This window comes from Melanotaenia boesemani, chromosome 13 (genome assembly GCF_017639745.1).
Source record: "Melanotaenia boesemani isolate fMelBoe1 chromosome 13, fMelBoe1.pri, whole genome shotgun sequence".
Lineage (NCBI taxonomy): Eukaryota > Metazoa > Chordata > Actinopteri > Atheriniformes > Melanotaeniidae > Melanotaenia > Melanotaenia boesemani.
The window spans coordinates 34,272,910-34,344,998 of NC_055694.1; the positions used below are offsets into that span (position 1 = coordinate 34,272,910).

General features: G+C 43.2%; 1 protein-coding gene and 2 long non-coding RNA genes across 3 annotated transcripts in view; 1 reads left to right on the forward strand and 2 right to left on the reverse strand.

The window, feature by feature from the left end:
* LOC121652123 overlaps positions 1 to 130 on the forward strand; it is a 7,732-nt gene extending 7,602 nt beyond the window's left edge. Inside the window, exon 3 of the long non-coding RNA XR_006012561.1 lies at positions 120 to 130. This is a non-coding gene — a long non-coding RNA (uncharacterized LOC121652123). The remainder of the gene's footprint in view (positions 1 to 119) is intronic.
* Positions 131 to 25,364: 25,234 nt separating this feature from the next.
* LOC121651007 (interferon-induced protein 44-like) lies at positions 25,365 to 54,511 on the reverse strand (the record flags this gene model as incomplete). Its single annotated transcript, XM_042002847.1, has 8 exons — positions 25,365 to 25,988; positions 26,381 to 26,481; positions 26,616 to 26,787; positions 26,919 to 27,068; positions 27,282 to 27,486; positions 27,709 to 27,742; positions 27,873 to 27,905; positions 54,454 to 54,511. Coding segments are annotated over 8 exons (942 nt in total), but the record flags the coding sequence as incomplete, so codon positions are not given.
* Positions 54,512 to 60,814: 6,303 nt separating this feature from the next.
* LOC121651192 lies at positions 60,815 to 63,429 on the reverse strand. The gene is made up of 4 exons (XR_006012406.1): positions 63,380 to 63,429; positions 62,283 to 62,360; positions 61,024 to 61,418; positions 60,815 to 60,923 (listed from the first exon to the last, which is right to left on the reverse strand). It is a non-coding gene; the product is annotated as an uncharacterized LOC121651192 (long non-coding RNA).
* Positions 63,430 to 72,089: the final 8,660 nt, after the last annotated feature.

Here is a 72,089-nt window from a genome sequence, read left to right on the forward strand (position 1 = left end):
GGCATGCCGGGGCATGTCTGGGGAAAACAGTCGAAATAAGAAGAGAAGCTGTTTCTTTATAGTAGCAAAGTAAGGAGAGAGAAAAAAATGGAGAAAAGACGAGAAACCGAGACTGTAAGCGGAGGCGAAGCGGTTCCTGACCCGAGCAGCGATGAATTACCGAGGTGCATCAGGGTTGAGAGTACTCCTCCGGTGATCAGTGAGACTGCTGTAACCATCTATGAATCGACGCGCTCGATACCCGGAGCTCCGGTGAAGAGAGTTGTGCATTACCAGAGGTAATGCAGAGGTCCAGATGCCGGCGTCCGTGTCTCTGCGCCACGAATGGTCTCTAGCTCCCTACGGAGTGAGCGGCCGGTAGGGGTACGTGTTCAAGTATGAGACGGGAGAACTCTGTATGTACCAGGTGGATGGGAACGAAACTTTCAGAACTTTACCGAATGTAGCATCTCTGACCTCCAGCGACTGGGGAGTGCTAAAGATAGTGGTCCCGCAGTGGCGTGGAGAGGTTGAGCTAGGCTCCTCGGGTGAATACGAGCATACAGCGGCCTCTCCTCGTAAGCGGCCTAGACCAGGGTTTTCCCCGCGCAATTCAGAGAGGGACGGCGGGGGAAAGCCTCGTTATAGCGCTGTGTGGCAGTCAAAAACCACCACCTCAGGCCGCTGGTTTTTCCGAGCCAGCCTCCGGAGTCTCAGTGATCCGTGGGATCAAGAGCACTTTATTTTGGAGTCCTTTAATTCAGAATGCGGTGTCTTCCAGACGGTGTTGACACTGCCTCACGCTGCCTGGGCTGAAAAAATGGAAGAAAATAGCGACAAGATTTGCACCCTCTTCCGCGACTGTCGCAACTGGAAAGACGCCATATCCGTGAAAAAAAACTTATTTTTGTAAACCACGCCTTTTCGTCCTTCCTCCATTGGCTGTTTTTCCAACTCCGCCCGAGATTTTTGAGGACTACGCCTCCACCTTCATCCATTGGCTGTTCCTCCGATCCCACCTACCACACGACACGTTTTTATTGGCTCGGGTTCTAGCGGGGGAGGGGGAAAGTCACCTAGCATGATAAAAGAAGCTGCAGCAGGACATTTTCTTTTAACCTAGATTCTGGAAGGACCCACGATGCAAGAGAGAAAGATGCGTGATACAACCCCACCTCGCAGCCAGAGATGTCTGACTGAGTTCTTCGATCGGATCCCCGCTCCGACCGAGAATCCCTCTTCAGTCTTCAACTCCTCCGACTCGAGCAAGTCTGGTGAGTTTTCACCCCGGCGCGGGGCTCACAGCCCGGGGTCGCCAGCCCCGTCTCAGGACTCCGACCGCACACCCTCGCTGCTATCTGGAGCCGGGGGTCTGGGGTACTCTCAGGACGCCGACTGCTCACCCTCGCTGCTATCTGGAGCCGGGGGTCTGGGGTACTCTCAGGACGCCGACTGCTCACCCTCGCTGCTATCTGGAGCCGCGGACCTGGGCCACTCTCAGGACACAGAGTGCTCACCCTCGCTGTTGTCAGGAATCAGGGTCGAGGGACATGCTCAGGATCCTGAGCCAGTGCCACCCGCAACGTTGGAGCTGGCCGTGGATGAGGGGTATGAGGGTTCCCTGCACGCATCCTCTACAGAGCCTCAGGATCCTATGTGGTGCAGTTCTGCTGTATCGCATCCCGCTTCTCCTTCCTCATCCGCGGGAGACGTAGAGAGTCTGGAGGACGAGCCGGACGGCTGGGTGTCATCCACGTTCATCAACACTGAAAAGACGGTGGTTCTCCATCTACTCACCAGAGTCCTCCGTAAGTTCCGGGAGGACAACTGTTACGGATGTGAGATTAACCACCCCAGCCAGAAAGAGCACCAGTGTCTGGACGTGCTTGATGATGACTACTACCGCGACAACTTTCACGGTCTCATGAGAGGTCTCTGCACCCCTCAGTTCATTCCGGCCATTCAGCGTCTGTTAATTCTGCGCAACATCCAGTCTGATGACGATAAAGTCAAAACCGAACCGGAGACTCTTTTACATGGGCTCAAATCAGTGAGGAGACTTGGGGATATGTATGAGATATTAGATGGACTGGTCGAGCAGGGTGTAGCTAAAATAAATCAACTTTTAATAGTGAGTGAGTATTGGAGAGGTAATTAATCTTTAAGGGTTTAGGATAAAAGGAAAAAAAAATGGGGAATTACTGGAGAAAACTATCGAAGTATGCTGAGAACTGCATAATCAGCTATCGGTTAATAGAGGTTCTGGAGCAGGTGATTAAAAACAGAGTTTTAGCTCAAAGAGGTGCGGAGGTTGTTACGGCTGAGATAGAAACTCAGAAACTGGAAAACATTTTACATCAAGTTCGTACTCACGCTATTCACAAATCCTGGGAGTCGTTTGTACATCTCACTGTGTGTATAAGCGTTACAAGTTTGTCTGAGACTTTTGAAAACATTGTAAAAGAATGGGTTAAAAGTTCCTGTGATGTAAAACCTATTCATCTCTTCACCCTTTATGCCTTGTTTGTTGACGCAGTGAGTTTCCATTTACAACACAATCTGCCTGTAAATACCGCGGTTGAACTGCAAAGATTACACGCTGTAATTCACACTCATTTAGAAGATGTGATTTTAGACCGTGCTTTAGCGATCATCCAAGCTTAGTTTTTCTTTACCTTGAATAAACATGTGTTTTTTCTTTTTTTCTTTGCGATGTTGACTAGAAATAAAAAAGAATAGATAAAAAAAAGGGTGTTGTTTGTACACCGCCATGTGTGTATAAGCGCTACAAGTTTGTCTGAGAGGGTTGATATTTCCTTTAAAGTAACACCTATTCATATTTTACTTGAATAAACATGTATGCTTATTTTTTTTACATGCTGTCGAGTGAAAAAATAAAAAGAAAACAATAAAGAAGCGCTCTCGTTTCTCTTTTTCCCAGTAAAACCTTAGAGCTCGCGGAAGGTGGGATGGCTGAGAATAAGGTCATGAAAAGAGTCTATTACAACCCGGCCCATCCGGGTAGTCTGGGCGGTGTGGGTAGACTCCAGAGGGGGGTGCAAGATGAAACGGGGGAGAAAGTTAAAGTTGATAAAGTCAGAGATTTCCTAGCAGAGCAGGATGCTTACACCCTCCATAAACCGGCCAGAATCCATTTTTCTAGAAACAGAGTTTTTGTCTCTCACCCTTTAAGTCAATTTCAGGCCGATCTATGTGATATGCGAGCCTTAGTTGAGCAAAACGACGGTTTTAATTATATATTAACGGTCATAGATGTATTTTCAAAAAGGGCTTACGTGCGCGCCTTGAAGAAAAAAACTGCTGGCGAGGTGGTGAAGGCTTTCGAATCGGTCTTCAGAGACAGTCAGATACCTAAAAAGTTACAAACAGATTCTGGTAAAGAATTTTTCAATAAAAGTTTTGAAGGTCTGATGAAGAAACACGGGATCGTGCATTTTGCCACAGCAAGCGACCTCAAAGCGTCAGTGGTGGAGAGATTTAACTGAACGTTAAAAACTAGAATGTGGAAATATTTTACAGCCAAAAACACGCGCCGATACTTCGACGTCCTACAGGATTTGGTGAAGAGCTATAACAGCAGCTATCACCAGAGTATCAAAATGACCCCCATGCAGGTCACCTCGGAGAACACCTCTCAAGTGTTTCAGAATCTCCACGGCTCGTCTTCAGCCAGGGGTCCAAAAGCGCTGAAGTTTAAGAAGGGGGATCTTGTTAGAATATCCAAGCTTAGAGGGGTATTTGATAAAAAGTATGAGCAGAGTTTTACCGATGAGGTGTTTACAGTCTCCGAGTGTATTCCGCGCATTCCGCCCATATACAGACTTAATGATTTCGATGGCGAGCCCATAGCAGGTTCATTTTACGAAGCCGAGCTGCAAAAAGTAAAAATGTCTAAAGACAGACCTTATCACGTGGAGGAAATTCTGAAGCAGCGCACCATCGGGGGTGAAAAGCAGGTTTTAGTACGGTGGAAGGGCTGGCTGCTGAAATTCTGCAGCTGGGTCAAGAGGTCGGATCTCTTAAACGCCTGAAAAGCGAGGGGTACGGAGGGCTGATCCCCCTTCTTAAACTTCAGCGCTTTTGGACGCCTGGCTGAAGACGCGCAGTAAAGATTCTGAAACACTTGAGAGGTGTTCTCCGAGGTGACCTGCATGTGGGTCATTTTGATACTCTGGTGATAGCTGCTGTTATAGCTCTTCACCAAATCCTGTAGGACGTCGAAGTATCGGCGCGTGTTTTTGGCTGTAAAATATTTCCACATTCTAGTTTTTAACGTTCAGTTAAATCTCTCCACCACTGACGCTTTGAGGTCGCTTGCTGTGGCAAAATGCACGATCCCGTGTTTCTTCATCAGACCTTCAAAACTTTTATTGAAAAATTCTTTACCAGAATCTGTTTGTAACTTTTTAGGTATCTGACTGTCTCTGAAGACCGATTCGAAAGCCTTCACCACCTCGCCAGCAGTTTTTTTCTTCAAGGCGCGCACGTAAGCCCTTTTTGAAAATACATCTATGACCGTTAATATATAATTAAAACCGTCGTTTTGCTCAACTAAGGCTCGCATATCACATAGATCGGCCTGAAATTGACTTAAAGGGTGAGAGACAAAAACTCTGTTTCTAGAAAAATGGATTCTGGCCGGTTTATGGAGGGTGTAAGCATCCTGCTCTGCTAGGAAATCTCTGACTTTATCAACTTTAACTTTCTCCCCCGTTTCATCTTGCACCCCCCTCTGGAGTCTACCCACACCGCCCAGACTACCCGGATGGGCCGGGTTGTAATAGACTCTTTTCATGACCTTATTCTCAGCCATCCCACCTTCCGCGAGCTCTAAGGTTTTACTGGGAAAAAGAGAAACGAGAGCGCTTCTTTATTGTTTTCTTTTTATTTTTTCACTCGACAGCATGTAAAAAAAATAAGCATACATGTTTATTCAAGTAAAATATGAATAGGTGTTACTTTAAAGGAAATATCAACCCACTCAGACAAACTTGTAGATCTTATACTGTAAAGAAATTTACAGAGATACTCATCAAGTGTGCTACGTATTTTCATTTATATTCTTACTCTGTTAATCATATTGACCATCTCTTATCTTTAAGCTCATATACCTACTGATAGTGTGCTTAAGCAACAATGAGAGTCTTCATTTGGGGGTATGTGAGAAGTACATGTGGGGGGCTGACTAACACTGTGTTGCCAATAAAACAGCATGGGGAATGTTACCCTTAAGGGAAATTTCTGGGTCAACCAGAGTTCAGAGGAGATACTTTGTGTGTCTGTGTGTGTTTTCTTTGTCCCTGTTTTCCAGAACAAAAGAAGCCACCAAATGGATGGATGTCACACGGAGGGGGGTCGACATCTGCATGTGGTCGACCTGTGACTCCACCCAACCAGACTTCTGCAACTCCAGCATTGGTCAGCAAAACTGTGTATATTCAGACCCCTATATAAGGATTCCAGGATCAGTTAGAGGGAGTTCTGACTGTAACAAAAGGAAAGTGGGAAATTAGTACCTGTCTATTTTAATACTGTGGGAAGAAGTACCTGTTCTTTATTAATTGTGCATTTTTAAGGTTTTCTCCAAAAATACACACATGGGGTGTACAAACAACACCCTTTTTTTAATCTATTCTTTTTTATTTCCAGTCAACATCGTAAAGAAAAAAAAGAAAAAACACACATGTTTATTCAAGGTAAAGAAAAACTAAGCTTGGATGATCGCTAAAGCACGGTCTAAAATCACATCTTCTAAATGAGTGTGAATGACAGCGTGTAATCTTTGCAGTTCAACCGCGGTATTTACAGGCAGATTGTGTTGTAAACGGAAACTCACTGCGTCAACAAACAAGGCATAAAGGATGAAGAGATGAATAGGTTTTACATCACAGGAACTTTTAACCCATTCTTTTACAATGTTTTCAAAAGTCTCCGACAAACTTGTAACGCTTATACACGCAGTGCGATGTACAAACGACTCCCAGGATTTGTGAATAGCGTGAGTACGAACTTGGTGTAAAATGTTTTCTAGTTTCTGAGTTTCTATCTCAGCCGTAACAACCTCCACACCTCTTTGAGCTAAAACTCTGTTTTTAATCACCTGCTCCAGAACCTCTATTAACCGATAGCTGATTATGCAGTTCTCAGCATACTTTGATAGTTTTCTCCAGTAATTCCCCATTTTTTTTCTTTTATCCTAAACCCTTAAAGATTAATTACCTCTCCAATACTCACTCACTATTAAAAGTTGCTCTATTTTAGCTACACCCTGCTCAACCAGTCTATTTAATATCTCATACATATCCCCAAGTCTCCTCACTGATTTGAGCTCATGTAAAAGAGTCTCCGCTACTGTTTTGACTTTACCGTCATCAGACTGGATGTTGCGTAGAATTAACAGACGCTGAATGGCCGGAATGAACTGAGGGGTGCAGAGACCTCTCATGAGACCGTGAAAGTTGTCGCGGTAGTAGTCATCATCAAGCACGTCCAGACACTGGTGCTCTTTCTGGCTGGGGTGGTTAATCTCACATCCGTAACAGTTGTCCTCCCGGAACTTACGGAGGACTCTGGTGAGTAGATGGAGAACCGCCGTCTTTTCAGTGTTGATGAACGTGGATGACACCCAGCCGTCCGGCTCGTCCTCCAGACTCTCTACGTCTCCCGCGGATGAGGAAGGAGAAGCGGGATGCGATACAGCAGAAGTGCACCACATAGGATCCTGAGGCCCTGTAGAGGATGCGTGCAGGGAACCCTCATACCCCTCATCCACGGCCAGCTCCAACGTTGCGGGTGGCACTGGCTCAGGATCCTGAGCATGTCCCTCGACCCTGATTCCTGACAACAGCGAGGGTGAGCACTCTGTGTCCTGAGAGTGGCGCAGGTCCGCGGCCCTAGATAGCAGCGAGGGTGAGCAGTCGGCGTCCTGAGAGTACCCCAGACCCCCGGCTCCAGATAGCAGCGAGGGTGAGCAGTTGGCATCCTGAGAGTACCCCAGACCCCCGGCTCCAGATAGCAGCGAGGGTGAGCGGTCGGAGTCCTGAGACGGGGCTGGCGACCCCGGGCTGTGAGCCCCGCACCGGGGTGAAAACTCACCAGACTCGAGTCGGAGGAGTTGAAGACTGAAGAGGGATTCTCGGACGGAGCGGGGATCTGATCGAAGAACTCGGTCAGACATCTCTGGCTGTGGGGTCGGGTTGTATCACGTATCTTTCTCTCTTGCATCGTGGGTCCTTCCAGAATCTAGGTTAAAAGAAAATGTCCTGCTGCAGCTTCTTTTATCATGCTAGGTGACTTTCTCCCTCCCCCACTAGAACCCGAGCCAATAAGAACGTGTCGTGTGGTAGGTGGGATCGGAGGAACAGCCAATAGACGAAGGTGGAGGCGTAGTCCTCAAAATCTCAGGCGGAGTTGGAAAAACAGCCAATGGAGGAAGGAAGAGAAGGCGTGGTCTACAAAAATAAGTTTTTTTTCACCGATATGGCGTCTTTCCAGTTGCGACAGTCGAGGAAGAGGGTGCTAATCTTGTCACTATTTTCTTCCATTTTTTCAGCCCAGGCAGCGTGAGGCAGTGTCAACACCGTCTGGAAGACACCGCATTCTGAATTAAAGGACTCCAAAATAAAGTGCTCTTGATCCCACGGATCACTGAGACTCCGGAGGCTGGCTCGGAGAAACCAGCAGCCTGAGGTGGTGGTTTTTGACTGCCACACAGCGCTATAACGAGGCTTTCCCCCACCGTCCCTCTCTGAATTGCGCGGGGAAAACCCTGGTCTAGGCCGCTTATGAGGAGAGCCCGCTGTATGCTCGTATTCACCCAAGGAGCCTAGCTCAACCTCTCCACGCCACTGCAGGACCACTATCTTTAGCACTCCCCAGTCGTTGGAGGTCAGAGATGCTACATTCGGTAAAGTTCTGAAAGTTTCGCTCCCATCCACCTAGTACATACAGAGTTCTCCCGTCTCATACTTGAACACGTACCCCCACCGGCCGCTCACTCCGTAGGGAGCTAGAGACACGGACGCCGGCATCTGGACTCTCTGGTAATGCACAACTATCTTCACCGGAGCTCCGGGTATCGAGCGCGTCGATTCATAGATGGTTACAGCAGTCTCACTGATCACCGGAGGAGTACTCTCGACCCTGATGAACCTCGGTAACTCATCACTGCTCGGGTCAGGAACCGCTTCGCATCCGCTTACAGTCTCGGTTTCCCGTCTTTTCTCCATTTTTTTCTCTCTCCGTACTTTGCTACTGTAAAGAAACAGCTTCTCTTCTTATTTCAACTGGTTTCCCCAGACATGCCCCGACATGCCCTCGCCTGACCGACCCGCCTCATTGGCTCTAAAACCGCGGAAGAGGCGGGGATCCCGGCAGTGACGCTGCTTCCGGATTGACGACATTTCCTGCTGATGGTAACATTTCCGGCAGTGACGTGGCTTCTGGCTGAATACGCAACTTCCGGCTGATGACGACATTTCCGGCAGTGACGCGGCTTCCGGCTGATGACGCAGCTTCCCGATGATAACGACACTTTCCGGATGATGACGCAGTTTCCGGCTGAGTAGGGACTTCCGGTCTCTAGCAGGGGGGCGGGACTTCCGGTTAAGGAGGGACTTCCGGTGATGACGTGGCAGCTTCTGATTGGTCGATACCACCTGTCAAATCAGTTTGACGAAATGTGGCCCATATTTTCTCTCTCAGGGAAACCAATATAACAACTCAAAATTTACAAATATACATTTCTGGCATTCAAAAACAAAAAACAAATCAGTGACCAATATAACCACCTTTCTTTGCGAGGACACTCAAAAGCCTGCCATCCATAGATTCTGTCAGTGTCTTGATCTGTTCACGATCAACATTGCGTGCAGCAGCAACCACAGCCTCCCAGACACTGTTCAGAGAGGTGTACTGTTTTTCCTCCCTGTAGATCTCACATTTGATGAGGGACCACAGGTTCTCTATGGGGTTAAGATCAGGTGAACAAGGAGGCCATGTCGTTATTTTTTCTTCTTTTAGACCTTTTCTGGCCAGCCACGCAGTGGAGTACTTGGATGCGTGTGATGGAGCATTGTCCTGCATGAAAATCATGTTTTTCTTGAACGATGCTGACTTCTTCCTGTACCACTGCTTGAAGAAGGTGTCTTCCAGAAACTGGCAGTAGGACTGGGAGTTGAGCTTGACTCCATCCTCAACCCGAAAAGGTCCCTCAAGCTCATCTTTGATGATACCAGCCCATACCAGTACCCCACCTCCACCCTACTGGCGTCTGAGTCGGAGTGGAGCTCCCTGCCCTGTACTGATCCAGCCACGGGCTCATCCATCTGGCCCATCAAGACTCACTCTCATTTCATCAGTCCATAAAACCTTAGAAAAATCTGTCTTATATTTCTTGGCCCAGTCTTGACGTTTTATCTTGTGTGTCTTGTTCAGTGGTGGTCGTTTTTCAGCCTTCCTTACCTTGGCCATGTCCCTGAGTATTGCACACCTTGTGCTTCTTGGTGCTCCAGTGATGTTGCAGCTCTGAAATATGGCAAACCTGGTGGCCAATGGCATCTTGGCAGCTTCACACGCCTTGTTTTTTCAACACGCTTCTTGCGACCCTGTTGACTATTTTGAATGAAACGCTTGATTGTTCGATGATCACGCCTCAAAAGCTCGGCAATTTTAAGAGTGCTGCATCCCTCTGCAAGACATCTCACTATTTTTGACTTTTCAGAGTCCTTCAAATCTCTCTTCTGACCCATTTTGCCAAAGGAATGGAAGTTGCCTAATAATTATGCACACCTGATATAGGGTGTTGATGTCATTAGACCACACCCCTTCTCATTACAGAGATGCACATCAACTGATATGCTTAATTGGTAGTAGGCTTTCAAGCCTGTACCGGTTGGAGTAGAACAACATGCATAAAGAGGATGATGTGATCAAAATACTCATTTGCCTAATAATTCTGCACACACTGTAGAGAGTAGATGGTTTCTCGTTAGTACAGACTGTCAGACATTAATTTGCATCTCTTTACAGCTAACTGTTATGATATAAAAGCCATGTTTTTGCTTAAAGCATTTTGAATAGTGTTTAATGATGTGTGGTTTGAGGTGTGTTTTACTTCTTATTCTGTGGTCTGTTTAGTTTCTACTCTGTCATTTTCTAAACCCTGTCCTGTTTTATTTGCTAGAAACTAAAACAGACCTCTTCAGGTCCCCTATAAAGTTTGTCTTGAAGAAGTTTTTCTGTCAAATAAAAGTCAGCATGTAGATGCAGTCATACACCCTAAAAAATCCTGGGTTAAGAACAACCCAACTTGGGTAGTTCTTAACCCAACACCTGGATCACTATTGGACCAACCCAGCAGTAGTTAATTTGACCCAGCAAAATGGGTTGAGCATTTTAACCAACTAGTTGGGTTACACATTTAATTCAAATGCTGGGTCAATTTAATTACACCCCTGGGTACATTCTACCAAATTAAATGGTTAAATGTCCTACTCAGATGCTGGGTCAAATTAATTACAACCCTGGGTACATTGTTTCAGATTAAATGGTTAAATATAATGCAAATCATACTTTATTTCCCACCCAAATGGTAAGTCCTATAAACTGCAATTGGATAATTCCACTTTTGATTATTGTGATGTGTTCTACTGTAAAAGAATAGCTGTCTTGTCAACAGTTACATTAAAAGACAAACAATTTTAAAGAGTGGTAGAACATTTATTATAATATAATATCAGAAAAGATTCTTCAAATATCCATTTGAAACAAAAATAAATGACTCTGAGCATGAAGCAAATATATACATTTTATGTAAAACATTCTGAACATTATCACAATTGAAACTTAAAACCAGATCTGTGATTTAACAAGGTCGATGTCAACTCTCAGCAGAACAAAACAAACAAACACATCCACTGTCTATTTACAAGCAAGTATTGCTGCACGTAAAAACTTAACAGGTTTAGACTCATCTCCTTCCATTCCGTACACTCCATTTTGGAGGAACTCCCAAACTGTCTGAAAGACAGAGTAAAACACAAGACATTTCGTTTAAAAACAGAACAGCTAAATTGATGGAACTAATTACATGATGCTATTATTTTCAGAAGCAATTTATCAAGTAACAACACAAAAAACACTATATGAGCACTATAATACAAGGCAGTTAATTACATGACTTTTAAAATAATCTTTTTATCTAGCTATGAACATAAAAAAGTCATGTTCTTACCTTTAAAAATATCAATAAGGTCTGTCAGCTGCCATCGAGTTAGTTTGTCCACCACAAAACTGTCCATTGACCTGCAACAATAACAGAAAAAAGGATGAATAGGCACAATTTGGCTAAGAAATAGCTTATAATTGTGTTCGTAACTCTGTATACCGCTGTTATTACTTTTTGTAAACGTTTTATTTGACTTATATTACCACCAAACATTATTTTATACATAGATGAGCGGAAATAACGTCAAAAACGTTCCGGATAAATAGAGAGGCTGTCTCTCCCACCCCCACCTCAAACCGCTAACGGGCCATAGGATCCAGACAGTGATCCGGATCACCCCCAAAATCTAATCACGCTACTCGTACTTTCCTGGACATTCTGAGAAAATTTCAGCAAAATTCGTCCGTAACTTTTTGAGTTATGTTGCTAACTAACTAACTAACTAACTAACTAACTAACTAACTAACTAACTAACACACACAACCCCTTAGGATTACATAACCGTAATAACTGTTAAGTAAAGCAACTGCTGATAGCAAGCCTGTCGCGCGCACCCAACACACCGGCAACTGGCAGTTAGGCTAACTCTGTGGCAGTTAGGCTAACTCTGTGGCAGTTAGGCTAACTCTGTGGCAGTTGGGCTAACTCTGTGGCAGTTGGGCTAACTCTGTGGCAGTTAGGCTAACTCTGTGGCAGTTGGGCTAACTCTGTGGCAGTTGGGCTAACTCTGTGGCAGTTAGGCTAACTCTGTGGCAGTTAGGCTAACTCTGTGGCAGTTGGGCTAACTCTGTGAAAATGATCCAAAAGCCAGAAGTCATTGTGGATGTTTCGTTAATTCATGCGGCATTCCATGCATGGCAACAGCATTTGTGTGTGATTTAATTGTACTTCAATAGAGAACCCTAAAAGGAAAATGTACAACAAACCTTGCCACTTTGATTGCTGGGTCAACGACGATCGGTTAGATTGCCGTCCAGTGCTCCGTTTGAAGTAATCGATGTCATGACGTATGACGTGGAGACGTTCAAAACATAAACAACCCAGGTGATGGGTTAACTAATGTTTGTTGGGTTGATGTAAAGATAGTATATAACTGAACTGTCTTTAACCAAGGTTTAACCCAATGCATGGGTTCACAACAATAACCCAGTTAATAACCCAATACCCATATAATAACCCAAAATGGGTTATACATTTCACAACCCATCACTTACATTAATTAAATAACCCAGCATTTTTTAGGGTGTAGCAGCTTTATTTAAATTCATGCAGAAAGTTTAAAATTCCAGGCTGATTTTCATCTGTGCAGTAATGATGATGATGATGATGATGATGATGATGATGATGATGATGATGATGATGATGATGGTCCAGACCGTGGTGGAGATGGAAAAGCTGCTTCTGTGGTTCAGTTCTGTGCAGCACAAAGTACCAGCATCCAACTGCAGTGTAACTGGATTCTGGAACACATGAACTCTGCAGTGAACAGACACACTGGGTTTAAAAACTGCTGTTTAATCCTGGAAGGAAATAAACGGACTTCATAATGAACCATTAGAAGATCTGCAGAGACGTCACAGCCTGACTGAGACAGTGAAGAACACACCTGACTCACCTGCTGGGGTCGAACGTTTCATCCATCCTCCCTGCTTTGAGATAATGGCATCTCTGTTTGGTCTGTTGTCCCTCCAGGTCTTCTGTCCTGTTTGGTGACATTAAAAAGCAAAAAAAGCACAAAATTTAATTTAGAACTAGATGTTCCCATGAACAACTGTCACCATGAAAGTATAAAAAGTAAATAATCATACGTCTCTGTGATTTGCTGCATTCTTTAGTTGACCTGTGAAAATAAATAAAACAGTAAATAAACATCTTCATCACGTTCATAACTGTGTAAACAAACACAAACATCCACTGTCCTCACCACTTATTAGAGATAATTTCTTCTTTCTGTAGAGAATTAAAAGTACAACTGTCGCTATTATTAATAAAAAAAACAAGCAAGATGATCCCAACAACTGCTGCTGGTGTCAAACTGGAACTTTTTTCTCCACATTCAGCATCAGATGAAGACATTCCTGCTTTTATCTGCTGAAGGTTTTTAGATTCACATCTGAAATGACAGAGGGAGATTTTTACAGAAGAATGTAGAAATACAACAGATTCCTGCTGTTCTTAGAGATGAAATGTGTTCATGTCTTACTGTGTGTGTGGCTGACAAGATGAAGATGCTCCATCTGAAAATGTTCCATCTCTGTATCTCATGTATACTGGAAGAGGTCTTACTATGACAGGACAGGAACCATGGAACGGAGTAGGGGTGAGTCCGCTGTGTGTAAGTTATATAAAGGACTGAGGAACAAAGGAAGACAGGTGTGGCAGGTTGACTAGATTACTGATGAGGGGATGAGGAACAGGTGTGGAGGATGAGGGAAGTGAGGAGTGAATGGAGGAGTGGCAGGCCAGACTGTAACAATGAGCTTCTGTACACCCACAACACAATCATTAAGCTTGTGGATGACACCACTGTTGCAGGACTCGTCCCAGGAGGAATTTAATTTCAGGTATTTAACGTTTTATTCCAGAAGCACATTTTAAACAAAGTTATCAGTGAATAAAATTACACACAAATGACATAAACCAACAACGGTTCTGTTACTGTTAAAAAATTTAATCCGGATAAAAGCTATCCAGATTTGGGAATCCCATTTTTCAGGATGGTGTATCACGTAATCCAGCTTACTTTTACCCCAGTTGTTCAAAGCAAAATAGGATTGGATCACCCTGATCCAGAATCCCGCAAATCCGGACTTCCATCATGTAGACCTGTGTGTGCTGCCGGCCATGTGAAGAACAGGTAGAAGAGACGGTTAACATGCTTTGCTAGTGGAACCACCGGGAGCATTTTACATAATACGTGCATGTATTGTCCTGCATAACATTCCTACCAGGCGGTATATCCCTCTCTGTGACATGTTAATGATGCACCTGAGCCCCGTGTGGAGGCCCAACCTCTGGTATTCTGTCAGAATGAGGGATGGACGTGTAGTGAGGGAGGCATTGTTAGAAGTTTCTTTTTTTGACAGGTTCGTTGCAGTGATGAATACATGAAAATTGAATTTTTTTTTTGTTTGTTATTGATGAGGATTTATTTCATGGGGACATGATAATGTCATGTTTTTATCTTTGCTTTACTACACTGAAAGGTTTAATAAATATCCCATCACTATGTTAACCACTTTATCCCTGTAACGGTTCAACAAGTCAGGTGCAAAATACAAATATTAACATATACACAGAATAAAAAGTTCTGTTTTATAATCACAAATCCACCTTGTAATCCTGCCTCGTTGGGATCAGGATAATCTTGTTTTCATGGACCAAAGTTTTCCGGATTCTGTTTAAAAGTTTTGAACAATCCAAACTGAGGGTTTTATCCGGATAACAACCAGGATTAGTTTACATGATCCAAGATGATTTCAGAATCCGGATTTCCGTTAACAACCCATTTTCAAGATTTGATCCTATCTGATAACTGAAATTCAGTTGGATTATGTTTGAACAACTGTGAGATTACAGTATTTTATTACAGTCAGATTTCTGAAAGAAGCTGAAACTAAACAGCAGCAGCAGCTTTGACTTTTTGTTTGTCAACCTTCTAAATGATCCTGGTTTTTTACATCATAGTTAGATTTTAGGAGATGAGTTTAAGATACAGAGATGTTTACCTTCTTCTAACACTATTTCAACAAGTCTGATCTCTCTCTGAACTTTCTCAGGAAGTCGATCAATATATTGACCCAACTTACAACAATATTCTTCATAGACAGACCATTTGATGTTACCAGAACCTGGCTCTCTCCATGTTAGTGAGCATCCAGCCAGCTAGCTAGTCAGTAGCACCTTAGCTTTAACATTAACACATGCACACGACACATCAGCTAGCTTCTCTCATCCCAGTTCAAACACAGGACAGCAATACTGACCACCTGTAATGTTTCTTGTCTAGAAAGAACATCTGTTCTGTATATTAGTTACAACACAGTATTTTGTTTTTAAAATATTACGTTTCAGCCAAGTACTGTATAGTTTTTACACTTCTCATACAGTAAACAAAACAAATTAATAAATAAGTAAAAAAAAATCATATTTTTTAGCTGTGCTTCAGCACTCCCAAAAAGTATCTAGAAACACTTGTGGTTTATGTTGAGTGACAATCAAAAGAGCAGATAATACAAGCATGTTCATAGTAAATCTTCCTCTTAAACACACATTTTTTTTTCACCCTGTGTAAAAAATACTTTTCTGACAGTTTAGACAGAATCTTGCTGACATGGTGCTGCTAGTCCTGAGGGGATTCCCAGGATTGTATTGATGGCTAAGTGGAAAAGGGGCAGATAACATTAGACTTTACATGTCTAATTTATAATTTTGATTTATTGAGAGAATTAAAAAAAAGCTTAAATAAGGTTAAAATGTGTAGAAGTGACTAGACTGTCCAAAACAAGAATGGACTAATCAGACGAGGTGAACTAATGAGCAGAAACCAAAAAGCAACACAGAACTAAACATGACACTAAACACCAAAAACCAAGAACATAAACCAAGAACATGACAAAAACCCAGAACATGAAAGAAGGCCCAAGCAAACAGTCCAGGCAATAGATTTCTCGAAGTCGGCCCAGAGGCTACGCCGACAGTAGACCTGGCTCTGGAGGGCAACAGGGAGGCTGTGACAACAGGACCTGAACCTCTGGTGAGTCCAGCAGAATCAGTTCAAAGACAGGTTATTTGACAGGGACATTGCATTTGTACATAGTCTCAAAATATTGTAGCTGATGCCATGCAGAATTTTTAGCCAAAGCTATTTCTCAACTCTTGTCCTGGCGTTATAGGCAGAGGAGGTGCGACCTATGTGTCTGAGGAGGATGTTCCTGCACACATACAATGATACCATCAAGCTGCTTTATTCAGCTGCACAGAAACTTTCATCTAACTGGCCTCTAATGTGAACGTGGAGAAAAACTCACCGTTTGTACTGATGTACCGTCCTGGTTCACAGCTGCTGTGTTTCTGTGCTGCTGCACAGCTGCTCTTTGTAGAGTGGATACAGAAGAATCCCTCTACTGGTTCACACACAGTATCTGATGCTGCTGTACACGGCTGCTCCACCTTCAGACCACCACCTGTCAGCACCAGAGGTTACACTTTAAGATGTAAAACTTTTGAGGCTAAATTTACTAATGGTTTCTGTACAAGTTATAATAACCAAGTCATGTTAATCTTATTATTAGAACCTGGAACATTCAGTTATCTTCATGCATTTTTTATTAATCTCTTTTCATAACAAAGGGCTTTTGGTCCTCTATATATGGACAGTTTATACCGTAAATCTCAATCTCCACATGTCTCTATGTCTCTTTTTACTTACTGTGATGCAGCAGCATTTTCTTTAATGACCTCATAGGAAACACAGGAGCAAATAATTTACTTGGCATAGATATAAAAGTGGCAAATTTTATCAGACTAAGAAATAAGTGACACTATTAAAAGGTAGAACAAATAAACAGAAATGTACCTGAATTGTAGGTTGGACATTTATAGCATCGTTTCAATCCACTGAATCTATAAGTTTCCTCTGAGCAGGGAAGACATGACGTCTCTGCAGTCTGTTTTTAATCCTACATGCTGCTGAAAATAAAGGCAATTTCATTTCAGACAGCCTCATTATTACTTCATTAAGATGCCATTTTTATTAGTACTATCACATGAAGCTGTACACAAAAATACAAGTAAATACTAGAAATACTTTGTATTTACTTTTAGCAGTTCCTAAATATATATTCCTCATATGTGAAAATTTTTTACTTAGTTTCAGATTTTTATCAACAACTGTGAAGATAAAAAGCAGCAGCGAACAGGTGAGCAGGCTAACAGCGAGGAAACCAAAACTAAAGTGAGCTGAAACATTTTCAGTTTAATCTTCAACAGTAACCCACGGCTCTGTACCCAGCTGGATTACTGCCATGCACTTCATTTTAGGCTGAATCAGTTTATTTCTTGACTGCAGCTTGTATAAAATGCAGCTGCCTGTCTTTTAACTGGCGCATGCAGATATGCAAACATCAGATATGATGCATATCAGATATGAGCACTGACTGTACCCAGGACTAGCTGGAAGCTCACAGGGGACCAGGTCTCTGTGGTGGCAGCACCTAAACTGTGGAACAAGCTGCCTTTATACACCAGACAGGCCTCCTCTAGACCTGCTTTAAAATCTCTTCCTAAAGCCACCTGTTCACCGTGGCCTTGACATGCTCACATTTTGATCAGATTTTAGATTATTTTAATAATTTTATATTATTTAACTTCAAAATTTTAATGTATGCTATTTATTTGAATAGCATACAAATGTTATGTGCACATTGTAATGCTTTGTTCAACTAAATGTTGTTTTTAAAGTGTTAGAAATAAAGTTGCAGTTGCCGGGGAAACATTTGTGGCAGCACTTGTTCCCTGATTTATACTTAGATGGAGAACACGTGAGTGCTTCGACTAAGAAGGTCTTCATCACAATCATCTGTGATGGGCAACAAAAACCATTTTTAATCCCCATGAAGCTGTAGTTGAAGGTAAAACCTGAGAATTTAAAAGATGCAAAGAACACTAAAGACTACCAAACCCCATCATCAGTAGAGCAGAGAAGGTACGTGAAAAGCAAACAGCAACCCAGTGAAATAAAACATGGTAAGAGTTAAATAATAAAGGGTTTTCCTTTCCAGCTTATGAAGCATTGATATGGTAATAACATTTTCTGTTCAGTTTACTTTGCTGTTGTGAATTTTTGCACTTTAAAATAGAAATAATGAACTCCCTAAAAAGACTCCAAGCAGGCTTTAACATAGAAGCTAAGACTGATGGACATCACAGAAAAGGTGCAGCTTCTTTCTGCACTGGCTGACAAAATATCAGTCAAAACCCCGCCAGATGATTCTTTAGTCAGTACAGCAGGGTTTAAATTACAGGGAAGCAAAGGTGAGCTTGGCTCCCCTGAAAAGCAGAAGAGCTCCGCTAAAGACATCCAGTCCTAAATAAGTCCTCTTTCAGGTTCCATTCAATTTTTCCACAAGGCACATGACTTGCTAAGTTGTGGTGCCTACACGAAAATAAAGAACCTGTGTGAGTTGAGCCCTGATTCTGGTTCACGGTCAAGGCCGGCTTTACGCAGGGGCAAGAGGGGGCAGTGCCCCCTCAAACAAACATTCTGCCCCCTCAATCAAATGCGCCGAAATGGGCAAATCTCTCCAAACGCTCTCTCCCCTCTGTACTGAACTCTGTGTGTCGGAGCTTCACAGGATCCATTGTACTGTCTTCAACAAGTCCTTCCCACCACCACAGAAAACAACCAATCAGTGTTTAGTATGCAAATGAGTTGACATACAGCCTGATCTTGCAGTGTCATATTTCTCCCCCTCGTAGAGAGAGCGGCTGCTGAGCTCCAGCGGTAAAACTTATAGAGTAAAGCTCTGTTAAATGTGTTGTAGCGATACTGAATAAATACTTATAATAACAGACGTATTTATTGCATCTATTCTGTCAACTGGGGTTTGTTTCTGTTCTATTTAAACGTGTCTACGCCTGTTAGTAGGAGCAGTGATCAATCACGCACGGGCCATAGATGTGACTGCCTCCTCGGTACAATACAGACTGAGGGAAAACGAGCTGCGCATATGAGACCCCTCAAGCTCCGCCCAGCCTTTAGTTCAGCATGCTAGTTTGAAGAAAAAAATAACAGAAAGTTTCACTCTACATTCCCGCTGCTTTCAGCAGTTCAGCTCAGAGCTTCATGTATGCCTCAGCTTAAACAGACGACAATGTGCATTTCCGATCTTGGAGAGTTGTAGTTAGAAAAAAAAAAACTCCGGCCACAAAACCCACGTTGGAAAGTTTCATTCAGTCCTCCTGCATGATGCATCCATTTTTTAGAGCTTTTAAAAAAGGTAGTGCTGCTTCTGCCTGCTCCAGTAGCAATGCTACTGCTAGTACTTCACAGGCAGCAGCTAGCACACAGCTAACGCCCTTACCATCAACAAGCTCTGTTTCTCCTCCCCCATGTGTGGGTCCCTCAATGCCACCTACAAAGCAAGTTCTACCCAGTGATTTAAATGATAGTGCTCCATCTCAGCCCATACTTGGTAGCTACCCAAAGCGTGCATTTGGAACAGCATTAAGATCATTCAACCCTGCCTGGTACCGCACACGACCGTGGCTGGAGTACTCTGTAATGCGAGATGCATGCTTCTGCTTCCCCTGTCGCAAATATTCAGTTGCTAATGAGAGGGATGTTGTTTTTACCTTAACTGGTTTTAACAACTGGAAAGCAGCGCTTGATCGGGACAAGGGGTTGCAGAGGCACATGTCCAGTCATAACCATGTGCATACCTCAAGCATATGGAGTCAGCACAAAAGCAGAGACGCTGCAGGGGGGACTGTTGACTCTTTGTTGGTTGGTAAAACACAGCTTGAAAAAAACCATTACTATGTCAAGAGCATAGGCAGTGCTGTAAAGTTTCTCTGTGTGAATGAGTTGGGGCTGCGTGGGACTTCAGAAACTTTGATGTATGATAGGCCTGCTTCTGAAACTGATGGTGATGTTGCTTCAGGTCTTTTTCTAAAACTAATGGAGTACACTTTGGAGAAGGATGAAAAACTGGCAAACATTGCAAAAAGTATCCCAAAAAATGCAAAATATACATCCAAGGATATCCAAAATGAAATAATTCAAACACTGGCAGACATGGTGCTTGGAGAAGTCAAGAAAAAATATGACAATGCTGATTCTGCAGGGTTTTGCCTCAAAAGTGATGGGACCAGGGACAGGTGCAATGTGGAAAATTTGTCTGTGATTATAAGATTTGTTAGCAATTCCATACCAGAAGAACATCTTATTGGGTTGCTTGACTTGGATCAACTTGATGCAGAGTACATTGCCTCTGCAATACTGACACAACTTTCTGATGCTGGCTACAGTGCTGACAACATACTGTGCCAGTGTTATGATGGAGCCTCTGTGATGAGTGGCATAAGAGGTGGTGTACAAGCTCTGCTCCAAAAGAAACTTGCAAGACATGTCCCATACATACACTGCTACAACCACCAATTGCACTTAGTAGTTGTGCATGCCATGCAGAGTGAACCATGTGCTAAAAGATTTTTTGACCTCTCCAGTTCACTCTTCAGCTTTTTTCAGCATCACTATGTGTGCAAGCAATACAATGCACCTAATCTTAGAAGGCTGCTCCATATTCAATGGACGAGCCACTATGAAGTGACAAGGTGTATTGTTGAAAATGAAGACCAGATTCTTGATGTGCTCACTGAGATGACAGAGGATGATGATGCTGCAGTTGAGCTGTGCACAGAGGCATCAGGCCTCCTCTGTCAAATCAAGAGACAAGACTTCTTTAAGACTGGAAAATTATTAGTGCGAGTGCTTGGTGCTTTGAAACCAGCCAATGAAATACTCCAGTCTCAGACAGTGGATATGTGCAGGGCTTCTGAGGTTGTTGATGCAGCACTGGAGTCCCTAAAAGACATGCGGAACCATGATGATGAGTATTGGGGAGAGTTGTCTCAGTCTGCTGCTGTGGCTGATTCACATCCTCCAAAGAGAAGGAGAACAATTAGCAAACACCTTGGTGACAGTGTGGTGCTCTCATCTGTGGGCCACACAGATTCCATTTCCCCCAGTCAGTCTCAGAAAAGGTCTCTGCTCAACATCCTTGACAGGACCATTTCAGAAATTGAAAACAGATTCTCAAAGAAGAATGTTGACCTGATGAAAGCCATATCCTGTCTTGCACCCAAATCTAGCAAATTTCTAGATTTGATCCTGTTGTCCCCACTCGCTAGGCTGGCTGGCACTGTGATAGACAACACCAATCTAAAAAATGAAATTCTTGTGGCTAAACAGATGTTGCTCAAGAAATATCCAAATGAAACAGACCTGTCCACTGTGTGCAAGCACATTCATGAGTACAAGGAGGCCTTTCCCGAGTTGCATAAGTTATATGTAACAGCCCTGGTGATCGGTGTGTCTTCAGCATCTTGTGAGAGTTCCTTCTCCACACTGACACGGATCCTAACCCCCTACCGTCGAACCATGTCATTTGAGAGAAAGAGGAATTTGGTGATACTGGCCCATGAGAAGACCATCACAAATAACCTGGGCATGGACAAATTTGTAAGAGTTTTTGGGCAGAAAAATAGGAGACTGCTGTTGTAGAGTGAGGAAAGTTTCTAAACAAAATAATGATTTGAAAAAAGGACCCACACTCCCTCCCCCCACATTGAGAGAAGATAAAAATAAGAAATAAAATAAAATAAAAATATAGATAAAAATAAAGATATCTAATGTTCTGCTCTGTTTTGGTTGTTTGATGGGTTTGTTCGTTTGGGATACCTCTTTTATACTGTAGGTTATTTACATTTGTATACATATATGAGGTTATTGTAACAAAGTTATTTTAGATGCATTAATGGCTGTACGGTAAGAAAATTGTTATGTTGTTGGTTCTTAAAATTTTGATGAAGGATCATTTAGTTTTTACTCATTTTCATTTATTATTGTCATTATTTCCCCCTGAAGGTTCACTGCCTTATTTTGGTAGGGGGTTTAATTTTTTGCTCTGTTATTGTTGTGCTTGATAGTTATGATTCTTTAATCATTATGGTCTATATACAGACAGAAACAAACACACAGATAGTTGAGTTTATTGTTATTAGTTTCAAATTTATTCAAAATGCTTAGACATCTAATGGCTGTCCAATAGGGCAATTGTTATTTTGTTGGTTGTTAAAGCTTTGATTATGGATCATTCTTTTCTTTTTTCTTACTTCATTTTGTTATTGATATTTTCTGTTCCCCCCCTGAGGGATTGCCACCTTATTGTGGTCAGGGGGTTTGCGTGCCTCAGTGACTCTAAGAGCTATACCAGCAGGAGCTTTGGTTTCAGGTGGGACACCCAAGCTGGACAGGTATCAGAGTAGAGGCCTGACAAAGTGCAATCCATTTCTTTGAAGTTGGACTCCACTAACAGCACAGTTCTGTTAAAGAAACACTTAAAAAACAACAACAAGAAAATGCTGAAGTATGTACTCATAATGCCCCCTTCAAATTTATGCCTGCCCCCTCATGTATGCATTCCTAGAACTGGCCCTGGTCACGGTCTCATAGAAGATAATTTACTAACAAGTTCTAAACTTTTAAACAAACTAAATATTACTCATCAAATCTATGTGTCGTGGTAGATTTATTTTACTGCAGATATTTTAACTTTTTGAACGATTGATCTCTTCAGTGTCCCAGTAAGTAAATCTCTGCATGTACAAAAGCAGCACCATCTAAAATAAAATGTACCCATCATCAGTAGCTAAACCGTTTCATCACATGTCTGAATCTGTTGTGAAGAGAAACCAACTATTGACTTCTTTAAAGAACGCAGTTATTAAATGATTTGTCCTAGATTGATTCTTTTGTATTATAAGCCTTTAGGTTAAATAAAATTGTAATAAATAAAATGTAGTAAACTTATGTCTTTTTCTGCTTGTTTCCTCAAAGGTTTTTGAGATGATCAGATACAAACTCTGTAATAATAATTTTTACTGTCCACATTTAAACAATCAGAGCAGGAAAACTACAGCTCGTATTAACAACCATATCAATGAGGTTTTGTTGTAAGGAAGTTTATTTACTGCAGCAGATCATTTTACCAGCACTGATGCATCCGCCAGAAATTTTGCTCTTAAAACCATTTTGGAAGGAAGACTGAATGTTTCTTCAGCTGAAGACCAAGTGTCACTGAGATTTGGGATGAGATGAGGTGTAACATCCAAAACTGCCAGTTAACACCTGCAGATAAAAAGAAATATTAACGCGGTAGATAGTACATAATTGGTAATTAATTCTCTTTTCTTTCTAAAACCAAAAAGACAAACTGTGTTTTTATCTTCCTGTGCAGTATGTCACAGTGATTATGTCATACCTGTCATACCTACAATCCTAGCTAATATTACTCTGCTATTATAAAAAGGAAAACTCAACACTTCCATCCAGTTACCGTCCAATTTCATTAATAAATGTAGATCTTAAAATAATCAGCAAAACTCTGGCCAGAAGAACAGAAAAAATAACCCCTCTAATAATACATCCTGACCAAACAGGCTTTATTAAAGGTAGACATTCCTCTACTAACATGCGTAGATTAATTAACATCATAGATTATTCTACTCTACATAACCTGGAATCCACAGTCATTTCTTTAGACGCAGAAAAAGCGTTTGACCGAGTAAACTGGAAATTAAACAATAAACAAATTTGGGTTTGGGTCATCTTTCATAGATTGGATAAAAATATTATATAACAACCCAAATGCATGTGTGAAGACCAATGATCAAACCTCTCCAAGCGTCAGATTTGGGACTCTATCCTCTGATCCACCGGGGATATCTCCCACAGGGCATGGTGGGAGGGTTACGTTTGATGTGGATGTGTGAAAGTGAGTGTTTGTGGGTACAACACTGGGGAGGCTGTGAGTGAGGGGTTGGTAGATGGGGCTAACAGGTGAGTAGGGGAAAGTGGGAGGGTGGGTGGAGGAGGGAGGGTGTAGGAGGATGGGAGAGTGGTTGATGCTGCCCTAGTTCTTGGGTGTGCGGCTGGAATACTGGGGTGAGTGCAGGCCCACGTTGGGTGGTTGTCTGGGGTGACCTGGTCTTCCTGTGCTAGTTTGGGCCCTCTGCCTTGACAGGTTTTCTTCCAAAAGACAGAGCTAAAAGCATTCAGAAGAAAAGCATTCCTACAGCATCATCCCACCACCACCATGTTTAACAGTGAGGATGGTGTGTTCAGGGGGACACAGGGGGACAGTGTTAGTTTTTCACCACAAATAGCATTTAGCCTTTAGGTCAAAATAATCAACTTTGGTCTCATCAGACCGGTGTCCTCTAGGACCTCATATGAGTTTCTTCTTGCCATTCTCAAAGGCCAGATTTGTGGAGTACACAATAAATAGTTGTCCTGTGGACAGTTTCTCGCAACCACATTATGTATCTGCGCAGTCCAGCCACAGGTTGCGTTAGTGTTCTTCAATCTGTCAGTTTAGTTGGATGGCCACGTCTTGGTTGAAAATCATACAATAAAAAGTTTTTTGTATTTTCTTTTTATTTCTAGGTAATATGATAATAAAAGTCTGTTTGCCTGAATGCAGAGAGAATTCATTTGGCATTACAATAATGATGGATATTCTTTAAGGGCCCGATCACCCCTCTAAAATTGTGGTAAATGGTTTAGCCCACACCAGTCCAGTTGGTTTAACCCAGTTACACATGGAGTACAGCCTGACAGCCAGAAGAGAAAGTCATTAATATCCTGAAGAAAGTGAAGCCTGGATGCCAGAAAAAGGAAAGAAAAATGAAGACTGATTACCATTAGAAATTCATCAAAGTTGTTTCCACTTTTTATTTTACAGACCTCACAATAAAAACCAGTTCCACTTTGTATCCATGTTTTAGTCCTTTCCCAGTGATCAATCATGACATATTTGGTATCAAAAGATTCCTTGTAATTTCAGGATGGTGATGATGCCACTGGCATTACATTGTCTGTTCATCCCGAAGTCTGTAATGTTGATAACAAATTATCTACCATCATATTTTAAATTAATAAAACGAGAGAGCTTTCCAACTTTAAGGCCACGATGACTGAAGAACAAGTCAGAGTCTGATTATTATATCACCTACTGTTGGTGCTTTTGAGTCAGATTTAACACCTTATAAAACATCTAACCTGGAAAAAAAGGGAAGATCTTTTATAATTATTAATGAATGACTTAATTAAGTGCATTAAAGGTAGTGACATAATTCAGAAACTGTCCAGCCTGCTTGTTAGAAGAAACAGTCGAATAAGTACACAGTCAGAAGGAGGTACAATACAACACATGACTCGTGTTTGTTATGAAATACACCTGTTGCTAGGCCACACCAACAGTCATAAACAGGCTAAATGGAACCTTCCAGCACCACTTTAACATTGTAAGATCAGTATTAGTGAAGCTGAACATCATGAACCACATGAACCTCCAGACACAGCAGCAGCAGCAGGATCATCATCATGTCCAGATGATCCCTGAAGATGTGAGACAAGATGAGCTCATGGAGACAGGAAAGTTATTTGGTTTACAATCTGCAGCTGGTTCAGATGAAAGAATCTTAAAAACAATGACATCAAGTAGCTTTCACTCTATTGTATTTTATGCTACAAGCATATAGGACTAAATACAAATACACACCATATTTTCCATAAAATATGTGACATAGGGGTCCTTCCCATTTGTCTGGAAGACCAACAACAGCATTTTCATGAAAGACGACAACAGAAATGACCCATTGTAAAACAGTTTTATTTTCCACATTAAGCGAAGTAACAGACAGAAAGGTATATTTCCAGGACAATAACAGGACAGAGAATAACAACAAACTACTCAGTAACGTGTCCACATTTTCATGCTGTGGTCTTTCAAGCTGTGTCACAGCAGGATTTATCTTCCTGGTCTTTGAGGAAGTCTTCTCCAAAGACAACCATCTGCTTCAGTGGCTGCAGGATCTGAACATCAATTTCAGAACTTGTTTCTACTTCTGAGCTGTAGTTCTTCACAAGAAAGATGCAGTTCAGTGGGATGCCCAGCAGCTGGTGGAATTTTTCAGCCTGAAATTACAAATTTAATGGAGTTGAGCCAAAGTGTGTCTTACTCGCTGCTTAATGAAAGTCACAGAGAGGCTGCTCTGATGAAGCACTCACTAACTGAGATGTTATAAAAATGAACTAAACACAAATTTACCCTGGAAATGAAAAGTTTTTTTATTAAGCTAAACAAAATCTCAGCAAGTGTAATTATAAGTTTGTCCAGCTTTGGATTAGATGTTAAAAAAGGAATAAAATTTACAAATAAGAATTAAATAATCGCTCCATGTATTACATTACAATGTTGGGATGTTTTTCCCGCTTTTGTTCATTACTGAGTAGTTATTGAAACACCAAAATAAATTTTAATGGTTTGAAATCCAAAGACACATAAAACTTTACAGGTAGAAACTTACCAGGTCCTTCAGTTTCTTGCTCTTGTAGATATTCTTGATATCTTTTTTTACTTCAGGACAAGCCTCATCAACGCGGGTGATGATGGCCAGTTGAGGAATCTCTGTTGATACAGAAGCATCATCAGCATTTGAAGTAAACTCTTCGTTTGCTTTCATTTATCTAAATATTTCTGGTAGATTGGATGTGATTGTCCATACCAGGTATTACATAAACTAGTTTGATGTCTTTTCCTACCCAGTCTGCTGGCTTCCAGTCTGACCTCTCTCATCTTCTTCACTACTTCATCATTTATTATATTTAGAGTTGTAGCAGAAACAACAGAAACCAGAACGTGGATTTTATTATCCAGAGAAGGATGTTTGTTGTAGAATGGATCCTTCTCCATCAAAGGGCGATTAGGAATGAACTAGAAAATAATTAAAACGATGATACCACCACCAAACATTAAAAATCAGCTTTAATGATGACAAAGTATTTTCATAAATGGTACATTTGTTTTAAAAAAGTAAATGTGTTAATTGTAAGGAAAGTTCAGACCTCGTAACCCTCTGCTATATGTCCCCTCAGAGCAAGTTTGAGATCTTCCACAGTGATACCACTTTTATGTGACTCCAACCCCATCATGTCGTTGAAAACAAAACTGCAATGTGTTTCATTTTCATCCTTGGAGATCCTAAATGTTTTGTACTAAAGGAAGAGGGTGGAGTTATTTACATCAACATTATTTGCAATGACAGATGTAACTGAGGTAGAATCTTCTAATAAAGCAGCAGGATGTGTTTTGGTGGGGAGGTGGGAGTTAGCCTGTCCTGTCTGAACATTCAGCATCCAAGGTTTAAAGAAAAGTTACATGTGACGTTTATGAGCTGAATTTACCTGAAAATGAACAAATGTTCATACCTTTTCAGTAAAGCTGGCTGTTGCAGATAAAGCTGCATCTGTCAAAACCCGAACAATTATTCTGCCCAGTACAACACTCTGCGCTGAGTTAATGAAACTGGATTTGCCAGCACCGACTGGTCCATGAAGCAGGATTCTGAGATGGCCGGCACGATTATTACGGGGTTTATATGATTTGATGAACTCAAGAATTTCCCGATCTCTCCTGTCCACAACAATAATAATAAAACAACAATTACAATAATAATAATAATAATAATAATAATAATAATAATAATAATAATAATAATGATAATAATAATGATAGCTGAGAGTGAAAGACAGTAAAGCATTATATTTATGTTTAGCTAATACACCGTCCCATTTCAACTGAAGCAGATCCACAGAAACAACAATGACATCAGACTGAGTTCATGTCTGTACTCACTCTGGTAATTTCCTCCATGGCTCACTGAGTAATGCTGAAAGAAAAATAATACAAACATAAAACTGTTTAAAATCATCTTCATACATAATTTACAATGAAAATACTAAATGTTTTACATTTAACATCTTTTTAAAAAAGTAAATGTGTAATACTTCAGGACTCACATGGTTCTTTGTTCTCATGTCTTCTCTTATGTGCTAAAGAAAAACAAAATCACACATTTATATGTTAAAATAAAACACTGTTTTAAAGCATCTTCATACATTATTTACAGTCCTCCAAGGTGAAGATTCTAAAGAGAAAATTAGACAAAAATTTACATTAAATGTATAGATAAAGATGTTTTTAAAGCATCTGCGTACATTATTTACAGTAAAAATTAACAAGGTGAAACATTCAACATCTTGAAAAGAAACATCTAAAATTAAAGCTGCAAGCAGCGTTGGAGGCCCTCGCACCTCTGGCGCCGCTGCGGCCTATTGCACCGCCCCATCGGCCAACAGCCCCCCTCCAGCAACACAGCCGCTCTTTCCCACAGCCATAAACCCATTCTTCCAGAGTTTATCTCCATCAAGAGCTGATTTTCGTCATGAGAGGATCAGCTTGCACCTCAGCCTGTCCAGTGATGACATCTGAAGCATTCATGACCTTGTTTCATACAAACTGTGTTGAATTCCCACAAACCGGAGCATGATTTCATCAAGAGGAAAATTCCACGTGGCCACTAGGTGGCACTATAGTCGTTTTCATGTAGTACCATGTTCAGGTTGGAACTCTAATGAGAACAGGAAAATATCAGTTCAACTGGTCAACTGACAGCAGAGCTAGAGCCACTTCCTGTTTCATGGCGAATGATATGACCATAGGGGGCGCTATAGAGCCAAATAACTAGCATATGTCTATTTGAATCAGTTCCAGGCCTGACCACTGTCCTCCCTGCCGAGTTTGGTGGAGATCAGGAGTACATTGGGTCCGTTACAAGTACTTCCTGTTTCATGGCGGTGGACGCCATTCGCCATGGATTTGCTTGACAACGGAACTCGAGGTTTTTTTCTGTGGTGTCATGAAAGGGTTTGACCTGATCTGAAGCACTGTAGAGTGTGTGAGTTTAATCCCTAATGAGCGGGACCCCGCTGTCTGAAAATTGCACTTCCTGTTTCAAGTGGGCGGGGCTTAGGCCAAGACCAGAAGTAGTAACATGTATCTGTTCAGGAGCAGACCCTGGTTAATTACTGCAAGTGTCATATTGATTGGATGAAAATTGAGGGATTTATACAGATTAATGATGTCACGGCGCCTTATCCAACCTTGTCATGGCGCCACGGTCTCGCCATGCAGCGTTGAGCAATGTCCAGATGACAACATCAGGACTTGTAGATGTGGTTGGCATGGAAATGAGGTAAAACATGTGCAGTTTGGTACAGGATGAGTGTTGTATTTCAGAAATAATGGATTACATGCTTCATGGCGAAACATCAAAACTTGATGAGGTGCTGCCGCTGAACGCCACCTCCTATTACAAAATTTTCAATAACTTTTGACCACACATGCCTCTGGAGTGTTCAGACTGAGTTTGAGGTAAATACAATAAAATCTGTAGGAGGAGTTCGTTCAAATGCAAGGCAAAGAAACATGCAAAAATGACCCCAAAAATGACAATTTTTTCAAAATGGCCGACTTCCTGTTGAAGTTATCATATAGGTCCAAGAGGCTTTTTTGTACATCCTCCCAAGTTCTATCAATATACTGGATTTCAGCCATATCGCTCAATGTAGTGGGCAGATATGATCAATTAAATATTTGTAGGGGGCGCTATAGAGCCATATTGCAGTTTTTCCAGCATATGTCAATGTGGCTGAGTTCTAGGCCTGACCGCGTTCCTTCCTGCCAAGTTTGGTGAAGATCAACGTTACAATGGGTCAGTCACCAGTACTTCCTGTTTGATGGCGTCGGACCACTATTCGCCATGGTTACGTTTGACGAAGGAACTTGAGATTTTTATTGTGGTATCATGAAAGGGTTTGACCTGTTGTGAAGCAGTTTCAAGTGTGTAAGTTTCATTCCTGAGGGGATGGACCCCGGCGTCTGAAAAAAAGCACTTCCTGTTGGAAGTGGGCGGGGCTTAGGGCTAGACCAGAATTGGTGATATGAATCTGTTCAGGGCCGGAACCTGATAAATCCCTGCAAGTCTGATGGGGATTGGATCAGAATTGAGGGATTTATACTGATTTATGATGTCATGGCGTCTTATCAAAGTTCGCCATGGCGCCACGGTCTCGCCCTGCAGCGTACAGCAACAGTTTTCACTGGATATCATCACCAACTTGTTTTCTGCTGTCTGACCCAGTTTGGACCTGGTTGTGTCCAAAACTTCAGATAAGTTGGTCTCCAAGTAAAAACCATGACTTCCTGTCGCCAGGGGGCGTGGCCAATTCATAACCCAAATATTGACATGTTGTTGTGTTCAGGATGGGACTGGCATCATACATGGCCATTTTGTTTCAGATATATTCTTTAATGTGGAAGTTATATCACTTTCGTTTTTCATGGCAAGACGTCTAACTTTGAGGCTCCGCCCCCTCCATGCCCTTTCTCCTATTAGAAAACTTTCAATAACTTTTAAAGACACATGCCTTCTGAACATCCTGAGCTATTTTTGTAGCGGTACGATGAAATCTCTAGGAGGAGATAGATTTTGAACGACGTCAGTGAAACATCAAAATGGCGACTTTGACCCAAAATGGCCGACTTCCTGTTGGGTTTAGGCTGTTGCTCTAGGAGGATTTTTTTTTCGCCCTATAATGAAGAACATGTGTAGGGATTTTCATAAAGATTAATGACGTGCAGTGGCGGGGCATCATAAATAGGTGGCGCTCTCATTCAATTTTGCCCGAACAGTCCCGAGCACCCCAAAATACGTAAATTTACGCATTCCCTTGGGGGGATACGCAAAATTTGGTGAGTTTTTGAGCATGTTCAGGTCCCCTCACGGGCAATTTACTTTTGAGAAGAATAATAAGAAGATTAAAGCTGCAAGCAGCGTTGGAGGCCCTCGCACCTCTGGCGCCGCTTCGGCCTATTGCACCGCCAAATCAGCCAGCAGCCTCCCTCCACCAGGACAGGAAGCTATTTTAATCATGATGCTGCAAGAAGCCAGTTTATTTTCAATCATGAGTTCATGAAGAATGATATTAATGAGTACGAATTGGTTTTACAAATAATAAAGGGTTAAAATGATGGGACTTCCTGTTCCCAGGGGGCGGGGCTATGGCGTTGACAACATCAGGACAATGCGAGGCTTTTTTGTATTTCCTGACATGTTCTATAAATATGCCACATTTCATCAATGTTAGTCAAAGCAGTAGTTGGAGCTGATAGATTTAATATTTATAGGGGGCGCTATAGAGCCACATAACCAGCATATGTCCATTTAAATCAGTTCCAGGCCTGACCACTGTCCTCCCTGCCAAGTTTGGTGGAGATAGGGAGTACATTGGGTCAGTTACAAGTACTTCCTGTTTCATGGCGGTGGACGCCATTCGCCATGGTTTTGCTTGACAAAGGAACTTGAGGTTTTTTTTCTGTAGTGTCATGAAAGGGTTTGACCTGATCTGAAGCACTGTAGAGTGTGTGAGTTTAATCCCTGATGAGCGTGACCCTCGTGTCTGAGAAAGGCACTTCCTGTTTCAAGTGGGCGGGGCTTAAGCCAAGATCAGAAGTAGTTCTATATTTCTGTTCAGGAGCAGACCCTGATCAATCACTGTAAGTGTGATGGTGATTGGATGAAAATTGAGGGATTTATTCTGAGTAATGATGTCATGGCGTCTTATCCAAGTTCGTTATGGCGCCACGGTCTCACCATGCTGCGCTAAGCAATGTCCAGGTGACAACATCTGGACATGTAGATGTGGTCGGCATGGAACTGAAGTGAAACATGTGCAGTTTGGTACAGAATGAGTGTTGTATGTCAGAAATAATGGATTCCGTTGCATGATGGCGAAACATCAAAACTTGATGAGGCGCCGCCGCTGAACGCCACCTCCTATTAGAAAATTTTCAATAACTTTTAACCACACATGCCTCTGGAGTGTTCAGACTGAGTTTGAGGTAAATACGATAAAATCTGTAGGAGGAGTTCGGTCAAATGCAAGGCAAAGAAACATGCAAAAATGACCCCATTTTTTCAAAATGGCCGACTTCCTGTTGAAGTTATCATATAGGTCCAAGAGGCTTTTTTGTACATCCTTCCAAGTTCTATCAATATACTGGATTTCAGCCATCTCGGTCAATGTAGTGGGCAGATATGATCAAGTAAACATTTGTAGGGGGCGCTATAGAGCCGTATTGCAATTTTTCCAACATATGTCAAGATGGCTGAGTTCTCGGCCTGACCGCGGTCCTTCCTGCCAGGTTTGATGGAGATCAATAACACAATGGGTCAGTTACAAGTACTTCCTGTTTGATGGCGTCGGACCACTATTCGCCATGGTTACGTTTGGCGAAGGAACTTGAGATTTTTATTGTAGTATCATGAAAGGGTTTGACCTGTTGTGAAGCACTTTCAAGTGTGTAAGTTTCATTCCGGAGAAGATGGACCCCGGCGTCTGAAAAAAAGCACTTCCTGTTGGAAGTGGGCGGGGCTTAGGGCTAGTCTGGAATTGGTCATATGGATCTGTTCAGGGCCAGACCCTGATTAATCTCTGCAAGTCTGATGGGGATTGGATGAGAATTGAGGGATTTATAGTGATTTATGACGTCATGGCGTCTTATCGAAGTTCGCCATGGCGCCACGGTATCGCCCTGCAGCATAGAGCAACAGTTTTCAGTGGATATCATCACCAACTTGTTTTCTGCTGTCTGACCTAGCTTTGACCTGGTTGTGTCCAAAACGTCAGAGAAGTGTGTCTCCGAGTAAAAACCATGACTTCCTGTCGCCAGGGGGCGTGGCCAATTCATAACCCAAATATTGACATCTAGTTGTGTTCAGAATGGCAGTGGCATCATACGTGGCCATTTTGGTTCAGATATATTGTTTTATGTGGAAGTTATATCACTTTCGTTCTTCACGGCGAGACTTCAAACTTTGAGGCCCTGCCCCCTCCATGCCCTTTCTCCTATTAGAAAACTTTCAATAACTTTTAAAGACACATGCCTTCTGGACATCCTGAGCTATTTTGGTAGCGGTACGATGAAATCTCTAGGAGGAGATAGATTTTGAAAATGTCAGTAAAACACCAAAATGGCCGACTTCCTGTTGTTTTTAGGCTGTTGCTCCAGGAGGCTTTTTTGTTCGCGCGAGCATTTAGAATATGTGTCGCGAATTTCATGAAGATTGGTGACGTGCAGTGGCGGGGCATATTAAATAGGTGGCGCTCTCATTCAATTTTGCCCGAACAGTCCCGAGCACCCCAAAATACATAAATTTACGCATTCCTTTGGAGGGGTACGCAGAATTAGGCGCGTTTTCCCCCATGTTCAGGTCCCCTAAAATGCAATTTACTTTTGAGGAGAAGAAGAATAATAATTAAAGCTGCAAGCAGCGTTGGAGGCCCTCGCACCTCTGGCGCCGCTTCGGCCTATTGCACCGCCCCATCACCCCGCAACCTCCCTCCAGCAGCGCGGCCGCTCTCGCCCACAGCCATATACCCATTCTTCCAGAGTTTATCTCCATCAAGAGGTGATTTTCCTCATGAGAGGATCAACTTGCACCTCAGCCTTTCCAGTGATGACATCTGAAGCATTCATGACCTTGTGTCTTACAAACTGTGTTGAATTCCCACAAACTGGAGCATGATTTTATCAAGAGGAAAATTCCACGTGGCCACTAGGTGGTGGTAAAGTTGTTTTAATGTAGGACCATGTTCAGGTTGGAACTCTAATGAGAACAGGAAAATATCAGCTCAATTGGTCAACTGACAGCAGGGTTAGAGCCACTTCCTGTTTCATGGTGAATGATCTAACCATCACAGGAAGCCATTATAATTATGACGGTGCAAGAAGTAAGTCATATTTTCAACCATGAGCTCATGAAGGATGATATTAATGAGTTTTAATCAGTTTTACAGATGATAAAGGATTAAAATGGTGGGACTTCCTGTTCCCAGGGCGCGGAGCTCTTGCATTGACAACATCAAGACATGAAGAGGCTTTTTTGTTTGTCCTGGCATGTTATATAAATATGCCACATTTCATCAATGTCAGTCAAAGCAGTGGTTGGAGCTGATAGATTAAATATTTATAGGGGGCGCTATCGAGCCATATTACCAGCATATGTCTATTTGAATCAGTTCCAGGCCTGACCAGTGTCCTCCCTGCCAAGTTTGGTGGAGAGCAGGAGTACATTGGGTCACTTACAAGTACGTCCTGTTTCATGGCGGTGGTCGCCATTCGCCATGTTTTGCTTGAGGAAGGAACTTGAGTTTTTTTTTTTTTGTAATATCATGAAAGGGTTTGACCTGATCTCAAGCACTTTTGAGTGTGTGAGGTTAATCCCCGACGAGAGGGACCCCGCTGCAGGAAAAAGGCACTTCCTGTTTCAAGTGGGCGGGGCTTAGGCCAAGACCAGAAGTAGTTACATGTATCTGTTAAGGAGCAAACTCTGATCAATCAGTGCAAGTGTGATGCTGATTGGATGAAAATTGAGGGATTTATACTCAATAATGATGTCATGGCGTCTTATCCAACCTTGTCATGGCGCCACGGTCTCGCCATGCAGCGTTTAGCAATGTCCAGATGACAACATCTGGACATGTAGATGTGGTCGGCATGGAACTGAAGTGAAACATGTGCAGTTTGGTACAAAATGAGTGTTGTATTTCAGAAATAATAGATTCCTTGCTTGATGGCGAAACATCAAAACTTGATGACGCGCCGCCGCTGAACGCCACCTCCTATTAGAAAATTTTCAATAACTTTTGACCACGCATGCCTCTGGAGTGTTCAGACTGAGTTTGAGGTAAATACAATAAAATCTGTAGGAGGAGTTCGTTCAAATGCAAGGCAAAGAAACGTGCAAAAATGACCCCAAAAATCACACTATTTTCAAAATGGCCGACTTCCTGTTGAAGTTATCACATAGGTCCAAGAGGCTTTTTTGTACATCCTTCCACGTTCTATCAATATACTGGATTTCAGCCATATCGGTCAATGTAGTGGGCAGTTATGATCAATTAAATATTTGTAGGGGGCGCTGTAAAGCCATATTGCAATTTTTCCAGCATATGTCAATGTGGCTGAGTTCTCGGCCCGTCCGCGCTCCTCACTGGCAAATTTGGTGGAGATCAATGTTACAATGGGTCAGTTACAAGGACTTCCTGTTTGATGGCGTCGGACCACTATTCGCCATGGTTACGTTTGGCAAAGGAACTTGAGATTTTTATTGTGGTATCATGAAAGGGTTTGACCTGTTGTGAAGCACTTTCAAGTGTGTAAGTTTCATTCCTGAGGAGATGGACCCCGGCATCTGAGGAAAAGCACTTCCTTTTGGAAGTGGGCGGGGCTTAGGGCTAGTCTGGAATTGGTCGTATAGATCTGTTCAGGGCCAGACACTGATTAATCCCTGCAAGTCTGATGGGAATTTAATAAGAATTGAGGGATTTATAGTGATTTATGATGTCATGGCGTCTTATCGAAGTTCGCCATGGCGCCACGGTCTCGCCCTGCAGTGTGGAGCAACAGTTTTCCCTGGATATCATCACCAACTTGTTTTCTGCTGTCTGACCCAGTTTGGACCTGGTTGTGTCCAAAACGTCAAATAACTGGGTCTCTGAGTAACAACCATCACTTCCTGTCGCCAGGGGGCGTGGCCAATTCATAACCCATATATTGACATGTAGTTGTGTTCAGAATGTGACTGGCATCATACATGGCCATTTTGGTTCAGATATATTGTTTTATGTGGAAGTTATTTTACTTTCGTTTTTCATGGCGAGATGTCAACCTTTGAGGCCCCGCCCCCTTCATGCCCTTACTCCTATTAGAAAACTTTCAATAACTTTTAAAGACACATGCCTTCTGGACATCCTGAGCTATTTTGGTAGCGGTACGATGAAATCTCTAGGAGGAGATAGATTTTGAAAATGTCAGTAAAACGCCAAAATGGCGACTTTGACCCAAAATGGCTGACTTCCTGTTGGTTGTAGGCTGTTGCTCCAAGAGGATTTTTTGTTCACCCGAAGATTTAGAATATATGTAACGATTTTCATGAAGATTGATGACGTGCAGTGGCGGGGCATATTAAATAGGTGGCGCTCTCATTCAATTTTGCCCGAACAGTCCCAAGCACCCCAAAATATCAAATTTTTCGCATTCCTTTGGGGGGGTACACAAAAATAGGCGTGTTTTCATACATGTTCAGGTCCCCAAAAATGCCTCCAATGTTTAAGAAGAAGAATAATAAGAAGAAGAAGAAGAAGAAGAAGAAGAATAAGGAAAAAACGGAGCAATTACAACAGGCCTTCGCACCGCCTTCGGTGCTCGGGCCTAATTAAAGCTGCAAGCAGCGTTGGAGGCCCTCGCACCTCTGGCGCCGCTTCGGCCTATTGCACCGCCCCATCACCCCGCAACCTCCCTCCAGCAGCGCGGCCGCTCTCGCCCACAGCCATATACCCATTCTTCCAGAGTTTATCTCCATCAAGAGGTGATTTTCCTCATGAGAGGATCAACTTGCACCTCAGCCTGTCCAGTGATGACATCTGAAGCATTCATGACCTTGTGTCTTACAAACTGTGTTGAATTCCCACAAACTGGAGCATGATTTTATCAAGAGGAAAATTCCACGTGGCCACTAGGTGGTGGTAAAGTTGTTTTAATGTACGACCATGTTCAGGTTGGAACTCTAATGAGAACAGGAAAATATTCAGCTCAATTGGTCAACTGACAGCAGGGTTAGAGCCACTTCCTGTTTCATGGTGAATGATTCTAACCATCACAGGAAGCCATTATAATATGACGGTGCAAGAAGTAAGTCATATTTTCAAGCCATGAACTCATGAAGGATGATATTAATGAGTTAGAATTAGTTATACAGAGGATAAAGGGTTAAAATGGTGGGACTTCCTTTTCCCAGGGCTATGGTGTTGAGAACATCAGGACATGAAGATGGCTTTTTTATTTGTCCTGGCATGTTATATAAATATGCCACATTTTACTATGTCGTTCAAAGCAGTGGGTGGAGCTGATAGACTAAATATTGATAGGGGGCGCTATAGAGCCATATTACCAGCATATGTGTATTTGAATCAGTTCCAGGCCTGACCACTGTCCTCCCTGCCAAGTTTGGTCGAGATCAGGAGTACATTGGGTCAGTTACAAGTACTTCCTGTTTCATGGCGGTGGACGCCATTTGCCATGTTTTGCTTGAGGAAGGAACTTGAGTTTTTTTTTCTCTTATATCATGAAAGGGTTTGACCTGATCTGAAGCACTGTAGAGTGTGTGAGGTTAATCCCTGACGAGAGGGACCCTGCTGCAGGAAAAAGGCACTTCCTGTTTCAAGTGGGCGGGGCTTAGGCCAAGACCAGAAGTAATTACATATATCTGTTAAGAAGCAGACTCTGATTAATCAGTGCAAGTGTGATGCTGATTGGATGAAAATTGAGGGATTTATACTCAATAATGATGTCATGGCGTCTTATCCAACCTTGTCATGGCGCCACGGTCTCGCCATGCAGCGTTGAGCAATGTCCAGATGACAACATCAGGACTTGTAGATGTGGTCGGCATGGAAGTGAAGAGAAATATATGCAGTTTGGTACAGAATGAGTGTTGTATTGCAGAAATAATAGATTCCGTGCTTGTTGGCGAAACATCAAAACTTGATGAGGCGCCGCCGCTGAACGCCACCTCCTATTAGAAAATTTTCAATAACTTTTGACCACGCATGCCTCTGGAGTGTTCAGACTGAGTTTGAGGTAAATACGATAAAATCTGTAGGAGGAGTTCGTTCAAATGCAAGGCAAAGAAACATGCAAAAATGACCCCAAAAATGACACTATTTTCAAAATGGCTGACTTCCTGTTGAAGTTATCATATAGGTCCAAGAGGCTTTTTTGTACATCCTTCCAAGTTCTATCAATATACTGGATTTCAGCCATATCAGTCAATGTAGTGGGCAGATATGATCAATTAAATATTTGTAGGTGGCGCTATAGAGCCATATTGCAATTTTTCCAGCATATGTCAATGTGGCTGAGTTCTCGGCCTGTCCGCGCTCCTCACTGCCAAGGTTTGGTGGAGATCAGCAGTACAATGGGTCAGTTACAAGTACTTCCTGTTTGATGGCGTCGGACCGCTATTCGCCATGGTTACGTTTGGCGAAGGAGCTTGAGATTTTTATTGTGGTATCATGAAAGGGTTTGACCTGTTGTGAAGTACTTTCAAGTGTGTACGTTTTATTCCTGAGGAGATGGACCCCTGCGTCTGAAAAAAAGCACTTCCTGTTGGAAGTGGGCGGGGCTTAGGGCTAGTCTGGAATTGGTCGTATAGATCTGTTCAGGGCCAGACACTGATTAATCCCTGCAAGTCTGATGGGAATTTAATAAGAATTGAGGGATTTATAGTGATTTATGATGTCATGGCGTCTTATCGAAGTTCGCCATGGCGCCACGGTCTCGCCCTGCAGCTGTAGGAGCAACAGTTTTCCCTGGATATCATCACCAACTTGTTTTCTGCTGTCTGACCCAGTTTGGACCTGGTTGTGTTCCAAAACGTCAAGATAAGATGGGTCTCTGAGTAACAACCATCACTTCCTGTCGCCAGGGGGCGTGGCCAATTCATAACCCAAATATTGACATGTAGATGTGTTCAGGATGGGACTGGCATCATACATGGCCATTTTGGTTCAGATACATTGTTTTATGTGGAAGTTATTTTACTTTCGTTTTTCATGGCGAGATGTCAACCTTTGAGGCCCCGCCCCCTTCATGCCCTTACTCCTATTAGAAAACTTTCAATAACTTTTAAAGACACATGCCTTCTGGACATCCTGAGCTATTTTGGTAGCGGTACGATGAAATCTCTAGGAGGAGATAGATTTTGAAAATGTCAGTAAAACGCCAAAATGGCGACTTTGACCCAAAATGGCTGACTTCCTGTTGGTTGTAGGCTGTTGCTCCAAGAGGATTTTTTGTTCACCCGAAGATTTAGAATATATGTAACGATTTTCATGAAGATTGATGACGTGCAGTGGCGGGGCATATTAAATAGGTGGCGCTCTCATTCAATTTTGCCCGAACAGTCCCAAGCACCCCAAAATATCAAATTTTTCGCATTCCTTTGGGGGGGTACACAAAAATAGGCGTGTTTTCATACATGTTCAGGTCCCCAAAAATGCCTCCAATGTTTAAGAAGAAGAATAATAAGAAGAAGAAGAAGAAGAAGAAGAAGAATAAGGAAAAAACAGAGCAATTACAACAGGCCTTCGCACCGCCTTCGGTGCTCGGGCCTAATTAAAGCTGCAAGCAGCGTTGGAGGCCCTCGCACCTCTGGCGCCGCTTCGGCCTATTGCACCGCCCCATCACCCCGCAACCTCCCTCCAGCAGCGCGGCCGCTCTCGCCCACAGCCATATACCCATTCTTCCAGAGTTTATCTACATCAAGAGGTGATTTTCCTCATGGGAGGATCAACTTGCACCTCAGCCTGTCCAGTGATGACATCTGAAGCATTCATGACCTTGTGTCTTACAAACTGTGTTGAATTCCCACAAACTGGAGCATGATTTTATCAAGAGGAAAATTCCACGTGGCCACTAGGTGGTGGTAAAGTTGTTTTAATGTAGGACCATGTTCAGGTTGGAACTCTAATGAGAACAGGAAAATATCAGCTCAATTGGTCAACTGACAGCAGGGTTAGAGCCACTTCCTGTTTCATGGTGAATGATCTAACCATCACAGGAAGCCATTATAATTATGACGGTGCAAGAAGTAAGTCATATTTTCAACCATGAGCTCATGAAGGATGATATTAATGAGTTTTAATCAGTTTTACAGATGATAAAGGATTAAAATGGTGGGACTTCCTGTTCCCAGGGCGCGGAGCTCTTGCATTGACAACATCAAGACATGAAGAGGCTTTTTTGTTTGTCCTGGCATGTTATATAAATATGCCACATTTCATCAACGTCAGTCAAAGCAGTGGTTGGAGCTGATAGATTAAATATTTATAGGGGGCGCTATCGAGCCATATTACCAGCATATGTCTATTTGAATCAGTTCCAGGCCTGACCAGTGTCCTCCCTGCCAAGTTTGGTGGAGAGCAGGAGTACATTGGGTCACTTACAAGTACGTCCTGTTTCATGGCGGTGGTCGCCATTCGCCATGTTTTGCTTGAGGAAGGAACTTGAGTTTTTTTTTTTTGTAATATCATGAAAGGGTTTGACCTGATCTCAAGCACTTTTGAGTGTGTGAGGTTAATCCCCGACGAGAGGGACCCCGCTGCAGGAAAAAGGCACTTCCTGTTTCAAGTGGGCGGGGCTTAGGCCAAGACCAGAAGTAGTTACATGTATCTGTTAAGGAGCAGAACTCTGATCAATCAGTGCAAGTGTGATGCTGATTGGATGAAAATTGAGGGATTTATACTCAATAATGATGTCATGGCGTCTTATCCAACCTTGTCATGGCGCCACGGTCTCGCCATGCAGCGTTTAGCAATGTCCAGATGACAACATCTGGACATGTAGATGTGGTCGGCATGGAACTGAAGTGAAACATGTGCAGTTTGGTACAAAATGAGTGTTGTATTTCAGAAATAATAGATTCCTTGCTTGATGGCGAAACATCAAAACTTGATGAGGGCGCCGCCGCTGAACGCCACCTCCTATTAGAAAATTTTCAATAACTTTTGACCACGCATGCCTCTGGAGTGTTCAGACTGAGTTTGAGGTAAATACGATAAAATCTGTAGGAGGAGTTCGTTCAAATGCAAGGCAAAGAAACGTGCAAAAATGACCCCAAAAATCACACTATTTTCAAAATGGCCGACTTCCTGTTGAAGTTATCATATAGGTCCAAGAGACTTTTTTGTACATCCTTCCAAGTTCTATCAATATACTGGATTTCAGCCATATCGGTCAATGTAGTGGGCAGATATGATCAATTAAATATTTGTAGGGGGCGCTATAGAGCCATATTGCAATTTTTCCAGCATATGTCAATGTGGCTGAGTTCTCGGCCTGTCCGCGCTCCTCACTGCCAAGTTTGGTGGAGATCAATGTTACAATGGGTCAGTTACAAGTACTTCCTGTTTGATGGCGTCGGACCACTATTCGCCATGGTTACGTTTGGCGAAGGAACTTGAGATTTTTATTGTGGTATCATGAAAGGGTTTGACCTGTTGTGAAGCACTTTCAAGTGTGTAAGTTTCATTCCTGAGGAGATGGACCCCGGCAGTCTGAGAAAAAGCACTTCCTGTTGGAAGTGGGCGGGGCTTAGGGCTAGTCTGGAATTGGTCGTATAGATCTGTTCAGGGCCAGGACACTGATTAATCCCTGCAAGTCTGATGGGAATTGAATAAGAATTGATGGATTTATAGTGATTTATGATGTCATGGCGTCTTATCGAAGTTCGCCATGGCGCCACGGTCTCGCCCTGCAGTGTAGGAGCAACAGTTTTCACTGGATATCATCACCAACTTGTTTTCTGCTGTCTGACCCAGTTTGGACCTGGTTGTGTCCAAAACGTCAAATAACTGGGTCTCTGAGTAACAACCATCACTTCCTGTCGCCAGGGGGCGTGGCCAATTCATAACCCAAATATTGACATGTAGATGTGTTCAGGATGGGACTGGCATCATACATGGCCATTTTGGTTCAGATACATTGTTTTATGTGGAAGTTATATTACTTTCGTTTTTCATGGCGAGACGTCAAATTTTGAGGCCCCGCCCCCTTCATGCCCTTACTCCTATTAGAAAACTTTCAATAACTTTTAAAGACACATGCCTTCTGAACATCCTGCGCTATTTTGGTAGCGGTACGATGAAATCTCTAGGAGGAGATAGATTTTGAAAATGTCAGTAAAACACCAAAATGGCGACTTTGACCCAAAATGGCCGACTTCCTGTTGCTGTTAGGCTGTTGCTCCAAGAGGGTTTTTTGTTCGCCCGTGCATTTAGAATATATGTACCAATTTTTCTAAAGATTGATGACGTGCAGTGGCGGGGCATCATAAATAGGTGGCGCACTCATTCAATTTTGCCCGAACAGTCCCGAGCACCCCAAAATACGTAAATTTACGCATTCCTTTGGGGGGGTACGCAAAATTAGGCACGTTTTCACGCATGTTCAGGTCCCCTAAAATGCAATTTACTTTTAAGAAGAAGAATAATAAGAAGAAGAATTAAAGCTGCAAGCAGCGTTGGAGGCCCTCGCACCTCTGGCGCCGCTTCGGCCTATTGCACCGCCCCAACGGCCAACAGCCTCCTTCCAGCAACACAGCCACTCTTGCCCACAGCAATAAACCCATTCTTGCAGAGTTTATCTCCATCAAGAGGTGATTTTCGACATGAGAGGATCAACTTGCACCTCAGCCTGTCCAGTGATGACATCTGGAGCATTCATGACCTTTTTTCTTACAAACTGTGTTAAATTCCCACAAAGCGGAGCATGATTTTATCAAGAGGAAAATTCCACGTGGCCACTAGGTGGCGCTATATTCGTTTTCATGTAGAACCATGTTCAGGTTGGAACTCTAATGAGAACAGGAAAATATCAGCTCAACTGGTCAACTGACAGCAGAGCTAGAGACACTTCCTGTTTCATGGCGAATGATATAACCATAGGGGGCGCTGTAGAGCCAAATAACCAGCATATGTCTATTTGAATCAGTTCCAGGCCTGACCACTGTCCTCCCTGCCAAGTTTGGTGGAGATAGGGAGTACATTGGGTCAGTTACAAGTACTTCCTGTTTCATGGCGGTGGACGCCATTCGCCATGGTTTTGCTTGACAAAGGAACTTGAGGTTTTTTTTTTTTGTAATATCATGAAAGGGTTTGACCTGATCTGCAAGCACTTTTAGAGTGTGTGAGGTTAATCCCATGACGAGAGGGACCCCGCTGCAGGAAAAAGGCACTTCCTGTTTCAAGTGGGCGGGGCTTAGGCCAAGACCAGAAGTAGTTACATGTATCTGTTAAGGAGCAAACTCTGATCAATCAGTGCAAGTGTGATGCTGATTGGATGAAAATTGAGGGATTTATACTCAATAATGATGTCATGGCGTCTTATCCAACCTTGTCATGGCGCCACGGTCTCGCCATGCAGCGTTTAGCAATGTCCAGATGACAACATCTGGACATGTAGATGTGGTCGGCATGGAACTGAAGTGAAACATGTGCAGTTTGGTACAAAATGAGTGTTGTATTTCAGAAATAATAGATTCCTTGCTTGATGGCGAAACATCAAAACTTGATGAGGCGCCGCCGCTGAACGCCACCTCCTATTAGAAAATTTTCAATAACTTTTAACCACACATGCCTCTGGAGTGTTCAGACTGAGTTTGAGGTAAATACGATAAAATCTGTAGGAGGAGTTCGTTCAAATGCAAGGCAAAGAAACATGCAAAAATGACCCCATTTTTTCAAAATGGCCGACTTCCTGTTGAAGTTATCATATAGGTCCAAGAGGCTTTTTTGTACATCCTTCCAAGTTCTATCAATATACTGGATTTCAGCCATCTCGGTCAATGTAGTGGGCAGATATGATCAAGTAAACATTTGTAGGGGGCGCTATAGAGCCGTATTGCAATTTTTCCAGCATATGTCAATGTGGCTGAGTTCTAGGCCTGACCGCGTTCCTTCCTGCCAAGTTTGGTGAAGATCAACGTTACAATGGGTCAGTCACCAGTACTTCCTGTTTGATGGCGTCGGACCACTATTCGCCATGGTTACGTTTGACGAAGGAACTTGAGATTTTTATTGTGGTATCATGAAAGGGTTTGACCTGTTGTGAAGCACTTTCAAGTGTGTAAGTTTCATTCCTGAGGAGATGGACCCCGGCGTCTGAAAAAAAGCACTTCCTGTTGGAAGTGGGCGGGGCTTAGGGCTAGACCGGAATTGGTGATATGAATCTGTTCAGGGCCTGACACTGATTAATCCCTGCAAGTCTGATGGGATTGGATCAGAATTGAGGGATTTATACTGATTTATGATGTCATGGCGTCTTATCAAAGTTCGCCATGGCGCCACGGTCTCGCCCTGCAGCGTAGAGCAACAGTTTTCACTGGATATCATCACCAACTTGTTTTCTGCTGTCTGACCCAGTTTGGACCTGGTTGTGTCCAAAACGTCAGATAAGTGGGTCTCCAAGTAAAAACCATGACTTCCTGTCACCAGGGGGCGTGGCCAATTCATAACCCAAATATTGACATGTAGATGTGTTCAGGATGGGACTGGCATCATACATGGCCATTTTGGTTCTGATATATTCTTTAATGTGGAAGTTATATCACTTTTGTTCTTCATGGCCTGACGGCAAACTTTGTGGCCCCGCCCCCTCCATGCCCTTTCTCCTATTAGAAAACTTTCAATAACTTTTAAAGACACATGCCTTCTGAACATCCTGAGCTATTTTTGTAGCGGTACGATGAAATCTCTAGGAGGAGATAGATTTTGAACGACGTCAGTGAAACATCAAAATGGCGACTTTGACCCAAAATGGCCGACTTCCTGTTGGGTTTAGGCTGTTGCTCTAGGAGGATTTTTTTTTCGCCCTATAATGAAGAACATGTGTAGGGATTTTCATAAAGATTAATGACGTGCAGTGGCGGGGCATCATAAATAGGTGGCGCTCTCATTCAATTTTGCCCGAACAGTCCCGAGCACCCCAAAATACGTAAATTTACGCATTCCCTTGGGGGGATACGCAAAATTTGGTGAGTTTTTGAGCATGTTCAGGTCCCCTCACGGGCAATTTACTTTTGAGAAGAATAATAAGAAGATTAAAGCTGCAAGCAGCGTTGGAGGCCCTCGCACCTCTGGCGCCGCTTCGGCCTATTGCACCGCCAAATCAGCCAGCAGCCTCCCTCCACCAGGACAGGAAGCTATTTTAATCATGATGCTGCAAGAAGCCAGTTTATTTTCAATCATGAGTTCATGAAGAATGATATTAATGAGTACGAATTGGTTTTACAAATAATAAAGGGTTAAAATGATGGGACTTCCTGTTCCCAGGGGGCGGGGCTATGGCGTTGACAACATCAGGACAATGCGAGGCTTTTTTGTATTTCCTGACATGTTCTATAAATATGCCACATTTCATCAATGTTAGTCAAAGCAGTAGTTGGAGCTGATAGATTTAATATTTATAGGGGGCGCTATAGAGCCACATAACCAGCATATGTCCATTTAAATCAGTTCCAGGCCTGACCACTGTCCTCCCTGCCAAGTTTGGTGGAGATAGGGAGTACATTGGGTCAGTTACAAGTACTTCCTGTTTCATGGCGGTGGACGCCATTCGCCATGGTTTTGCTTGACAAAGGAACTTGAGGTTTTTTTTCTGTAGTGTCATGAAAGGGTTTGACCTGATCTGAAGCACTGTAGAGTGTGTGAGTTTAATCCCTGATGAGCGTGACCCTCGTGTCTGAGAAAGGCACTTCCTGTTTCAAGTGGGCGGGGCTTAAGCCAAGATCAGAAGTAGTTCTATATTTCTGTTCAGGAGCAGACCCTGATCAATCACTGTAAGTGTGATGGTGATTGGATGAAAATTGAGGGATTTATTCTGAGTAATGATGTCATGGCGTCTTATCCAAGTTCGTTATGGCGCCACGGTCTCGCCATGCTGCGCTAAGCAATGTCCAGGTGACAACATCTGGACATGTAGATGTGGTCGGCATGGAACTGAAGTGAAACATGTGCAGTTTGGTACAGAATGAGTGTTGTATGTCAGAAATAATGGATTCCGTGCATGATGGCGAAACATCAAAACTTGATGAGGCGCCGCCGCTGAACGCCACCTCCTATTAGAAAATTTTCAATAACTTTTAACCACACATGCCTCTGGAGTGTTCAGACTGAGTTTGAGGTAAATACGATAAAATCTGTAGGAGGAGTTCGGTCAAATGCAAGGCAAAGAAACATGCAAAAATGACCCCATTTTTTCAAAATGGCCGACTTCCTGTTGAAGTTATCATATAGGTCCAAGAGGCTTTTTTGTACATCCTTCCAAGTTCTATCAATATACTGGATTTCAGCCATCTCGGTCAATGTAGTGGGCAGATATGATCAAGTAAACATTTGTAGGGGGCGCTATAGAGCCGTATTGCAATTTTTCCAACATATGTCAAGATGGCTGAGTTCTCGGCCTGACCGCGGTCCTTCCTGCCAGGTTTGATGGAGATCAATAACACAATGGGTCAGTTACAAGTACTTCCTGTTTGATGGCGTCGGACCACTATTCGCCATGGTTACGTTTGGCTAAGGAACTTGAGATTTTTATTGTAGTATCATGAAAGGGTTTGACCTGTTGTGAAGCACTTTCAAGTGTGTAAGTTTCATTCCGGAGAAGATGGACCCCGGCGTCTGAAAAAAAGCACTTCCTGTTGGAAGTGGGCGGGGCTTAGGGCTAGTCTGGAATTGGTCATATGGATCTGTTCAGGGCCAGACCCTGATTAATCTCTGCAAGTCTGATGGGGATTGGATGAGAATTGAGGGATTTATAGTGATTTATGACGTCATGGCGTCTTATCGAAGTTCGCCATGGCGCCACGGTATCGCCCTGCAGCATAGAGCAACAGTTTTCAGTGGATATCATCACCAACTTGTTTTCTGCTGTCTGACCTAGCTTTGACCTGGTTGTGTCCAAAACGTCAGAGAAGTGTGTCTCCGAGTAAAAACCATGACTTCCTGTCGCCAGGGGGCGTGGCCAATTCATAACCCAAATATTGACATCTAGTTGTGTTCAGAATGGCAGTGGCATCATACGTGGCCATTTTGGTTCAGATATATTGTTTTATGTGGAAGTTATATCACTTTCGTTCTTCACGGCGAGACTTCAAACTTTGAGGCCCCGCCCCCTCCATGCCCTTTCTCCTATTAGAAAACTTTCAATAACTTTTAAAGACACATGCCTTCTGGACATCCTCAGCTATTTTGGTAGCGGTACGATGAAATCTCTAGGAGGAGATAGATTTTGAAAATGTCAGTAAAACACCAAAATGGCCGACTTCCTGTTGGTTGTAGGCTGTTGCTCCAAGAGGATTTTTTGTTCACCCGAAGATTTAGAATATATGTAACGATTTTCATGAAGATTGATGACGTGCAGTGGCGGGGCATATTAAATAGGTGGCGCTCTCATTCAATTTTGCCCGAACAGTCCCAAGCACCCCAAAATATCAAATTTTTCGCATTCCTTTGGGGGGGTACACAAAAATAGGCGCGTTTTCATACATGTTCAGGTCCCCAAAAATGCCTCCAATATTTAAGAAGAAGAATAATAATAAGAAGAAGAAGAAGAAGAAGAAGAATAAGGAAAAAACGGAGCAATTACAACAGGCCTTCGCACCGCCTTCGGTGCTCGGGCCTAATTAAAGCTGCAAGCAGCGTTGGAGGCCCTCGCACCTCTGGCGCCGCTTCGGCCTATTGCACCGCCCCATGACCCCGCAACCTCCCTCCAGCAGCACAGCCGCTGTCGCCCACAGCCATAAACCCATTCTTCCAGAGTTTATCTACATCAAGAGGTGATTTTCCTCATGGGAGGATCAACTTGCACCTCAGCCTGTCCAGTGATGACATCTGAAGCATTCATGACCTTGTTTATTACAAACTGTGTTGAATTCCCACAAACTGGAGCATGATTTCATCAAGAGGAAAATTCCACGTGGCCACTAGGTGGTGGTAAATTTGTTTTAATGTTGGACAAATGTTCAGGTTGGATCTCTGATGAGAACAGGAAAATATTAGCTCAATTGGTCAACTGACAGCAGGGTTAGTGCCACTTGCTGTATAATGGCGAATGATTTAAACCATCATAGAAAGCCATTTTAATCATGCTGCTGTAAGAAGTCAGTCATATTTTCAACCATGAGTTCATGAAGGATGATGTCAATGAGTTAGAATTAGTTATACAGAGGATAAAGGGTTAAAATGGTTGGTCTTCCTGTTCCCAGGGGGGCTATGGTGTTGAGAACTTATAGGACATGAAGAGGCTTTTTTGTTTGTCCTGGCATGTTAAATAAATATGCCACATTTTATCAATGTTAGTCAAAGCAGTGGTTGGAGCTGATAGATTAAATATTATAGGGGGCGCTATAGAGCCATATTACCAGCATATGTCTATTTGAATCAGTTCCAGGCCTGACCACTGTCCTCCCTGCCAAGTTTGGTGGAGATCAGGAGTACATTGGGTCAGTTACAAGTACTTCCTGTTTCATGGCGGTGGACGCCATTTGCCATGTTTTGCTTGAGGAAGGAACTTGAGGTTTTTTTTCTCTTATATCATGAAAGGGTTTGACCTGATCTCAAGCACTTTTGAGTGTGTGAGGTTAATCCCTGACGAGAGGGACCCTGCTGCAGGAAAAAGGCACTTCCTGTTTCAAGTGGGCGGGGCTTAGGCCAAGACCAGAAGTAGTTACATGTATCTGTTAAGGAGCAGACTCTGATTAATCAGTGCAAGTGTGATGCTGATTGGATGAAAATTGAGGGATTTATACTCAATAATGATGTCATGGCGTCTTATCCAACCTTGTCATGGCGCCACGGTCTCGCCATGCAGCGTTGAGCAATGTCCAGATGACAACATCAGGACATTGTAGATGTGGTCGGCATGGAACTGAAGATGAAATATAGTGCAGTTTGGTACAGAATGAGTGTTGTATTGCAGAAATAATAGATTCCGTGCTTGTATGGCGAAACATCAAAACTTGATGAGGCGCCGACGCTGAACGCCACCTCCTATTAGAAAATTTTCAATAACTTTTGACCACGCATGCCTCTGGAGTGTTCAGACTGAATTTGAGGTAAATACGATAAAATCTGTAGGAGGAGTTCGTTCAAATGCAAGGCAAAGAAACATGCAAAAATGACCCCAAAAATGACACTTTTTTCAAAATGGCTGACTTCCTGTTGAAGTTATCATATAGGTCCAAGAGGCTTTTTTGTACATCCTTCCAAGTTCTATCAATATACTGGATTTCAGCCATATCAGGTCAATGTAGTGGGCAGATATGATCAATTAAATATTTGTAGGTGGCGCTATAGAGCCATATTGCAATTTTTCCAGCATATGTCAATGTGGCTGAGTTACCGGCCTGACCGCGTTCCTTCCTGCCAGGTTTGGTGGAGATCAAGTATACAGTGGGTCAGTTACAAGTACTTCCTGTTTGATGGCGTCGGACCAGCTATTCGCCATGGTTACGTTTGGCGAAGGAGCTTGAGATTTTTATTGGGGTATCATGAAAGGGTTTGACCTGTTGTGAAGTACTTTCAAGTGTGTACGTTTTATTCCTGAGGAGATGGACCCCTGCGTCTGAAAAAAAGCACTTCCTGTTGGAAGTGGGCGGGGCTTAGGGCTAGTCTGGAATTGGTCATAAGGATCTGTTCAGGGCCGGATCCTGATTAATCCCTGCAAGTCTGATGTGGATTGGATCAGAATTGAGGGATTTATAGTGATTTATGCTGTCATGGCGTCTTACCAAAGTTCGCCATGGCGCCACGGTCTCGCCCTGCAGCATAGAGCAACAGTTTTCACTGGTTATCATCACCAACTTGTTTTCTGCTGTCTGACCCAGTGTGGACCTGGTTGTGTTCAAAACGTCAGATAAGAGGGTCTCAAAGTAAAAACCATGACTTCCTGTCGCCAGGGGGCGTGGCCAATTCATAATCCAAATATTGACATGTAGCTGTGTTCAGGATGGGACTGGCATCATACGTGGCCATTTTGGTTCAGATATATTGTTTAATGTGGAAGTTATATTACTTTCGTTTTTCATGGCGAGACGTCAAATTTTGAGGCCCCGCCCCCTTCATGCCCTTACTCCTATTAGAAAACTTTCAATAACTTTTAAAGACACATGCCTTCTGGACATCCTGAGCTATTTTGGTAGCGGTACGATGAAATCTCTAGGAGGAGATAGATTTTGAAAATGTCAGTAAAACGCCAAAATGGCGACTTTGACCCAAAATGGCCGACTTCCTGTTGCTGTTAGGCTGTTGCTCCAAGAGGATTTTTTGTTCACCTGAACATTTAGAATATATGTAGCGATTTTCATAAAGATTGATGACGTGCAGTGGCGGGGCATAATAAATAGGTGGCGCTCTCATTCAATTTTGCCCGAACAGTCCCAAGCACCCCAAAATATCAAATTTTTCGCATTCCTTTGGGGGGGTACACAAAAATAGGCGCGTTTTGGCGCATGTTCAGGTCCCCAAAAATGCCTCCAATGTTTAAGAAAAAGAAGAAGAAGAAGAAGAAGAAGAATAAGGAAGAAACGGAGCAATTACAATAGGCCTTCGCACCGCCTTCGGTGCTCAGGCCTAATAATACGGAAAAAACATTCGAATTACAACAGGCCTTCGCACCGCCTTCGGTGCTCGGGCCTAATAAGGAAAAAACCGAACAATTACAACAGGCCTTCGCACCGCCTTCGGTGCTCGGGCCTAATTAAAGCTGCAAGCAGCGATGGAGGCCCTCGCACCTCTGGCGCCGCTTCGGCCTATTGCACCGCCCCATCACCCAGCAACCTCCCTCCAGCAGCACAGCCGCTCTCGCCCACAGTTAGATCCCCATTCTTCCAGAGTTTATCTCCATCAAGAGGTGATTTTCGTCATGAGAGGATCAAATTGCACCTCAGCCTGTCCAGTGATGACATCTGAAGCATTCATAACCTTGTTTCATGCAAACTGTGTTGAATTCCCACAAACCGGAGCATGATTTTATCAAGAGGAAAACTCCACGTGGCCACTAGGCGGCGCTATAGTCGTTTTCATGTAGAACCATGTTCAGGTTGGAACTCTAATGAGAAACGGACAATATCAGCTCAACTGGTCAACTGACAGCAGAGCTCGAGCCACTTCCTGTTTCATGGCGAATGATATGACCATAGGGGGCGCTATAGAACCAAATAACCAGCATATGTCTATTTGAATGAGTTCCAGGCCTGACCACTGTCCTCCCTGCCGAGTTTGGTGGAGATCAGGAGTACATTGGGTCAGTTACAAGTACTTCCTGTTTCATGGCGGTGGACGCCATTCGCTATGGTTTTGCTGGACACTGGAACTTGAGGTTTTTTTTCTGTAGTGTCATGAAAGGGTTTGACCTGATCTGAAGCACTGTAGAGTGTGTGAGGTTAATCCCTGATGAGCGGGACCCCGGTGTCTGAGAAAGGCACTTCCTGTTTCCAGGGGGCGTGGCTTAGGCCAAGACCAGAAGTAGTTACATGTATCTGTTCAGAAGCAGACCCTGATTAATTACTGTAAGTGTCATATTCATTGGATGAAAATTGAGGGATTTATACAGATTAATGATGTCACGGCACCTTGTCCAACCTTGTCATGGCGCCACAGTCTCGCCATGCAGCGTTTAGCAATGTCCAGATGACAACATCAGGACATGTAGATGTGGTCGGCATGGAACTGAAGTGAAACATGTGCAGTTTGGTACAGAATGAGTGTTGTATTTCAAAAATAATGGATTCCGTGCTTGATGGCAAAACATCAAAACTTGATGAGGCGCCGCCGCTGAACGCCACCTCCTATTAGAAAATTTTCAATAACTTTTGACCACACATGCCTCTGGAGTGTTCAGACTTAGTTTGAGCTAAATACATTAAAATCTGCAGGAGGAGTTCGATCAAATGCAAGGCAAAGAAACATGCAAAAATGACCCCCAAAATGACAATTTTTTCAAAATGGCCGACTTCCTGTTGAAGTTATCATATAGGTCCAAGAGACTTCTTTGTACATCCTTCCATGTTCTATCAATATACTGGATTTCAGCCACATTGCTCAATGTAGTGGGCAGATATGATCAATTAAATATTTGTAGGGGGCGCTATAGAGCCGTATTACAATTTTTCCAACATATGCCAATGTGGCTGAGTTCCCGGCCAGACCGCGGTCCTTCCTACCAGGTTTGATGGAGATCAACGTTACAATGGGTCAGTTACAAGTACTTCCTGTTTGATGGCGTCGGACCACTATTCGCCATGGTTACGTTTGGCGAAGGAACCTGACATTTTTATTGTGGTGTCATGAAAGGGTTTGACCTGTTGTGAAGCACTTTCAAGTGTGTAAGTTTCATTCCTGAGGAGATGGACCCCGGCATCTGAGGAAAAGTACTTCCTGTTGGAAGTGGGCGGGGCTTAGGGCTAGTCTGGAATTGGTCACATGGATCTGTTCAGGGCCAGACCCTGATTAATCTCTGGAAGTCTGATGGGGATTGGATCAGAATTGAGGGATTTATACTGATTTATGATGTCATGGCGTCTTATTGAAGTTCGCCATGGCGCCACGGTCTCGCCCTCCACCATAGAGCAACAGTTTTCACTGGATATCATCACCAACTTGTTTCCTGCTGTCTGACCCAGTTTGGACCTGGTTGTGTCCAAAACGTGAGATAAGTGGGTCTCCGAGTAAAAACCATGACTTCCTGTCGCCAAGGGGCGTGGCCAATTCATAACCCCAATATTGACATGCAGAAGTGTTCAGGATGGGACTGGCATGATAGATGGCCATTTTGGTTCAGATATATTGTTTTATGTGGAAGTTATATCACTTCCGTTCTTCATGGCATGACGGCAAACTTTGAGGCCCCGCCCCCTCCATGCCCTTACTCCTATTAGAAAACTTTCAATAACTTTTAAAGACACATGCCTTCTGAACATCCTGAGCTGTTTTGGTAGCGGTACGATGAAATCTCTAGGAGGAGATAGATTTTGAAAATGTCGGTAAAACGCCAAAATGGCGACTTTGACCCAAAATGGCCAACTTCCTGTCAGGTTTAGGCTGTTGCTCCAAGAGGATTTTTTGTTCGCCCGAAGATTTAGAATATGTGTAGCGATTTTCATAAAGATTGATGATGTGCAGTGGCGGGGCATCATAAATAGGTGGCGCTCTCGTTCAATTTTGCCCAAACAGTCCCGAGCACCCCAAAATACGTTAATTTACACATTCCCTTGGGGGGGTACGCAAAATTAGGCGCGTTTTCGCGCATGTTCAGGTCCCCTAAAATGCAATTTACTTTTGAGGAGAAGAAGAATAATAAGGAAAAAACGGAGCAATTACAACAGGCCTTCGCACCGCCTTCGGTGCTCGGGCCTAATAAATCAGCACTTACATGATTTTCCTCCCATATCTGTAGAAAAGACAAGTTTACGTAAGGGTCCATGAATAACTTACTGTACATAATGTTCTACCTTTTAAAGTATCCAACTGACTATTTTATGTATTTTAAGCAACATAAACACAGAAAAAAGAATCCCAAGAAGTCTGAAGGAAAATTAAATAATAATAATAATAATAATAATAATAATGATAATAATACATTAGTTTTTATTTATAAAGGTTTTTTTTCAATACAACACAAAGTGCTTTACATTAAAAACAATAAACTCATCATTACCCATCAAGTCCCACAGACCATAAACCTCTGAGCCACACATATACCCACATACACAACATACCAAATGTTCAGGATATTCAAGTTTTGGGTGGACTATACAGAAAATGTAAAAAAAAAAAAAAAACTTGCGGTTCATCACCACATCAGAGAAGCATGTGTTGTACTTGCACTCAGAAATTTAGAGAAAGGCAAATTAAGTTCACCTGTTCAAGTTCAAGCTTTTAGTGCATTCTATTTTCATTCTATTTTCATTCTGACATCATTCAACAGCCGAATATCCCCAACTTTTTCTGAGTAGTGTACACACACACACACACACACACACACACACACACACACACACACACACACACATGCACACACACACAAACATAAAATCATGATCTTTATATGTCTGAAACCAAACATGGAAGCTTAAATAAAACATGCTAAGCTGAAATAAGAGTAAAAACAACTTATCAAAATTAAAAATACTTTACAGTTCAAACGAACAAATGTATAAAACATGCTTCATAAAACTATAGAATGTAAATCCATGCATGTAGGTTTCTAGCCCAGGTTAATTAGCAACCCGGTCCCTGGTTAGACTTTCACAATAAAAACAGACAATTAAAACAGTGTTGAGTTAAAATATTTAAACCATTAAAAAGGTATCCAGAAAGATCAGTGTTTACAATCAAATATAAGATGTCAAACACAGGAAGCAGCACCAGGATAAGGAAAAAGAAAGAATTAAAAGAAAAAAGAAAAAAAAGAAAGAATATTAAACTTGGAGGGGTGTGTGTGTGTGTGTGTGTGTGTGTGTGTGTGTGTGTGTGTGTGTGTGTGTGTGTGTGTGTGCTGGTGTTTGTGCTTGCATGTGTACAGATCTCTGCGTACCTAAATAAAAACAGCTGTTAATGTGGAACAAAGTGAAGCATAAACTTGGGAGTGACATAAGTTGGTAAAGATGGACTAACAACAATGAAATGATAAAAGTAGAGATGCACATTAAGCTGTTAAATAAAACAAGGTCAGTAAAATGGATGGAAAATGAACAAAAAAGCTAACATGCTAACAATTTGACAAACACAAGCAGAAATATCTGGTAACGGAAAAAAAAATCTATTTTCTTTCTCCTTACTTTGTTTTTCTGGGAAAATAGACAAATGGGTCTCAAAAGTACAAAAAAAAAAAGAAAGAAAAAAAAAACATGTAGCTTACCTTTGCTTGTGTGGCTTTGTGCAGAATGACTCTGATGGCTCAGCCCGTCTTTTATAGGTTATTTTAGATTCACTTTCGGTTGTAGCAACTTCCTGCCCAGCAGTGTTGGGACAGTTACTTTTAAAAAGTAACTTTTGCTCATTACTCTTTACTTAAAGTAAAGTAATCAGTAACTTTTTATGCTACTTGCTACTTTTATGTAACTTTTATGTAGCACGACTTTCGGCAGAACTACATATTTGTTCCTAAATGTGTAGGCCTACATAAAGTTATATTATGTGAGACATAATCGAATAACTTTAAAATGTCTTGCTGTTGGTCCATCATAAAATGTTGGTCCATCATATCAATAAATTAAATAAAATTGCATTACACAGCTTTAGGCAAAGACATTTTAGTCAAAATAAAATCAGACAGAACTTAAAGAATGACTAGCCACAGAACTGAAAAGACTGTTTTAACTGAAAATGTTGGCCTCTTCACAATGAATAATAACAGAGAGAAAACAAGGCATTAGGCATTAGGCATAGGCGCAAAAGGAATAATTGTATTGGTTAATTGTATTCTGTTTACTTACAGGAAAACCCCCACACATACAGGAAAACCACACGCATATGCACCCACTCTGTAAAGATGTTTGAGGATAGAAAACAGACCAGTTAAATCAACCAACTTGTCTCATCCTTTCTTCACCAATCACCTTCATCTACGCCTACACTCACAGCTAAAGAAACGTCCAGGCCTTGAGTAGAGTTCTGGCTGACACTCCAGGTTGAGAGCTGTAATTAATATGTCCAGTGCCTTACAGTCCTTCACACCCCAGCTATCTCCCCTGTATATACTGTTTATCTTTTAAACTATGGATGTGGTTGTGTTGTACATGTTGCCATACTACATGTCAAGCTCAACGGTGGACCGGCTTAAAAGAAAGGTGCACACAGATCCAGCTCTCCACGAAGATGTTCAAATAAAAAAAAACGCATGTCAGTATTGCTAAGTCATACCAGTCTTTTACATCATAGAGAGAGTTTTATCGTTCTGCATTAATATGAAAGAGATCTTGTGACAGGTGAAGTAGCTGAAGAAGCTGGTAAAGCAAGCTATCAACCAAATAAACTGAAAACTTTACAAGGCCAACAGGTTAAAATACAGCTGTTGTAACTAATTTGTTCTTAATCTGTTAAAAAAGGATCATTTAAAAAAAGATTTTAAAACATTTTTTGGAGCGCTTTCATTTTAAAAATGTTTAAAAAATCTGATGTTTCTCCTCAAATAAAGACTAGTCCTTGCTGTTTAGTTCCATATAAAGGTTATTTCTCTGGTAAACTCTACATGCTTTCATTCTGCTCTGCAAGCATAAAGATAAAATCTTAGACGACATACGCAACCCCTCTCCTTTTCCTTTTGGTTTTAACATTTCAAAGAGCAGCTGAGTTGCTCTTAATAATCAAAATGTAAAATCTTAGCTATGAGAAAAGAAAAAAACACATTACAGTTATGCTCAGATTTGAATGGACATTAACTATTTTTTACTTATAAAATGCAGCAGCTAAAAAATAGTAGACGACCATCAAGAAAACTGATGTTACACCAGAGAGCTAAAAAAGAGAGCAGCACATTTCCTGTTTCAGACTCCATTTCAAAACATGTGTGACAGTGTTTATCACAACCTTCTGCAAAAACCAATGACAAGGATGTGGTTTATACTTTGACTTCCAACTCGTATGTTCAGCTTGCTACTCTGATCTCATACTGTCAAGTCTACCTACAATGTAAAAGCTGTTGCCGATAGCCACTTTCTTTTTACTATATTATATTTCTTTTAAACAAAGTGAGATTTAAAAGAATGTTTTTTCATTCTACTCTTCCTTGTTGGGTCAGTCAGCTTTAAGCTTAAGTAACTGAGTTAAGTAACCCTTTCTATTTGTGTCAGGTCAAGATGCTCCTTCCCTGCTTCTGGTTCTGGTTCCTGACAAATTTTATTGATGAATTATCTGAATTATTGTTGGTTATCTCTAGTGATTTTAACCATTTTATCTTAACTGGGGATTTTAACATTCACACAGATAACATGACAGATGGTAATGTCAAGGAATTTTCTTCCATATTGGACATGTTTGGTTTGTGGCTACATGTAAGAGAGCTGACCCACATTCGAGGTCACATTCTGGACCCGGTTATCTCTAAAGGTGTGGATATTTCTTCTGTTGCGGTCACTGACTCAGTCTTGTCAGACCATTTTGGTATTTTGTTTGATTTACTAATCACTCAGAATGTCCAAATAACCTGCTCCTCAGTTAGGAAGAGGTACATTAATGAAAGAACAAGTCCCCCCCCCCCTATCCTGTCCAGCATCATAGCAGCAGAATGATAATCTGGTTGCTGTATTGTGCTGAACAAATTTGCTCTGCCAAGGGGAGGCTTACGGGCATAAGGCTCCTCTTGATAATCTGATTTTTTTTTTATTATTATTTATTTACTTTGAATCATGGAATCTTGCTGGACCTGACTGGAGGGGACAGAAAAAAAAGGAAGACAGCAAAAGGGAAAATATGAAAGGAGACACAAACATCACAGACAGAAGGAAATAACCTTCAATCCACACCATCACCAGACAACAAACTGTTACACCTGTACATGAACACACCAGAAAACGTCCTACAACTTTTACAGAAAAAAACAGAGCTGGTAGTCATTAAGAGTTCTTAAATAATAACCAAATCAAAAAGACATAACAACAACCAGAAAATAAAAAGAAGAATTATCTCTTAGTATATAAACCCACTGGACAACTCAGTGACTGTGTCAGCATGCAGAGAATGAGGAATAAGGAGTGATCAGTGATGAGGAGTGGCGAGTGAGATCATGCAAATGCGACCACGCCTCTACAGAGGTCAGAGGCAGACCAGGGCAGTCCAGAGACCCTCAGCTGCAGGCCCGGAACACCAACCCAAGCTACCCCACCCTGAAGACGACTCCAGCCCCACCCGAAGAGCGGCAGAGGAGAGCCCCAGCAAGAGCCTCCGCGGTCTTGGGGCACAGGTCCCAATGGGCCAAGGTTGGCAGCTACCGGCCCCGCCAGGGATCGGCCATCCAGGGCAGCCTGAGCGAAGGGCCCAGGGCCCCAGGAGCACAGAGGCGGGCCCCCACCCCCGGAAGGCAGAGGGCCCACACCATGCCTGGGAGGACCAGCCCCCCCCCCCCCCCCCCCCCCCCCAGACAACCACCCGGCGTAGATTCTGATTTCTGACATGTCATTCATCAGCGAGCTGCTAGTTAAGAAATAATCTAATCTAGAATAGGAATGGTGAACTGAAGAGAAGAAGGTGTATTCTCTTAGTGTGGGATGGTGAGAGCGCCAAGCATCACAGAGACCAAAATCCTTCAAGTACTGTTTCACAGTTTCTGAGGATTTCCAGACTCGATGAGCTCCTGTGGTACTTTGTTTGTCCAGTATAATGTTAAAATCACCTCCTATAATTAATGTGTTATCTGAGTGACCATAGAGGAGAAGAGGGAGTGAAAAGAGGGGGGAGGGGGGTCATCAACATTTGGACCATATATATTTGCACCAACCACAGAAATGAGGCTATATGCATATTACTGAAGCGTGTGGGCGTGCATCCCACTGCTTCTCCACGTGCATGTGTATCTGCCAGCTGGTTGTGACAGAGATGTATGTGCGCTTGTGTTGTTCTGTGTGTGTTCCTGTGAATCATGAAAAGTGCTGATGTGTATATAATATAATGACAAGTGTTACCGTTAACCGTTAAAGGGTCGGAGAGAAGAAGTGTAAAAAGTGAAAAGAGCGACAGTGCCAAAGGAAAAAAGTAATTTAAAAAACGCATCTGTGCTGAGAACAGTGTAGTGGAGACGGGCAGTGGATTTACTGTTAACTAAATGATCTTTTATGGCAGTTTTATGGATATAACATGATCTAGTGAGAAAACAGGAAAATTAAAGCACATACCAAGTCAGTAGAGCCACGGAGTGATGTCCGGGTCGCGGTACAGCTGTCCATTAATAAATAATTTATCTACCGCAATGACAACGCAAGCGCCTTTAGCGATGGATTTTCTCCTGATGGGAAACAGGACTCTCCGTCAGTCCAGAATCTCTCTTGGATATTGGTTTTTCTTCACCTGCTCCTTCTGTTTGAAGCTACAATGGGTCTTGGTCTATTGGTCCTGCGTTTCCTACCGCTGAGACGATGGAATCTGTGAAAGGAGATGTTTTTCACCATTTCCTCTGGGAGCTTCAGGTGAGTCTGGATGAAGTTTTTCACCGCGGTCTCGGGGTCCTCCTCCGTCTGCTCTGGAATCCCTGCAAATACCAGGTTCTCTCTCATGCGCAGCGCCTGCAGAGCGATCAGTTTCCTTAATCTTATTTTCTTCCGAGACGGGTCAAGCCCTCGGTGAGGGATTTTACAGACTCTGAGACTGGCATGTTCTACAGCCAGAGTTTCTATCTGCTTCTGGTTGAATTCTAAGAATTCACATAATGCGTGGAACTCCTTGGAGAATTTCTACCATGCTCAAACGCACATCAAAACTACTGAGTTTGTCTATAGAGATAAGAATGTCTGTTGAGTTGATCATTTAAATTTGAAAATCTTGAATGTAATGGATGCATAAGAATCAAGAGCACATTGAGTAAACAAAGCATCATGGAGAAGCACCACTGTAGTCACCGGCCTAAAAAGAGAATCCAGAAAAACAGTAGAAATGGTGGAAAATAAACTTCAAATTCACTCTGAGCTGTACAAACAAAGCCTGCGTAACTAGAACAATGAGCTGTGCAAGGCCAGAGAGCTGCATTTATCTGGAACGATTAAGAACATAAACAATTCTCACACTATGTTTGCTATGATTGAAAATAACTTGCAAATCCTCCTATACAGATAGGCCCAGAGCTCCTTTCCACTGAGAAATGCAACCAATTTGCAAACTTTAGCCAAAAAATAAAACATTTAGGTAAAATATTAATTCCACACAGTCTAACAAGAAAACTGGTCTGTCTAAAACCAAAAAATAATTCTGATGTTATGTCACAATTTAATATAGTCGATTTAAAAGTTCTACAAGAAACAGTTTGTGTTACGACCACTGCCTATTGCTGGCAGCTGCGGCTCATTCTGCTGTTGATTGCCTGGTTTGGAGGCTCTCTGTCTGGAGTGGCTGGATTCAACACACATCAGTCTCCTCCCTTCTGATTGACTAATCGTCGGACCAATCAGGCTGCAGCTTACTAGAAGCCAAGATTGAAAAAGGCTGCTGCTGCTCAGGCCGCTTTCCCCTCGCGTTGTGCACCGTGTGTGTGTTTATGGTATTAGGGTGAGACTGGTTAGCACAGGTGGTCTCATCCTGAGTGTGACAGAGGTTTTGGTTGTAGGGCTAACTGGGTGTTCGTTGTGCTTCGTGTTGGTGTTCCGTTTTGTGTCAGACCATTTTGTGCTGTCCTGTGGTAGGACTTAGTAATGGTTCTGTTTTGGTTGGATTCACCGTTATACACCAAGTTTTGTTTAAGCTTTGCTACCCCTTTAGTTGTTCTGTCATAGTGGGTGTTATGTGTTTAGTTTTGTTTGTGTTTATGTTCAGTGTTGGGCTAGGTTAGTGTGTTTTTGTTTGTGACGACAGTCACATTAGTTTATGGATCTGCTCTTTTGTTTGGTTTTAGTTTCCTCCCCGAGTTTAGTCATTTCTTTATTTGCACTCGGTGAGTTTTGTATAGGGTTTTGGTATATGTTTGTTATATTTATTTCAGCAGGTCAGCAAACCCCAACACTTTTATTTATTTTGTGTATTTTTCATTACAGGTTTCACTCGGTGTTTCACTGGAGTTTAATAAAATGTGCTCATTATTATTTTACATTTGACCCCAACGTCTATTTTTTGTTGCACCCAACCATACCCCTATATTGGGTCGTAACAGTTTGGCATTTGAAAACACATGTGTCACGTCGGACAGTCCCAGCAACCCAACCAGAAGCTGGGGCCCAGCCCGATGCAGTTGGCCATGTGATCCTCCTGGGCAATGGACAACGCTGACAACCTGGTGGCATAAGGCCACCAGGAATTAAGGCAGATCTTATGTACCCAGAAGGTGACAACTCCCTCCCAACTACCCCTACCCTGTAAAACAATCCCTCCTGTTAAAAGCACTACACACTGAATGAAAATAAAGTCCACTCCACTGCAAAACAAAAACCCAAAACCACACAATGTGCAACAAAACCTGTTAAGATGTCCCACACTACAGGTAGGCAGATGTTAACAGCAGGTAACAGTTGAAGAGCAAACTCTCCTATGGCGGCCAAACTCCAGGCGGCAGGTTAAAACAATTAAGGAAAAAAAAAAGAAACCAGGGAGTCCCACTCTGGTCCTACTCCGCTCCCTCCATGGAGTCCCCAGGATGACATCACAGTCTGCAGGGGATTTCCCCACGGCGCCGACTCCACTGCTCCGCTCTCCCTAAGAGAAAGTAAAGGTGGAATTACTCCCCATCCCACAGAGCACTCAGGATTTGCCAGCCCAGGCTCACGACAGGAATAAGGACATTCCTTTAACTCACAGCACCATGGCAGCACAGGGATCAACCCCCCATGTCCTCGGCACTGTCCATTGTAGGCTGTCTCGTATCCTCTGCCATCCCTCGCACAGCCCTGGCAGCTGTGGGAAATAAGTTGAAGAAATTAGCTCAATCAGTCGCATCACCAAAACCAACTTCACGCCCAGATGCTAGGCCAACACAAGTCCCTTTAGGGAATACTTAGCAAGCATTGATTGCTCGGATCTCCGCGTTGATTGCCACGTCACCGCCGGCTTCTCACTGCCCCGCTGACAGTAGGTTTCCCCAGTGCATTTGATGCCTCTGCTCCCCGATTCCCGCTGGGCTCAGCCTCCCCACGGCGCCTAGTGGGCTCTGCTTCCACCCGCTCCAAGTCCTTTGTCCTCCTTATATCTGCACTGTGAAAAAAATAAAGCTGTGTGAACTCAAAATTTCAAGGCAACAAACTTCGATAAAAATTTAAGTTGGACAATTAAACTAAATATTTTAAGTTTTGCTTTTGAGTTTGCTCAACTCAGAATTATGATTTTAATCATCTCAACTTTAAGTTTAACTAAATCATAATTTTACACTGTAATAACTTTTAATCCTTCTCTCTGCTAACTCTCCCGTAAGTTGTACTAATGTATATTTTGACATTGTAATAACCCAAAGTCTTACACAGAATCCACTTTAATTTGGTTAAGTTAGTCTAGACAAATAATTTAAGAGGAATTTGAAATTGCACACTGTAGTTTATAATGTAACTCAACTTTATAATTTAGAACCAATAACTTCTAATCAAATGGATAAACAATTACATTTGCAACATATACATACAAAACATATGTTTTATTTAAACTAGCAGCATCACATCCTTTCCAACAGGGCCAGGCAAATGCAAACTAATGAGACCACATTGTCCCACTTTCAACAGTCAACTTTTACTACATTGTACACTTGGAAATTTTGACACTGAAAAAACAGATCAAACATGAGTCATGTATAGGAGACCATACAGAATCAAAATGATACACAACTATGACTCGAATAAATCTGTTAACAAGTTCACTGAGCATCATAACTTCCTCTGCTCAATATTATGTGACAATTTACAAACACTGAATCTTAACATGTAACATGTTAAAGAAAAACCCAATAAAGTGCTAAAAAATGTAAGACGGTGGGAGATTGAGGTACATAGGAGTTGAGAGTGAGTAACAGCAACAGTAAATTAACATGGTGTTGGCTGGACAGAAGGGAACTTTTAGAGGTCAACAAACCTTCTTCTGACTGTCACGGAGATACAAGGTAAGGCCCTTCAATGCTGCAGTTTTTCAGTGTGCAGTGATGTCAGACGTCTGAAACAAAGAGTCGCGTGAAACATTACAAGATGTAATTGACGTAACAGCAGAGTAAACATGTAAGCAGCCATCCGCTTCCATATCCAAAAAATTTCTGTTGATTTCACATCAAAATTTAACTCATTTTAAAGGATAATTTGGAATATTTTTAACTTGGGCCCTATGCTCACAGTGAAGGTATGTCCACAGAAAGTGCTTTTTGTTTTACTGACAGGCTAATATTATCAGTGTCTGACAACATTATGAGAAAGGATCCTGTCAGAGTAAGCGAAGTTGACAATTTAAAGTTAACAGTTTAAACTTTCTCCCTTAAGGATGGGTAATGATTTGCGGTCTCACCCACCCTGCAGAGGACAGGATGTGGTGGTCACAGCTCTGTGTGATAAGGGTCATAAAGTGTTGTATGCTAATGTGTTTCCCTGTTTGAAGGTTCTCGGTCTCACCCACCCTGCAGAGGACAGGATGTGGTGGTCACAGCTCTGTGTGATAAGGGTCATAAAGTGTTGTATGCTAATGTGTTTCCCTGTTTGAAGTTTGCGAGAACTTTGCTTGCTCTTCTGAAGTGTGATAGCTGCTCAATAAAAAGGGTGCACTGGGGTTGAGACTTCGGAGTTGACACCAGACACTCTCTGAGTGCTGAACCACAGTCTCTCCCCATCGCGATGAAGCTGACTTCACTCTGAGTTCTTTGTGTCTTATTCTATGATAGAAAAATACCCATCAGATCCCTACAGAGCAATATTTTTTTTAAATTAAAGATACCCTTTGTTTAATGAGGAAAAGTCACTATATCTCAGTAATTTTATGTCTTTGATCAACCACTACCCCAATTGGTTCGCATTTTTGTTCTATTGTGTCAGTCTCTTAGATACCCCTGCATTTATTTTGAGGGTTTGTCACTACAAGACTCACTCAACATTGTAACAATTGCTACAAAAATTACCACAGCTTCTCATGAGGCAAAATTCCTTTTTATAGCCATAATGCTTAGAGTTATGAAATTACTACATCTTTACCTCTTGATCCAGGCTGTTAAGGAGCTGATCCATCTCAGAGGAAAAAGTTGTCTTCCTTGACCGGTAGAGTCTTAGGAGCTTTGACGTGTGCTGCTGAAGGGCTGCTCTGAAGTTGTCCATTAGGTTCTTGTTTATGATGCAATAAAACTCTGCCCTAATCTGTTGAAAAATGTGAATAGGAAATATAGATCCTCAATACAAAGTCCAAAAAATTTAAACATCTGCATGTTAAAATAGGCATTGTAAGCACACATAACTCGAATACTCTTTGAACCAAGACTAAATCATAAACACCACATAATATGTCCTTGGTTCACCTGCTTACCTCTGCCTCGAAAAATAGAGTAGGCCAACGTTCCAGAACCTCTGACATCATAGGCTGCAGCTCCACGATCTCCTTGGCGCCTCAAGAAGAAAGTCAGCGCCATCTTTTGTCTGATGAGTGCAACATTCTTATTCTTTTTCTTAAACTCCTCAATCAGAGCCAGTCTTTCATCCTCCAGTGAGTCATCATTTTGGTTTTCTGGATGGTCAGGGACATAGTTAGTCTCACCTTGCTTTGCTCTCTTCAGAGAGGGACTTGCACCATCATCTTCACGCCTCCTCTTTTTCTGGTTAATGTTAACCTCGATACAGCCCGCCTGACGTAGCTTGGATCTGTAATTGCCAAGTTTGTATTTTATGCTCATTTTCCATCCTTCATACCCTGTTTCACTGCCTGGTTCTCGAAGGCATGGGTGTCTAACGATGAGAGCAGAAGCAACTGACTCAATCTGATCTTGATCAGGATAGGCTTTCACTTCAAAAGCTGCCTGCGCAATCTTGTCCAAAATTTCTATCTTCATATCTCTTGTTAAGCTGATACCTTTTTTGGTCTTTTCATGTCTCATTGCCTTTGCGCAACTTCAACTCCACATCATAGGAGAAGGATGGGATGGGAAAAGGTGAAGGCCACTCTGAGACACCTCGCAGATAGTTCTTGGTAAACCAAAGCAACTCAGGAGGGAAAACACAGAAAGTAAAACAGAAACACATACAGAAATTACTGCGTCTTGTTTGAATGGGAGAAAATGTGAACATGAGAGTTTGAGCAACAGAGTTTTGTCTATAACCTGTAATTAAAGTTCACTTACCATTCTGTCACTTCAGTGGAGCAGGCACACTTTTGGAGTCACCAGCACCTTCCCTCCCACTGTGTACGGAACCAATGGATGATGGTCGTTGAGAGCCTGAGGATCAAAAATCTCAATGTCTGTGTAGATGCTCTCCACAAGCTCAAAAGACCTAAAATGTTCAAGATACCAAGATGTGAGCTTTTTGCCAACAAAAGCTACTTTTTTAGGGTTTACTTCTATGGTCACGATTTTATAGAATTCTGGCAATCCACTGCAGTGTCCAGATGACAGAATCTTACCCTCCACATATCGGGTCCCATGAAAATAAATGTCTTTAGAAAGGGACACAGTTTGAAGATGTGGATACTTTTTCTTTATCACTGTGCGCAGGGCAGCATCCAAAGAAGATGTTTTGATGTCAGTTACTTTCTCCACATGTAACGTTGGCTTGAAAAGACTCTGGCTATCAAACTGGCATGCCATCATCTGCTGGTGTTTTAAGGATAATGTGAGGAGTTCATTTTTAAAGTTTTGGACATCACGCATAGTCTTCTTAAAGAAAACTATGTTTTGACTCAAATCTCATTGTCCATAATTCCACCAATGGACCAAAGCAGCATAGAAGGTAAGGATAATGTTCAGCAAAGTGATGCTTTGGGTGCAGGCTAAAATCAGGAAAAGTATCTGTGAGTAGCCTACTGTGACAACTTGATCTCAGACAACTTGATCTCCAAGTAGTGCAATAATTCCTTTGAAAAAAACAGGTGAGACAACAATTTCAACTATTTCTTTGAGGTCCATTAGTATTTCCCATGCAGGTTCTTGTTCTGGTATGCAATTTCCAATGAGAAGGGGGAGAAATCGTAACAGAGTCCAATTTTCATGGCCATTGCCACCTATGCTGCCCTTTTCAACATTTGCTTTAGGAATTGCTTTTGGTTTATTTAACCTGTCTGAATAATTGTATGGAAATGAATTAATTAGGCTATTCAGTCTGTCCAAAGTAATACAGCCTTTTGAAATAAACTTCTTCAGACACAAAGACAGTTCAACAGGAATAATACCTTCAAAAAAGTCATGCAATATGTCTGGAGTAAAACCAGTGACAGGGTGAAAATATGGCAGATGCTTACTTAGAACACATTCACTTTTAACACCATTTACATGTGGAACATTTTCATGATGAAGTTGTAGTAAAGATCTATTGTGTTGTTCTCTGGAGCGTTGCTGGAAATCAGAAATTGCAGTAGTTGCTATTTCACTTCAATTTGTTAAACAAAATCTACAGACATTCTTTACATTGAAACTTTCCTGAAATCCGGCAAGTGCATGAGCTCCTAAATTGTCTGCACAGACACGAAAATACCAAACCTTTTACATTGTTGTTCAAAGTTTGAACAAAGTTTGTTCCAGTGACTTTAAATCCTTAATAAAGGACTGAAAAACTTTTCATAACCAAACTGCTTAACATCACAAGTCTTTCCAAGAAGAGCTAGATGAACTGAGTGTAAAGTGGAACGAAACTTTGAGGGTAAATTAAGAATAACCCAATAAAGCTCAATAATCTGATTCACTGAAACATAAACAAAGGCTTTTCTCGAAGTCCAGTTGTACAGAAACTCAGTTGGTTCAATGATGGAGAAATGCTCTTGAAATATCTGTTTCTCCTATAATCTGTTGATAATGTACCTTTTTCTGATGTAGTAATAAGTACTGGAAATTTTTTCCAAACACAGTGTTACTTATCTCTTGAATAACTTTGTCCTCAACTTCAATATTATGTTTTGCAAAAACCTCTTTGAGAATGTCAGTTGTATGAAACTTGGAAAGGGACAAAATATCATTAAATTCTTCTATAATTGCCTGTATTGCATGTTTTGGCACATGTAGCAGTCATTGCATACGAAGAAACAGGGAAGCTAATTTGTGCTCAAGCATTTCGGAGTCTACATTCTGTACACAATTGGGTTCAACTTTTTCTGTGTAATCCAACTTAGGACTACTTGTCAATGAAAATCCAGCTTCAGAATCAACTTAACATGGCTGGTCTGTGTCATTAGACTGAAAATCACAAACTACTTTGACTGGTGTCAGAAAATCTCTCAACTTGTGGTTTTTATGATTCCGTGATGTATGTCCAGTAAAACTATTAAGGCAGTTGGTTTCAAACCTGCACCCTTCGAATGGGCAACACACTATCTCTCTGTGTCTAAGGTGATGATGCAAATGAATTAATATCTTCGTTTTACAGCAAATGTCCTTGTATTCACACAACCAGCACTGACATGATAAGTTCTCTTGCCTTTGGACAGTCCTGTGCAGTCTTGAAAGATGCGATTTCAAAGCATTAATGGTTCTAAAAGTGCAACAGCAGTCTCTGTGTATGCAAGGCCAGGTTGAACCTCTGTGATGCAGTTGATAATGTTTCAACAGAACCGCTTTAATGGCGTGGGTGAACTTGCAGAACTTGCACTGCATTCATTTCAATCTGAAAAACAAACATGACAATTTGCTGGGGATTAGTAAAGCAGTCAGCAGAAATTTTAAACATTTTATCAATTTAATGACAATATAAATAGTAGACTTGACCCTAGGGTAAGGGAATTTAGGCCGTTTTTGGCACTTTCCCTTACAAAATGAATGGACTTTTCCAAGCCGTGTACGGGTTTGTCCACGGAACGGAGACAAATCGATTTGTCATCGTGCTCGTGTACACTTTTCTGCGTTTTCGGGACACGTCCCTGACTCGTGGACAGATCAATAGGGGGCGACAGAGCTCCACGGTGACGCGAACTGGAATTTGTGTACGCGGTCAATGATTCCTGTCCCTGGACTGGAGTTTGTGTCCACGGTCAATGACCCGAGACCCCCGAGCGTCCTCGAACTGCAATACGCGTACACGAGCAATGATTTCATGTCCCCGATGTGGAATATGCGTACACGACCTGTAATTGAGACCCCAGACCCCTGGCTTTTGATCAGGGGGTCCACGAACTGGAATTAGTGTACACGTGCAATGATTTCGTGTCCCCGATGTGGAATATGCGTACACGACCTGTAACGGAGACCCCAGACCCCTGGCTTTTGATCAGGGGGTCCACGAACTGGAATTAGTGTACACGTGCAATGATTTCGCGTCCCCGAAGTGGAATATGCGTACACGACCTGCAATCGAGACCCCAGACCCCCGGCTTTTGATGGGTGGGGTCCCGGGGAGGGGTCCGGGTGTCCACGAACTGGAATTTGTGTACACGTGCAATGATTTCATGTCCCCGATGTGGAATATGCGTACACGACCTGTAATCGAGACCCCAGACCCCCGGCTTTTGATGGGAGGGGTCCCGGGGAGGGGTCCGGGTGTCCACGAACTGGAATTTGTGTACGCGAACTGTAAAGGTAGCCCGGGACCCCCGGCTTTTGATGGGAGGGGTCCGGGGGAGGTGCGGGGAGGGGTCCGGGTGTCCACGAACTGGAATTTCTGTCCGCGAACTGGAATTTCTGTCCACGAACTGGAACTGTTGCCCGGGACCCTCGGTTGTCCACGGGGAGGGGTCCGGGTGTCCACGAACTGGAATTTCTGTCCGCGAACTGGAATTTCTGTCCACGAACTGGAACTGTTGCCCGGGACCCTCGGTTGTCCACGGGGAGGGGTCCGGGTGTCCACGAACTGGAATTTCTGTCCGCGAACTGGAATTTCTGTCCACGAACTGGAACTGTTGCCCGGGACCCTCGGTTGTGGGCGGGAGGGGTCCGGCTGTCCACGAACTGGAATTTGTGTACGCGAGGTGACATTTTGCCCAAAAGTGCTCCGATCGGGCCGGCGTTCGCAGGGCACCCTCCGGGGAACGCTGAGAGCGCCCCCTAGCGACGGCAGCTCGATCCGAGCAACTTTTGGCCAAAAGTGGTCCGGGGTCCCGTTTGACCTGGGATTCCTGTTCGGGCCACCCCCCCGATGCTGCCTACCAAACGCCAGCCCCCCCGGACCTTCTCAACCGGAGAAACGGTCGTCGGAAGAAGAGAAAAGGCGTACGCGAGCAATGCATTTAGTAAGGGAAACGAAGCTTTGAACCTGCGTATTTCGGGGCCCCTCGGTCCCAGACGTCTGGAACCACCTCAGATCGCTTGACACGGGCTCCTGCTACCACCGGGAGGCCCTTTGGAGCCCAAAAAAAATGCGGGGCAAAGGGGCACCCCGGGGCACCCCGAGCCAAAAATGCGCCAACCAGTTCGCATCTGTCGTCCCGAGGTCCCCAGGCGATTTGGGGTGGTTTCGACCCTCGGGGCCCGAGATGGGGGGCGTCAAAAATCTGCCCCTCCGAATCCCCTCCTAATCACAGATTCAATGCAGCTTGCACTGTTTAATTGATTTGACCTTTCACCTACTTAACAATTAAGGCCATAACTTTTCGGTTCTCGGTCCGATCGGGGTCAAACTGGACAGGGGTCATCGGGGGGGCGTGCCGAGCGGGCCGCCGTTGCCGCGGCGACGCTAGCACGCTCGGAAAAGGAAGTAGCCTCGGGGAGGGTTTGGGGCCCCGAGCTCTGGGATTCTGACAGGGGACTTGGAGAAAGGGCCAGCGGTCCAAATTTGGTGAAAATTGGACAAAATTTGTCCAAAAAAATAAGCGTCCACGTCCAATGCATTTCCCATTGACGGTACCCTACCGACAACGCCCATTCATTATTATAGACACGTGGACGGCCTCCCGCGGGCACGCCGTGCATCGCAGCGGCCCGGGGACGCCTGGAACGCGTGCGGGGCGGCCCCCCGAACAACATATCGAGCCCGCGTCGCAGCGCGACGCGCCGAAAAATTTTTGCCCCCCTCTCAAAAACTTTCCAAAAAATCCTCTCAGACTCTTAGAGCGGAAGAAGCCCTGAGGTTCTTTGGGGTGAAAAGGGGGGGGAAATTTTTTCGGGGGCGCTGCGCGCCCCGAAACTTTCAGGACTTGTAGAGGAGGCCCAGGCGCACGCCCACGCCGAATCTGGGGCCTCTCGGACCCTCAGGGGCCGCGCAGGACCCCCGAAACCGCTCCATTGTAATCCCATGGACGACTAGGGTCGCCCCCGTGCCGGGGTCGTACGCGGCCCTCGAAGGGGCTAGAGACCCCAAACTCGGGTCAGTAATCCCTAAGGACATGCCCTACGACTGTGCGTTGGGAGGGTGAAGCTAACTCGTGCGTGCGCCGAGCGCCAGCCTGTTTCTCACTCCAGAAAACAGGCCTCAGGCCTCCATGTTAAAGTATGGCAGGAAACACACATCTAAATATCTGGGCCCGGGAAGGGGCTAGAGACCCCAAACTTGGGTCACTAATCCCCGGGGACATGCCCTACAAGGGTGCGTTGGGAGGGTGACGCCAAATCGTTTGTGCGCCGAACGCCAGCCCGTTTCTCACTGCAGAAAACAGGCCTCAGGCCTCCATGTTAAAGTATGGGAGGAAAAACACACATCTAAATATCTGGGCCTGGGAAGGGTCTGGAGACCCCAAACTCGGGTCAGTAATACCTAAGGACATGCCCTACAAGGGTGCGTTGGGAGGGTGAAGCTAACTCGTGCGTGCGCCGAACGCCAGCCCGTTTCTCACTGCAGAAAACAGGCCTCAGGCCTCCATGTTAAAGTATGGGAGGAAAAACACACATCTAAATATCTGGGCCCGGGAAGGGTCTGGAGACCCCAAACTCGGGTCAGTAATACCTAAGGACATGCCCTACGAGGGTGCGTTGGGAGGGTGACGCCAAATCATTCGTGCGCCGAACGCCAGCCCGTTTCTCACTGCAGAAAACAGGCCTCCATGTGAAAGTATGGGAGGAAACACACATCTAAATATCTGGGCCCAGGAAGGGTCTGGAGACCCCAAACTCGGGTCACTAATCCCTAAGGACATGCCGTACGAGTGTGCGTTGGGAGGGTGAAGCTAACTCGTGCGTGCGCAACGCGCCAGGCTTCCACACACATGTAAACAACATGGCCGCCAATGGAAACTGACCTCAAAGTGTTGCAAGTTTTAAAACACTTTGACTTTGTTTCATCACGACCCACGTGTTCCCAAGGCCCCCAGGAACCCCTCATTGAAATCCCAGGTCTCTAGCATTAAAAATGACCGAGCTAGGCCAGTTTGAAAATCTGCGTCCACGACTAATACCTTGACACTGGGACTCAGGTGCAGGTCGAGTACAGGGGCTATAACTGGGGCATTTATGAAGATATCGGGCTGAAACTCATACCACACGCTCAGGGGACTCCCCTGAGTCCACCCAGCGAGTTTCAGCCTCCTGGGACCATGTGTGACCAAGTTACAGCCCGTGTCCACCACCTGGAATTGGAACCCAATGTCCAGTTCCAGGTGGTGGACACGGGCTGTAACTCGGTCATCTTTTAAGATATCGGGCTGAAACTCATACCACACACTCAGGGGACGTAGATGAGCCCCCCCAGCGAGTTTCAGCCTCCTGGGACCATGTTTGACCGAGTTATAGCCCGTGTCCACCACCTGGAATTGGAACCCAATGTCCAGTTCCAGGTGGTGGACACGGGCTGTAATTCGGTCATTTATGAAGATATCGGGCTGAAACTCATACCACACACTCAGGGGACGTACATGAGCCCCCCCAGCAAGTTTCAGCCTCCTGGGACCATGTGTGACCGAGTTATAGCCCGTGTCCACCACCTGGAATTGGAACCCAATGTCCAGTTCCAGGTGGTGGACACGGGCTGTAACTCGGTCATCTTTTAAGATATCGAGCTGAAACTCATACCACACACTCAGTGGACTCTCCTGAGTCGACCCAGCAAGTTTCAGCCTCCTGGGACCATGTTTGACCGAGTTATAGCCCGTGTCCACCACCTGGAATTGGAACCCAATGTCCAGTTCCAGGTGGTGGACACAGGCTGTAACTCGGTCATTTATGAAGATATCGTGCTGAAACTCATACCACACACTCAGTGGACTCCCCTGAGTCCACCTAGCGAGTTTCAGCCTCCTGGGACCATGTGTGACCAAGTTACAGCCCGTGTCCACCACCTGGAATTGGAACCCAATGTTCAGTTCCAGGTGGTGGACACGGGCTGTAACTCGGTTATTTATGAAGATATCGGGCTGAAACTCATACCACACACTCAGGGGACGTACATGAGCCCCCCCAGCAAGTTTCAGCCTCCTGGGACCATGTGTGACCGAGTTACAGCCCGTGTCCACCACCTGGAATTGGAACCCAATGTCCAGTTCCAGGTGGTGGACACGGGCTGTAACTCGGTCATTTATGAAGATATCGTGCTGAAACTCATACCACACACTCAGTGGACTCCCCTGAGTCCACCTAGCGAGTTTCAGCCCACCAGGACCACGTTGGACCCAGTTCTGGCCTCTGTCCTCCACCTGGAACCGGACCTCAATGTTAAAGTATTAGCAGAGTACACGTTGACTTCAAAAGGCCATAACTTCCCCAAATCTGAACCAAAATGGATGAAAATTAATATTGGGGGTCCTTGAACTATTCCCAACAAGTGTGTGAAGTTTGGTGAGGATCAGACCAGCAGAAAAAGATCGTTAAATGCACTTTGGAGATGACTTTAATGCAAGATGGAGGCCGTCACG